General features: G+C 41.3%; 2 protein-coding genes across 7 annotated transcripts; both read left to right on the forward strand.

Moving 5' to 3' along the window:
- The first annotated feature begins 14,956 nt into the window (after positions 1-14,956).
- LOC139367659 (lamina-associated polypeptide 2, isoforms beta/delta/epsilon/gamma-like) lies at positions 14,957-43,411 on the forward strand. 6 transcript variants are annotated; one of them, XM_071105927.1, is made up of 6 exons: positions 14,957-15,019; positions 16,714-16,747; positions 37,313-37,421; positions 37,865-37,974; positions 42,003-42,064; positions 42,275-43,411. In XM_071105927.1, exons 4-6 carry the CDS (start codon positions 37,939-37,941, stop codon positions 42,552-42,554), a joined length of 378 nt encoding a protein of 125 aa, XP_070962028.1. In that variant the 5' UTR covers positions 14,957-15,019; positions 16,714-16,747; positions 37,313-37,421; positions 37,865-37,938; the 3' UTR covers positions 42,555-43,411. The 6 variants fall into 6 exon arrangements, with proteins under 6 accessions (XP_070962028.1, XP_070962032.1, XP_070962033.1 ...); XM_071105931.1 differs by lacking the exon at positions 37,865-37,974; XM_071105928.1 differs by lacking the exons at positions 14,957-15,019; positions 16,714-16,747 and adding an exon at positions 32,848-34,847.
- A 194-nt stretch (positions 43,412-43,605) lies between these two features.
- Positions 43,606-57,397, forward strand: LOC139368592 (N-fatty-acyl-amino acid synthase/hydrolase PM20D1.2-like). The gene is made up of 13 exons (XM_071107644.1): positions 43,606-43,891; positions 44,009-44,095; positions 52,654-52,889; positions 53,498-53,584; positions 53,668-53,801; positions 53,984-54,103; positions 54,563-54,638; positions 54,794-54,855; positions 54,979-55,057; positions 55,333-55,404; positions 55,625-55,790; positions 55,955-56,054; positions 56,430-57,397. Exons 1-13 carry the CDS (start codon positions 43,672-43,674, stop codon positions 56,557-56,559), a joined length of 1,569 nt encoding a protein of 522 aa, XP_070963745.1. The 5' UTR covers positions 43,606-43,671; the 3' UTR covers positions 56,560-57,397.
- The last annotated feature ends 3,551 nt before the right edge of the window (positions 57,398-60,948 follow it).

Here is a 60,948-nt window from a genome sequence, read left to right on the forward strand (position 1 = left end):
TCAGGAGGTCTAGGATCCAGTTGCAGAGGGAGGTGTTTAGTCCCAGGGTGCTTAGCTTAGTGATGAGCTTTGAGGGCACTATGGTGTTGGATGCTGAGCTGTAGTCAATGAATAGCATTCTCACATAGTTGTTCCTTTTGTCCAGGTGGGAAAGGGCAATAGAGATTGCATCATCTATGGATCTGTTGGTGCGGTATGCAAATTGGAGGGGGTCTAGGGTTTTTGGGATAATGGTGTTGATGTGAGCCATGTATTTCATGGCTACAGACGTGAGTGCTACGGGTCGGTAGTCATTTAGGCAGGTTACCTTAGTGCTCTTGTACACAGGGATTATGGTGGTCTGCTTGCAACATGTAGGTATTAAAGACTCAGACAGGGAGAGGTTGAAAATGTCAGTGAAGACACTTGCCAGTTGGTCAGCGCATGCTCGGAGTACACGTCCTGGTAATCCGTCTGGCCCAGCGGTCTACAGCTTATCTTGAGGTACTCTACCTCAGGCAAGCAATACCTCAAGACTTCTTTAATATTAGACATCGCGCACTAGCTGTTATTTTCAAATAGACACACCCCTGCCCCTCGTCTTACCGGATGTAGCTGTTCTGTTCTGCCGAACCACGGAAAACCCAGCCAGCTCTATATTATTCATGTCGTCGTTCAGCCATGACTCTGTGAAACGTTAGATATTACAGTTTTTAATGTCCTGTTGGTAGGATAATCTCGAACGGAGATCATCTAGTTTGTTTTCCAATAATTGCACATTGGCCAATAAAACGGATGGTAGAGGTGGGCTACCCACTCGCCAATGAATTCTCAAGGCATTTCGCCCATCCCAACACTTGTTACCAGAACTGAGGTTGCACATCCTGCCAAGAAATAAAGAGAAGCTGAATAACACACTCAGACAGATGATATGTTATCTCATCATACTCTATCATACCACTCTATTACTGAGTTTTTACTGTGTTGTTTTTATGCTGGTGATTGATGCATGTACCTTGGTAGTCCAGAATGTCCTTAGTGTAGGTCAGCATACAGGGGAAGATGCTGCTGAGGAACAGGCCCAGTAGAGTTGTCCCAACAAACAGGAATATACTCCTAGTGTTTATAGGATGAGCATTTTGGCCTTCCTGTGACATCAGGTGCTGTAGGTGTCCTGGAGGGCAGGTAGTTTGCCCCCGGTGATGAGTTGGGCAGACCACACCCCCCTCTGGAGAGCTCTGCGGTTGCGGGCAGTGCAGTTGCTGTACCAGGCAGTGATACAGCCCGACAGGATGCTCTTAATTGTGCATCTGTAAAAGTTTGCAAGGTTTTTAGGGGCCAAGCCAAATTTCTTCAGCCTCCTGAATTGTCATTGTGATAGTGTGACCATGGAGCTTAACCAAATATCTGAGAGGTTACGAGTAAATAATAATTCTTTGTTTAATATAGACACACATTCTTATAATTCTGTTTGTGACAACTTTAACAGAACCAGTTCTACCAACCATGGAAAACCACTATCTTCACCCTCCTTCAAATGACAATACAGTTGAAATTAACAACTGCCTTACAAATCTCTGCAAGGATGTTAGTTCGTTGCAGTTGTTAGTTGACAATTACCTAAAAAGTGACTTGTGTGTTGGTGTAACTATGAAATAGGAAGTGTTGAGGCTGATGGTCGTTAATCAATGCCTCTTATCAAAACGTACACAGTATTTCTCAGGGGTCATTACTCGACCAGCATCTCCGCTTCAATAGACTTGGCAAATCAGTTACACAATATGAATCCAGCAACTCGTTTGATTTTGACACAGTTTGTTCAGTTGTACACAAATGGAACTATTGAGCCTTTAACAAGTAAATTAAGTATACAGTATGTAGCAGAGGCTGGTGGGAGGAGCTATAGGTGGACGGGCTCATTGTAATGGCTGGAATTGAAGGAACACAACAGAGTCAAACAAGGTTTCCATGTGTTTGTGTTTGACTCCGTTCCATTATTCCATTCCAGCCATTACAATGAGCCCATCCTCCTATAACTCCTCCCACCAGCCTCCTCTGATATGTATCATATTGCAGCATGAATGTGTAGCGAATGTGTAGCATAAATTACATGAACGAGTCGTTATGTTAAACATCTATGTGGAGGATACTGGGTGCAGTATGGTACAGTTGAAGTCGGAAGTTTACATACACCTGAGCCAAATATGTTTAAACTCAGTTTTTCACAATTCCTGACATTTATTCCTAGTAAAAACTCCCTGTCTTAGGTCAGTTAGGATCACCACTTTATTTTATGAATGTGAAATGTCAGAATAATAGTAGAGAGAATGATTTATTTCAGCTTTTATTTCTTTCATCACATTCCCAGTGGGTCAGAAGTTTACATACACTCAATTAGTATTTGGTAGCATTGCCTTTAAATTGTTTAACTTGGGTCAAACGTTTGGGTAGCCTTCCACAAGCTTCCCACAATAAGTTGGGTGAATTTTGCCCATTCCTCCTGACAGAGCTGGTGTAACTGAGTCAGGTTTGTAGGCCTCCTTGCTCGCACACACTTTTTCAGTTCTACTCACAAATGTTCTATAAGTTTGAGGTCAGGGCTTTGTGATGGCCACTCCAATACCTTGACTTTGTTGTCCTTAAGCCATTTTGCCACAACTTTGGAAGTATGCTTGGGGTCATTGTCTATTTGGAAGACCCATTTGCGACCAAGCTTTAACTTCCTGACTGATGTCTTGAGATGTTGCTTCAATACATCTACATATTTTCCCTTCTTCATGATGCCATTTATTTTGTGAAGTGCACCAGTCCCTCCTGCAGCAAAGGAACACCATTCCCACAGTTAGAATGGTGTTCTCCGGTTTGCAATCCTCCCTATTTTTCCTCCAAACATAACGATGGTCATTATGGCCAAACAGTTCTATTTTTGTTTCATCAGACCAGAGGATATTTCTCCAAAAAGTATGATCTTTGTCCCCATGTGCAGTTGCAAACCCTAAGTCTGGCTTTTTTTAATGGCGGTTTTGGAGCAGTGGCTTCTTCCATGCTGAGTGGCCTTTCAGGTTATGTTGATAAAGGACTCGTTTTACTGTGGATATAGATACTTTTGTATATGTTTCCTCCAGCATCTTCACAAGGTCCTTTGCTGTTGTTCTGGGATTGATTTGCACTTTTCGCACCAAAGTATGTTCATCTCTAGGAGACAGAACGCATCTCCTTCCTAAGCGGTATAATGGCTGCGTGGTCCCATGGTGTTTATACTTGCATACTATTGTTTGTACAGATGAATGTGGTACCTTCAGGCATTTGGAAATTGCTCCCAAGGATGAACCAGACTTGTGGAGATCTACCATTTCTTTTCTGAGGTCTTGGCTGATTTATTTTGATTTTCCCATGATGTCAAGCAAAGAGGCACTGAGTTTGAAGGTAGGCTTTGAAATACATTGTCACACCCTGACCATAGTTTGCTTTGTATGTTTCTATGTTTTGGTTGGTCAGGGTGTGAGCTGGGTGGGCATTCTATGTTACATGTCTAGTTTGTCTAGTTCTATGTTTATTATGTTTAAACATGGATCGCAATAGCCACGCCGCATTTTGGTCTGACTCTCTTTCCCATACAGAAAACCGTGACATACATTCACAGGCACACCCACAATTGACTCAAATGATGTCAATTAGCCTATCAGAAGCTTCTAAAGCCGTTATATAATTTCTGGAATTTTCAAAGCTGTTTAAAGGCACAGTCAACGTAGTGTATGTAAACTTCTGACCCACTGGAATTGTGATACAGTGATACAATTATAAGTTAAATAATCTGTCTGTAAACAATTGTTGAAAAACTACTTGTGTCATGCAGAAAGTAGAGGTCCTAACCGACTTGACAAAACTATAGTTTGTTAACAAGAAATTTGTGGAGTGGTTCAAAAATGAACTTTAATGACTCCAACCTAAGTGTATGTAAACTTCCGACTTCAACTGTAACTGGTTGGGTGTCGGTGACCTGTGGCTCCCCTCCAGGTCACAACAGGGTTGGATTTCCAGTTCACTGTGTAGGCAAAGAATGTGATTCAAGAAATGCTTGTGATGATTAGAATTACTACCATTTCTTGAATCCTATTCCTTGCCCCTGTAGTGACCCGGAAATCCATAACTTGTCAGTAGCTTCAATTAATAAATTCAGGAATGAGCTATAAGCCAGCAAACCAAGACACTCACCAAGAGAAGCCCTCTAAATATTTTCTGTTCCTGCAATGGGGGACGTTTTACCACAAATGTAACACAATATAAAGCTAGTGGTGTTGTATAATGCACTTCCTCTTACCCTCCATCCCCAGTCAACCTCCTGGACTTTAGACTTGCAAACATGTTCATGTTGCATATGTAACTGAGAGCAGATATGTGACAATTTGTCAATAACTTGAGATAATAATTTCCCTGCCTTGACTCTCACAAGTACTTTTTCCTGGCCAGATCACAAACCCTGGTAGAGGAGGAGAGTCTGCCATTTAAATGACCAAGAGCATGTTGGAATCCTTTGAAGATATGCTCTAAACTAAAACTTTATGCCTTTTATGCTCGCTTCGAGGCAAGCAACACTGAAGCATGCAATTAAGCACCAGCTGTTCTGGATGACTGTGTGATAACACTCTTGGTAGCCGATGTGAGCAAGACCTTAAAACAGGTCAACATTCACAAAGCCACGGAGCCAGACGGGGTACCAGGACGTGTACTCAAAGCATGCACGGACCAACTGGCAAGTGTCTTCACTGACATTTTCAACCTGTCCCTGACCGAGTCTGTAATTACATGTTTCAAGCAAGCCACCATGGTCCCTGTGCCCAAGAAAGCAAAGGTAACCTGCCTACATGACTACCGCCCTGTAGCACTCATGTCGGTAGCCATGAAGTGCTTTGAAAGGCTGGTCATGGTTCACATCAACAGCATCCTCCCGGATACCCAAGACCCACTCAAATTCACATACCGCCCCAAAAGATCCACAGATGACGCAATCTCAATCGCACTCCACACTGCCCTTTCCCACATGGACAAAAGGAACACCTATGTGAGAATGCTGTTCATTGACTACAGCTCAGCGTTTAACACCATAGTGCCCACCAAACAGGAAAAGGAGGAGCGGTTGCATCACCGCCTGGTATGGCAACTGCTCGGCATCTGACCGTTAGGCGCTGCAGAGGGTAGTGCGTACTGCCCAGTACATCACTGGGGCCAAGCTTCCTGCCATCCAGGACCTATATAATAGGCGGTGTCAGAGGGAAGCCCATCAAATTGTCAAAGACTCCAGTCACCCAAGTCATAGACTGTTTTCTCTGCTACCGCATGACAAGTGGTACCGGAGCGCCAGATCTAGGACCAAAAGTCTCCTTAACAGCTTCTACCCCCAAGCCATAAGACTGCTGAACAATTAATCAAATGGCCACCTGACTATTTACATTGACACCCCTCCATTTGTTTTGTACACTGCTGCTACTCGCTGTTTATTATTTATGCATAGTCACTTCACCCCTACCTACATGTACAAATTACTTTACTGACTTTATTATCCCCATGGGTAAATTTTGTTGCAGTGTCATGTACTGGGTCGATAGGAACATTAATCCGAGCTATTTAGGAGGGATATCAAACTAGGTACAAATGATTGTCTGGTTCTGTTTTTCCTGCCGATGGGTGCCCTATACCTGCGCCCAGAGGGGAGTAGTTCAAAGTCCGGGTAAAGGGGGTGGCTTGGGTCTAAAATTATTTTGTGAGCCTTGTGGAGGGCCCTGACCTTAAAGATCTCATCCAGGCCTGTCTGTTTGATTCCAAGTACCTTGCTTGCTGATAATCCTTCTCAGTATATTTCTCTGGGTGACAGTGGCATTGCAAACAACACAACAAGTTAAAATACTCTCATTGAAAGATTTGTAAAACAGAGTCAGTATAGTACAATTAACATGAAAAGATTTTGAGAAAGTACAGTCTCTGTTGACTCTTTTTGTAGATCAGGTCTGTATATTTACTCTACTGAAGTTTATTGTCCAAGAGAACATCCAGATATTTGTATTCCTCTACAATCTCTATGATCTGACATCTGATAGATGTTGCAGAGGTAGGTGTTGAACACTTCCTGAAGTCTATGCACATCTCTTTGGTCTTATTAGTACTGAGGACCAAGTGTGATTCGTCACACTGCTCTACAAAGTAATTTAGGACCGGGCCATGATGTTCCTCGTCATCATGCAACAGGCTGATCAAGGCAGTGTCATCAGCGAACTGAAATTAGGTGTCTGTCAGGATGGGAACTAGTACAACTATAAGATGTACAGGAGTGGGGACAAAACACATCACTGAGGAGAGCCTGTGTTGGTGGTGTGTATGTCCGACACGGGATTACAACAACACATTTACAGGACTTTGAGAATAATATTAATTGAAAGAGAAGATGTGAGAGGCTACACTGACACAGGTTTCACAACCGCAAAATTATAGAGAGCTTCACCAACCTGGAATAGCCAGTGACTATCAGTTAGCATCCAAATGTAGACAGTGCCGGGACAGTATTGACCATGGGCTTGTAGATTAGACTTGCCGTCTTACATTTACTCAATGACTTCCATCACGTTACACACACACAACACCACTTTCATAGGATTTGAATAATGTAACAGGGCAAATTACTTGAATGTTGTTGTTGCCTCAGTGGGATTCCGTCAGAATGGGATGGATGAGTGGTTGGAGGATGGTTGTCCCAGTATCTTTTGTCAGTGGAGCCGAGTACAGCGGGCAGGAGTAGTTCACAGCCGAAGGAGCGATACCCACTTCTTCTCTCTCTCTATCCTTAGTAAGGGAATACTATTATTAGAGTTGCTTCCGTGCAATGAATTCTTCCTTTGGTCTCAGATAGATAGATTGCGAACTCAGTTGGTCTTGAAGGCAATAAAATTTGGAAAAGTTGATCGGTGTTCGGTTGCCAAGCAGATTGGATCACTCAGTTCAACTTGGTGTGGCCGCACCGCAAAGAAACTTGATCTAACATCTGGCTGGACAGGGCATTACGGAACCCTGTTGGTTCTAAGAATTCACCACATTTAGGTTCAGTGAGATAAATCTGAGATTTCACCGTAAGTGTTTACAGAATGTTCCTTCTGTACAAAAACAGTTTAACAGTCCCGACGATGTAATATGAGCCTGTAGGTGCCAAACACAGCAAAATTATTATACCCATTTTAATGACATAGGAAAGGAGAAGGAAAATATCACTGTATGATTCAAGGTTATATCAACATGTCATGAGTCCTTCAGTTTGAAACATTGTCTGGAAAACATGTTTTAGGACGTCACCACTAACAGAACTGTAAGTCTTGGCCTGGAATGTGGACTCACCCACAAACAAAGGTGCATGGTTACTTCGTGGGCTCTCGTTGCAACATGATGCAACTTCATGGTCGCACCAAAGGAAGCTAAGCACCCCGTCATCTTGTGTCATTTCCTGACCTAAACTATGAATGGAGAGACACAAGTGACTGCAAACTATGACAGATAGGACATTTAGCTTTCAAATATAATTTAGACACATTTTGGAACCTACAAGCAAATCATTGACACTTGAAATAGATCCAATGTTCATGAATCTCCCATGAACTACAAAGGACATCCTTTCAGTTATGTCATTCAGGGGGAAACTCTATCTTAAAAGCTTTAATAGAGAGTGAATCCCTTAAGATAGCAAATATTATACTACAAGACCTACAGCAGAGAGACAGAGTAGTTACCATACTGTAGACTGGGCACCAAATAACAAAAGGCTAGTTAGGTCTATTACTGCAAATTTTAAACTTTCATTTCTGAAGCTTGTTAAACAATGTTGTTTTGTTAGACTTCAGTGCGGCTTTTGACATTATTGATCATAGTCTACTGCTGGAAAAACATGTGTTATGGCTTTACACCCCCTGCTATATTGTGGATAAAGAGTTACCTGTCTAACATAACACAGAGGGTGTTCTTTAATGAAAGCCTCTCCATTGGATGTACACAGAGAGCTAGCATTAATAACATTTTGTATGTATTTTTTTATTTCACCTTTATTTAACCAGGTAGGCAAGTTGAGAACAAGTTCTCATTTACAATTGCGACCTGGCCAAGATAAAGCAAAGCAGTTCAACACATACAACAACACAGAGTTACACATGGAGTAAAACAAACATACAGTAGAAAAATAAGTCTATATACAATGTGAGCAAATGAGGTGAGGTAAGGGAGGTAAAGGCAAAAAAAGGCCATGGTGGCGAAGTAAATACAATATAGCAAGTGAAACACTGGTAGATTTGCAGTGGAAGAATGTGCAAAGTAGAAATAATGGGGTGCAAAGGAGCAAAATAAATAAATAAATACAGTAGGGGAAGGGGTAGTTGTTTGGGTTAAATTATAGATGGGCTATGTACAGGTGCAGTAATCTGTGAGCTGCTCTGACAGCTGGTGCTTAAAGCTAGTGAGGCAGATAAGTGTTTCCAGTTTCAGAGATTTTTGTAGTTCGTTCCAGTCATTGGCAGCAGAGAACTGGAAGCATGCATGTCAATCTCTCCTGGCTCAAAATGGAGGAGAAATTGACTTCATCACTACTTGTATTTCTGAGAGGTTTTGACATATTTAATGCACGAGCTGTTTATTTGAACTACTGGCACACAGCTCGGACACCCATGCATACCCCACAAGACATGCCACCAGGGGTCTCTTCACAGCCCCCAAGTCCAGAACAGACTATGGGAGGCACACAGTACTACATAGAGCCATGACTACATGGAAATCTATTCCACATCAAGTAACTGATGCAAGCAATAAAATGTGATTTAAAAAACAGATACAAATAGACCTTATGGACCAGCGAGGACTGTGAAGCAACACAAACATAGGCACAGACACATGCATACATACATACACGTACACATGGATTTTGTGTTGTAGATATGTGGTAGTGGAGTAGGGGCCTGAGGGCAAACACTTACTGTGTTGTGAAATCTGTTGTGAATGTATTGTAATCATTTTGCTGGACCTCAGGAACAGTTGCCTGCTGCCTGGCAGCACCTATTGGGGATCCAAAATACATACAAATACAAAAACAATCATGTTTTTAATGGAGCGGATTCAAACGCTTTTTAAAAGGAACTTACACCACACCTGTACATACTGGAGTGTGTTCTTCAGTTTTGGACTCTGTATAGCCTTCCTGGGACCCACCATATTGTACTTGCAATGTCAAACAGTCTACACTGAGTCAGATCACCTTGGTGTTCTTCTCCCAGCAGTTCTGCCTGATCATCGGCAGCTCTATCGGAGGGGTCTTCAAGAAAACATGAGTGACTATTCAAACAGTTCTCTGATCCCTGTGTGAAGCATTTTATGGAGATCCAGCCCGGTGAATACATCTTAGATTATACAAGAAGAGCCTATTTCTGCTCACACAGTAGTCATCTTGACAAGGACTTGGGCACAACTGTGCTAGTTGAATTCTCTCCCCAAAAAATTCTCACAAAAAATATGGCTGTTATTTGAGATTGAAGCTCAGGGAGTGCATCAGAAAATTTGGGAATGACCTCTGTAGCCTATTGTATTCATAGTGAGGCCCTAGTCAGCATACTTTGCACAATTCAATCATAGTGTTGGCTAACATCGTGTTCAATGTTTGATCCATTCAAACCTATAGTATGTGTGTATGTTATCTCTAGTAAGATAATAGCGCCCCCCCCTCTCAACAAAGGTTGTTTGTTCAGTGCTCTAGCTGCCCTGTTTTTGTCCTTGCTACTTATCTCTGTAATATTTGCCATCATCCCCCTTCTGCCATAATATGCTGCTGTTGGATATCGTCATGGCTGTGTCCGGTCTGGCCATGTGCATCATTGACACCAATGGCAATATCCAGGTTGTCGCCATCTATCAGACGGACTCGGGCTGTCTTTCGCCAGGTGAGAGAAGTAACTATGCCCAGTTCAGTTGAGTATTTTGAGTACATTTTTTTCCCGAACATCACAATTTCTTGTTTTTGCAGGCCCTACACTTCTTCATTGTGTTTGGGGCGCTGGTGAGCCCTCTGATTGAGGATCCCTCCCTGTCCAGGATAGGCTGCAGGATTGGGAACATGACAGAGAATGTGATAGAGATCATGCACCACTTTAGGAACACACTGAATGGTCCTGTTCATGACCGATTGCCTTGTTCTGTTAAAACTATGCAGCCTGGTCCATATTAGTGTATGTATAAAGCAATGGATTAATCTGTGGACTTCCACGTTCTATTCCCAGGGTGCAGATGCAGGCTTTGTGTACACATACGCAGTGTCTCCGGTCCCCCATGTCTCTACCAAATAAGACCGCGGGATACCTGGCTAGGACAAGCATTTCGCTACACCTGCAATAACATCTGCTAAACATGTGTATGTGACCAATAACATTAGATTTGATTTAGTATCTCGGTGGGCAGCCATCACTGCAGGATGTCTGGTGTCCATCCCTCTCACTGTGCGCTTCCAGCCCATTCGACTGCTCATGATCAATCTGGTAATGCAAATGATAGATAGAACACTTTATTGATCACCAAGGGAAATTTACTAACATTAATTGAGGGATGTAATTAGAACTTCATTATATTTTCATTACAATACATTTTAATAATGGAACACGAGTCACTTTAATAATGTTTAAATAATGTTTACATACTGCTTTACTCATCTCATATGTATATACTGTATTCTATTCTACTGTATTTAGTCATGGCCACTTTGACATTGCTCAACCTAATATTTATATATTTCTTAATTCCATTGTTTTACTTTTAGATGTGTCTATTGTTGTGAATTGTTTTTAGATACTACTGCACTGTTGGAGCCATAAACACACGCATTTTGCTACACCCGCAATAACATCTGCTAAATATGTGACCAATACATTTGATTTGACAATTTTTGCTACATACTTTATACTTTACATACTCTATTATTAAGAAAAGTGTATATTTTTTTATTAAAGGGAAACCTCGGGATTTGTCTCTACTTCCCTGTGACATACAAATGAATGGATAACCTTTTCATGTCTCTGCATCCAGTATGAAGGAAGTTAGAGGTAGTTTCGCAAACCAATGCCATTGGCACAATTACTGGAAGTCTATGGTATCTAGTAGCATGCTAGCAGTTACCATAGACTTCCAGTCATAACGCTAGTTAGCTACATCCTTCAAACTGCACGCAGAGACATAAAATGCAATTTACAGGTTAATCGGACTCTGGGGAATAAAGGGCATCATTGCCAAAAACCTGAAGTATCACTTTAAGTGTAAATATTTGTATTTATCATATCCCAGAGTTACCATCCACTACATCATCAAAACAGCAAGTGCCACTTGTCCACTAAAGCTTTGATTATAGTAGAGTTGTGGGGTAGAGATTGCTGACTTTCAACACTTGATGGTACACACATGTGGTGTTTCCTCAACATCAAGACGGGCCCTTCTTAATTCAATTGGTGACCGAATGTAGAAATGAAATAATATTATGACACGACACGATTTATTTAGACATAGTAGATTTTCTGTAAATAGATTTAGCTAAAAGAAAATATGCTGATTGCAAATCAGATGTCTCTGATACTGAACGTTTCACAGATGAACACCTTTACACTCTAAATAGCAGACAAAGTCTCTGTCACGTATCTTGATCCATACATTATTGATCAGATTAAATGAAAAACTGTACTGGCAGACAGTTTTTCATTTCTCTCAGGATTAATGCCCATGAGTCAACCTCTAATTTATTTTCTCCCCGCCAACCTCTCTTTTGTCTCAGTCTGTCGCATTGGCACACACCCCCCTCCTTGAAGCCTTCTGACATTTGGTATGCTGGCCACATCAACGTCAAAGTTACTGTAGACGGCATAAACTACAGATAAGTGTCTCAGGCCTCCTCTCCCTCCCCTCTCCTGAATAATTACATTTAATGATGAGTGAGAATGTTACAGACGCACAAATATCATACCCCCAAGATATGCTAACCTCTCATCATTTCAATAACTGAGGAGGTTAGCATTTTTGGGGGAGTATGATATTTGTGCATCTGTAACTTTTTCACTCATCATTCATCACGATTCATTCAGGACTAATCGGTAATCGTGGTAGCATCCACATTAATGTAGAAGTGTTTAGAAATATATTATTCTTATTTACAATTAAAAGTGACTCCAAAATGACAAAACACATGATTTAACATTCATTTCTATTGGGCACAAAATAATCTGAAACGCAATCAAAACAAACAGCAAAAGTCACAAGCTTAATGTAATCATTGCATGCTAGGACTATGGGACCAAATACTACACTTTTGACTACTTTAAAATGCATAAGTACATTTGTCCCAATACTTTTGGTCCCCTACAATGGGGGGACTATTTACAAAAAGTGCTGTAATTTCTAAAAGGTTAACCCGATATGGATGAAAATACCCTCAAATTAAAGATGACAGTCTGCACATTAACCTCATAGTCATTGTGTCATTTCAAATCCAAAGTGCTGGAGTACAAAGCCAAAAAAAAAAAAAAAATGTGTCACTGTCCCAAAACTTTTGGAGCTCACTGCATCATCATATCAAGATCCTCTTTAAGACATACTGTTTGTTCAATTTTTTTGAAGAGCCATAATATTACAATTGTTCTTGACAAAGCGCACTTTTATGTCAAAGGTATTTTTCCCGGTATCTTTTAAGAGTTCATATCTAGTGAACTCTAGTTTTAGTGGGATTCCATTTTGAAAGGGCTACAAAATCTATAGCTCTCCTCCTTACACTGATAAAACAAAATGTTGGAAGAGGAAAAAGTAAGGGTGACACATAACAGAGGATTAGTTTATGTGGAAGGGGAGATTTCCCAAAATGGATGTAACACTAGACTAGATTGATGTGTCAAGTATTTATGCATATCATGCACAAAAGGCCTAAGCGTTTTAACAATGTCCATGCATGAACATATACATCTGTAATGTGCAGTAGCAGTGGAGATTCAATCCAAACAGCAGAAAACTCCATTAGCTGGCTGCATTTGTTGCCAGACACAGAGATAATAGGGGTGGTGCTGATTAGGATAAAACTAGCATTGTTGTTTACCTGGAAACTGTATATGTGGTCACACAACAGAAAAACAAACCACCAGATGAGGCATCACACACTACAGTCTAGGAAGTGTTTTTTACAGACATCTGGACAGAGATAAGTATATTGTGATTTATTCTTCTCTATTACAACATTTCTTTCCCTCTCTACCTCCACCCTTCCCTCTCCTCCCCTGCACTCAGCCATAGTGAGTAGAGCATTGAAGCGCATCTCAGGGAGACCTGGTGAACACTAATGAACTGAGCCTGTGCATCTGTTTGAGGGAAAGTGAGGAGAGAGGAGAGAGAGAGTAGAGTGGGGGCCGGGGGGGTGGCGGCGGGGAGACTGAGTGCGGGCTTTTCTAGAAGCACTGATGCAGTACAAGCTGTGCAGGATGCAGGCAGACAGGGAGTAGAGTGGGGATGCAGGCAGACAGGGAGTAGAGTGGGGATGCAGGCAGACAGGGAGTAGAGTGGGGATGCAGGCAGACAGGGAGTAGAGTGGGGATGCAGGCAGACAGGGAGTAGAGTGGGGATGCAGGCAGACAGGGAGTAGAGTGGGGATGCAGGCAGACAGGGAGTAGAGTGGGGATGCAGGCAGACAGGGAGTAGAGTGGGGATGCAGGCAGACAGGGAGTAGAGTGGGGATGCTGGCAGACAGGGAGTAGAGTGGGGATGCAGAGCGAGGGAAGCAGTTTCATTACTCCCCTCTAACCATTCTCCAACCTACTCTATTTTACTTATTTTTTTCTCATCAGAATATCTACAGCGATGAACAAGTTGTCATGACATCATGTCCTAAACCTTTTCACTCATTAAATCTTTAACAATTCCCTTTTATTCTCCCTCTGGTTTCTTCCACTTTATTTCTCTCCTCTTGTTCTTACTTATAGAGTAGCTAATTTTCTACCCCCCTTCCCTTCACCCAGTTTTTTAAAGGCAGAGGGGAATGTGTTAACAGGGGAAGCGGATGGAGAGAGGAGGAGAAAGGTGAGGTAGAGAGAGAATGTGGCTAAGAGCGGGTCACAGCGCCTGCTGTCTTCATCCCTGCACCGCAAGCGGCATTCTCCCTCTGCCAGTGATGAGGACTCTTAAAGAGGACAAAGAAGGAAGAAAGACGGCCTGAACAAAGAATAGTGAAAAAGCTCTCTGAGCAATGAGGATACCAGGATTTTTCTGCATTGATTTGAGTCCCACTGCTTCTCTCAGACATGTTCCATTTGCCTGCTCTTTTCTTCCATGTCAATCCACTACTTTTCTGTGCTGGAAGAAGATATCAAAGTTCATGTCAATGTTGGCAGTTACAATGTAACAGATGAAACAAAATGTACAAAAAAAACCTTCCAACCCAGAGGTTGATAAACAATGAATCTTTGGGAAGATTCAGCAGCTATCCGCCACCTGCAAAGATCAACTGGAGTTCTAGGGTTGAAAGGAAGGGGACTCACACAATAGATGCCCCCCTACAACCCTCTCTTTTATCCTCACCATCCAACACACATGGGCACACTGCCAACTCGGAATCTTAAGAACTCTCATTCAAAGAACCCCATTTAAGAAGGGGATTTGTTTAAAGCCAGGACCCTTTCTCTCTCCCAGTCCTTGTATTTTCCCCCTTTCATATCCCCATGAGAAGAGCGATTTTTGCTTGATTATTCTCCGACACCGCAACTGGGATTTCTAAAATTGCCACTCCAGCAGCGTTTTGTCAGATTTATGAATTTGTAAGTATTTGCTGCAATTGATCCTGCAAAGCTCTCCCTCTTTCCGTTTTCATTCTGCTTTACTCCCTCTACCACTTTCTCCTCCAGCTCACACATGAACTCCTCCCCCCATTACCCATTGTCTCTCTATACAGTGTCAGTGAAGGGATGCCATTCTCGCTCTAGCGTGGACACAGCCAGAGGAGGAGGAAATGGAGGTAAGTGAGAAATTTATTACAAAGAATAAATCTGTCTATCAGTAAACTATGGGCTATGCCATTATTTAGTATTTTAACTGTACGTATAAACTAATTCTACATTCATTGGTAATTGTTTTCTGAATGAAATGCAGTTTCAAACAAGAGGATCTTATAGTTGTTCTGCTGCTTACAGAATGCACTGTTTGCCTGTGATAGTGACTGTGTAGGCTGACAGTAGTAGGTACATGTGTATTGAATGAATAGTGGGTTGTAATGTGACTGGCTGGACATTTGGGTGCTGTCCTTTATTCCTGTGTAATGGGGGAAACAAGTAAAAACCTCTGTGAGATGGTTTCGGTTTAAATCACAGAGTTTAAAACGCAACTGCAAATGATGGAATGTATCTTATCCTGCATTGTAATAGTGAAGGGCCCCATTAAATGCAACCCAGAACCTCTGCACTTAGATGTCTCTTTTTCTATGTTCTATGTTGTTTAGTCCATTACTCTATAGACAGATACACACCTGGTATGTGATTACAAACACACAGACATACACATCTGGTGTGTGAGACAGTGTGACAATTACTCCAATTGGCTCCCAGTAGAGATTAAACGCTGTAGGATGTTTGGGATTAGCGCTAATCCTCCTCCCTGAGATTCACCTTATCTTCTGGCCAGTGTCTGACACACACAGCAAAACAGAGCAGAGGCCTTGCTAATTTATGCCAAGACATGCATCAGTAGGCTCCCTGGAGTTAAGGGATCTGGAGGACGGAGGGGGCCAGAGGGGCCTGTCAACTCAGGGTTTGAATTGGGTGTCTGGGGAAAGCAGACGCTAGGGTTGTGAGAGCTCACTGATTTCCAATAAAGTGAGCAGGGAATATTCTCACCAATAATAGCCATCTAATGTCTGCGGGCCAAATGAAATGTTCACCCAGGCTGGCAGGGAGACTATTAGAACAGAATAATAATGAGATGGGACAGTGAGACAATGGCAGACAAGATGGTAAGTTACCTGGCCAGAAGAACATTATTATAGAATGTTAGGTACTGTAGGGCCTTCATATCTAAATCATTAAATCCAGGAACGTATGACAAGGAAAGCTCTGAATGTACTGTAGCCTTAGCTCTGTTGCATATTGGCCTGTACTCTGTACACTTCCTGTCTTAAGAGGGCCTGGCTGTAACTATAATACAGCCATATACAACCCCCATATGGTCAAAGAACAAAGCTGCTTGGCAGTCTATAAACGTCATACCCTTTTTGTGTTTTGCCTGAATAACTTGAGACTGGCTAACACATAAGCCCTGCTCTGCAGTGGACAGTCACAGCCCTACAGGAAGCTTTGAGTTCAGAGAAGAAGAAAAAAAACTGTTTGCCTCAATGGGTCTTTTGTTGTTTGAGTTGGAGACACAGCAAGCACCAGAAACCCTGAACACTGACTGACAAATACCTGGCCCCCCTGTGCCTCAAATGCCACTCGATACAATGTCAACAAATACTGCCTCTGTCCTCCTCAGTTGCCCATTGTCTTCTGTGAGCTAGACTAGATCATCCAGGATTTTTATGTTTTGTACTTTTTCCTCAGCAGAGATGGGCAGCTTGATTAACCCCTAAAAAAGTGTACATGGGAAGTTTCTGACTGGTACAGACCAATAGAAACATGGGGAGAAGGGGAGAGTTAACAGTGATTTGCGTATGCGTTTCAGCCAGAAGAGCTGCACAGAAGACATCGCACTAATGGTAAGTATAGTTGGCCCCTTTGTTAAATAATGTGTTCAGATGTTTATCTCTATGTATTTTGGGTATGCGGTATAGGGAATTGGTTTGTAAATGAAGAAAAATCCTTTCTATTGCACTGTTTTTTTAATTATTTTGTGTGCAAATATTTTCTCGCTGAGTGGGGATATTGTTGTATTGGACCTATCCTGGAAGACCCAGTTAGGCTACCATCTTTGATTGAACAAGGCCAAGAGTCTCTGAAAATAGCATACAGTGCCTTACATACAGTGCACATTTTGTTTTAAGGTGGGATTAAAAAGGATTTAATTGTACTTTTTTATCAATAATATACACAAAATACTCTGTAATGTCAAAGTGGAAGACAAAATATAACATTTGCAAAACAAATATGAACAAATCGTAATATATCTTGATTATATAAGTATTCAACCCCCTGAGTCAATACAAACTATAATCACCTCTGGCAGTGATTACAGCTGTGCGTCTTTCTGGGTAAGTATCAAAGAGCTTTGCACACCCGGAGTGTACAATATTTGCACATTCTTTGTTAAATTCTTCAAGCTCTGTCAAGTTGGTTGTCGATCATTGCTAAACAGCCATTTCCAATTCTTGCCATCTAAGTAGGTGACTCTGGAACATTCAATGTCATCTTGGTAAGCAACTCCTGTGTATATTTGGTATTGTATTTTAGGTTATTGTCCTGCTGAAAGGTGAATTAGCTCTATTCCGTTTATTTTTATCCCAAAAATCTCCCTAGACTTTGCTGATGACAAGCATACCCATAACATGATGCAGCCACCACCATGCTTGAAAATATGAAGAGTGGTACTCAGTGATATGTTGTATTGAATTTGCCACAAACATAATGCTTTATATTCAGAACAAAGTTAATTTATTTGCTGCATTTTTTGCAGTTTGTCTTTAGTGTCTTATTGTAAACAGGATGCATGTTTTGGAATATTTTTATTCTGTTCAAGCTTCCTTCATTTAGGTTAGTTTTGTGGAGTACCTACAATGTTGTTGATCCATCCTCAGTTTTCTTCTATCACAGCCAACTCCGCAACTGTTTTAAAGTCCCCATTGGCCTCATGGTGAATCCCTGAGCAGTTTCCTTCCTCTATAGCAATTGAGGTAGGAAGGACACCTGTATCTTTGTAGTGACTGGGTGTGTCAATACACAATCCAAGAGTACTTAATAACCACCATGCTCAAAGGGATATTGAATGTCTGCTTTTTTACTTAATTTACCCATCTACCAATAGGTGTTCTTAATTGCGAGGCATTGGAAAACCTCCCCTGGTCTTTGTGGTTGCATCTGGGTTTGAAATTCACTGCTCGACTGAGGGACCTTACAGATAATGTGTGGAGTACATGAGGTAGTAATTAAAAATCATGTTAAACACTATTATTGCACACAGAGGGAGTCCATGCAACTTGTTGTTTGACTGATTAAGCCCATTTTTACTCATTAATTTATTTAGGCTTGCCATAACAAAGGGGTTGAATACTTATTGACTCGAGACATTTCAGCTTTTCATTTTTTATTAATTTGTAAAATTGTCTAAAAAAATAATTCCACATTGACATTATGGGATATTGTGTGCAGGCCAATGACACAAAATCTCAATTCAGGCTTTAACAACAAAATGCGGGAAAAGTCAAAGGGGTGTGAATACTTTCTGAAGACACTGTAACTTAAAATGGGCAGAATTATGTCCATGCAACTAAAGCTTATCGTCCTGTTCCTAATCCCAAATACGGCCTCTATCTGTTTGCACAAAGATTTAGTTAATTGCCCAAATCTGCTTAGTTCTCTGTGTCTCAGTCATGAATGAATCAATGCTGAGGTCATTTTCTAATCCTTTGTCAGTGGTTCCAAAAGTCGGGAAGAGGCCTGCCACTGAACAGAAAGGACTGTTTACGTAAACCTTCTTGTATTCACTGCTTCCCTTTAAACCACAAACCCCCTTTTGATTAACGTTCTACCTTTTCCCTTCAGACATTGACTGAAAGCAGTGTTTTTTTTTCATCAAAGATTATTGTCTGTAATTACCCTAGGGAATTAAATGTTTGAGATAGGAGGATATTTTAGACTAAAGCATTGAATAGGGATAGCTCTGTCAAAAACACAATTCTCATTTGTTCACTGAGGGATCAGTTGAAAAAAGAAAAACATAATAAGATACTATCATTTAATTCCTCCGAGGCCCCAGTTGAATACTACCAGTTCAGTTCCTTTGGTTAATTATTCATGGAGATGTGAGTTTTAAATCCTGAGCACTGCCTCCCTGCAACCTGCCCTGATTATTCCTATTTTTTAGCTTCTGATATCAAAATCATAAGTGTGCCACACGGCATTGAACATATTGCTGCATATCATTTGGGAAGCTAATAAACAAAAGAAGCACATTGGGATTATTTAGTAGTTTGATGTTTTCTCTGATCCTTTGGCCATGCCTGTGTTCTATGGCTTTCTATTCCTATGTGATTTCTCTCTGGTATGTCATATAGGGTTTAAAGCCATTGGGTACAGAGTGGAAATGCAACAAGGGTACTGACTGTATCCTAAACATAGACCATGATGAAGGAATATCACTTTTCCCCTATCACTTGCAGAAATGCATAGCCCCGTTTATTATTGTACTTTATTTATATCACAAAATAATGTCTCAAAATCAACAACAGGCTCATCATCAATTAACTGAAAAGTCCAAATGTCCTGTCTGAAAATGAAACTAATCAGCTGTCCATCATTTAGGAACAAGTGCCGTGAAAAAGTATTTGCCCTCTTCCTGATTTCTTATTTTTTTGCACATTTGTCACACTTAAATGTTTGAGATCAAACCATTTTAAACATTACACAAAGATAACCCAAGTAAACACAAAATGCAGTTTTTAAGTGATGATTTCATTTATTAAGGGAAAAAAGCTATCCGAACCTTCATGGCCCTATGTGAAAAAGTAATTGCCCCCTAAACCTAATAACTGGTTGTGCCACCCTCAGCAGCAACAACTGCAATCAAGCGTTTTCAATAACTAGCAATGAGTCTTTCACATCGCTGTGGAGGAATTTTGGCCCACTCTTCTTTGCAGAATTGTCTTAATTCAGCCACATTGGAGGGTTTTTGAGCATGAACCGCCTTTTTAAGGTCACGCCACAGCATCTCAATTGGATTCAAGTCCGGACTTTGACTAGGCCACTCCAAAACCTTCATTTTGTTTAAGCCATTCAGAGGTGGACTTGCTGTTGTGTTTTGGATCATTGTCCTGCTGCAGAACCCAAGTGCGCTTTAGCTTGAGGTCACAAACTAATGGCCGGACATTCTCCTTCAGGATTTTTTGGTAGAGAGCAGAATTCATGGTTCCATCAATCACAGCAAGTCGTCCAGGTCTTGAAGCAGCCCCAGACCATCACACTACCACCACCATATTTGACTGTTGGTATGATGTTCTTTTTCTGAAATGCTGTGTTACTTTTACGCCAGATGTAACGGGACGCACACCTTCCAAAAAGTTCAACTTTTGTCTCATCAGTCCACAGAATATTTTCCCAAAAGTCTTGGGGATCATCAAGATGTGTCACGATCGTTGGAAGCATACTCGGACCAACGTGCAGCGTGATCTGGATTCCACATCTTTTTATTTAAAGTAAGTGAACCACACAACAAAATAATCAACGAAACGTGACGACAATGGAGTGCTAAAATGCAACTACACAAACAATATCCCACAAAACACAGGTGGAAAAAATGCTACTTAAATATGATCCCCAATTAGAGACAACGATTACCAGCTGCCTCTAATTGGGAATCATACAAAATAACCAACATAGAAAAACAAAACTAGAACCCCACATAGAAATAATAAACTAGACTAAACCCCCAGTCACGCCCTGACCTACTCCACCATAGACAATAAGGGCTCTCTATGGTCAGGACGTGACAAGATGTTTTTTGCCAAAAGTGAGACGAGCCTTTACGTTCTTTTTGACAAGCCTTTACGTTATTTTTTCAGCAGTGGTTTTCGCTTTGGAACTCTGCCATGGATGCCATTTTTGCCTAGTCTCTTTCTTATGGTTGAGTCATGAACACTGACCTCAACTGAGGCAAGTGAGGCCTGCAGTTCTTTAGATGTTGTTGTGGGTTCTTTTGTGACCTCTTGGATGAGTCGTCGCTGCGCTCTTGGGGTAATTTTGGTAGGCCGGCCACTTCTGGGAAGTTTCACCAATGTTCCAAATGTTCTCCATTTGTGGATAAAAGCTCTCACCGTGGTTCGCTGGAGTCCCAAAGCTTTAGAAATGGCTTTGTAACCCTTTCCAGACTGATAGATGTCAATTACTTTGTTTATCATCTGTTCCTGAATTTCTTTGGATCGCAGCATGTCTTTTTTTTCAGATCTTTTGGCCTACTTCATTTTGTCATACAGGTTCTATTTAAGTGATTTCTTGATTCAACAGGTCTGGCAGTAATCAGGCCTGGGTGTGGCTAGTGAAATTGAACTCAACTTTCCAAAAAATGTGATTAACCACAGTAAATTCATGATTTAACAAGGGGGGGCAATCACTTTGTCACATAGGGCCATGAAGGTTCGGATAGCTTTTTTCCCTTAATAAACAAAATTATCACTTAAAAACTGCATTTTGTGTTTTCTCTTTGCGTAATATTAAAATGTGTTTGATGATCTGAAACATTTAAGTGTGATAAATGTGCAACAAAAAAAGAAATCAGGAAGGGGGCACATACTGTTTCACAGCACTGTATTGTGTTTCTTCTTTAGGCTATCCTTTGTGTTGTAGTTTTTGCAGTTTTAAAGACAATTTCCTGAAATTCTACACATTTTGCCAAGACTTATGCCATGTTAATGATATCTAAGTGAGAGTGACAAACAAAATTAATGGGCCCCCCCCTGGAGGTCAGGGCCCCTGGGCACAAGTTTAGATAGCTGGCTAGACTAACTTACATGACACTGCAACAAAATTTCCCCATGGGGAGAATAAAGTCAGTAAAGTAATTTGTACATGTAGGTAGGGGTGAAGTGACTATGCATAAATAATAAACAGCGAGTAGCAGCAGTGTACATGTAGGTAGGGGTGAAGTGACTATGCATAGATAATAAACAGCGAGTAGCAGCAGTGTACAAAACAAATGGAGGGGGGGGGGGGGGGGAGTGTCAATATAAATAGTCCGGTGGCCGTTTGATTAATTGTTCAGCAGTCTTATGGCTTGGGGGTAGAAGCTGTTAAGGATACTTTTGGTCCTAGATTTGGCGCTCAAGTTGACTGTGCCTTTAAACAGCTTGGAAAATTCCAGAAAATTATGTCACAGCTTTAGAAACTTCTGATAGGCTAATTGACATCATTTGAGTCAATTGTGGGTGTACCTGTGGATGTATTTCAAGGCCTACCTTCAAACTCAGTGCCTCTTTGCTTGACATCATGGGAAAATCAAAAGAAATCAGCCAAGACCTCAGAAAAAAATTGTAGACCTCCACAAGTCTGGTTCATCCTTGGGAGCAATTTCCAAATGCCTGAAGGTACCACGTTCATCTGTACAAACAATAGTACGCAAGTATAAACACCATGGGACCACGCAGCCGTTATACCGCTTAGGAAGGAGACCCATTCTGTCTCCTAGAGATGAATGAAGTTTGGTGCGAAAAGTGCAAATCAATCCCAGAACAACAGCAAAGGACCCTGTGAAGATGCTGGAGGAAACAGGTGTACCTATATCCACAGTAAAACGAGTCCTATATCGACATAACCTGAAAGGCCGCTCAGCAAGGAAGAAGCCACTGCTCCAAAACCGCCATATAAAAGCCAGACTATGGTTTGCAAAAGCACATGGGAACAAAGACTGTACTTTTTGGAGAAATGTCCTCTCGTCTGATGAAACAAAAATAGAACTGTTTGGCCATAATGACCATCACTATGTTTGGAGGAAAAAGGGGGAGGCTTGCAAGCCGAAGAACACCCTCCCAACCGTGAAGCACGGGGTGGCAGCATCATGTTGTGGGGGTGCTTTGCTGCAGGAGGGATTGGTGCACTTCACAAAATAGATGGCATCATGAGGATGGAAAATTACGTGGATATATTGAAGCAACATCTCAAGACATCAGTCAGGAAGTTAAAGCTTGGTCGCAAATGTGTCTTCCAAATAGACAATGACCCCAAGTATACTTCCAAAGTTGTGGCAAAATGGCTTAGAGACAACAAAGTCAAGGTGTTGGAGTGGCCATCACAAAGCCCTGACCTCAATCCTATAGAAAATGTGTGGGCGTAACTGAAAAAGCATGTGCGAGCAAGGAGGCCTTACAAACCTGACTCAGTTACACCAGCTTTGTCAGGAGGAATGGGCCAAAATTCACCCAACTTATTGTAGGAAGCTTGTGGAAGGCTACCTGAAACATTTGACCCAAGTTAAACTATTTGAAAGGCAATGCTACCAAATGCTAATTGAGCTGGCATATCAAGTGACTAGTGTGTTGTTGGTTTACCAGCAGGTTGACGATGTAGCTAGCAACTATTGCTGGATCATTGACATTGGACGTCTTCTACTTGAGTAGCTTGTAAACAAGTTGGCATATTGCTTGGTGTTTATTTTGGTCAGTTGCTCAACACGTGACATGCCGATGTTCGTAGAAGACCCCGCTCAGTTCTCCAAGCCAAGACTAAGTCGGAGTTGATAGCCCACAATGTTACGCTTCCTGCGGCAGAGCGCAAGTCCATATGAAACTATAATTGAAACACATCAGTCAAAAAAATGCTCCAGATATCTCTAGAGACGAGGAAGATGACCAGCAAGACATTGTGAAAGTCCAAGACAGTGCGTAGAAAAAAATACTAAATGTATTTGAACGAGCATTTCACAATCTGACATAATGGTATTCCACCTCTTGGGATTTACATGAAGGATTTGCTATTTTTTTTCATGGTTCTAGGTCGATTTAAGTATTTTGAACACTTTTACTTGAACGGACCAAAATGAGTCGGCTCACTGAAAAGACTCGGAATGCCCACAGTGAGTAGAACTGTCATGTCAATAGGACAGATAACTATTTGTATTAAGTAGCTCGAGTGAATGGCTTTACTAATCCTCAAGGCTTGAGAATCAAGCCAAAACTATTTTATATACATTGTTGAAGATGTGTGTTCTTCTGATCTAGATCAATTGATCTTTCTAAACTCAGCAAAAAAAGAAACTTCTCTCACTGTCAACTGCATTTATTTTCAGCAAACTTAACATGTGTAAATATTTGTATGAACATAACAAGATTCAACAACTGAGACATAAACTGAACAAGTTCCACAGACGTGATGAACAGAAATGGAATAATGTGTCCCTGAACAAAGGGGGGGGTCAACAGTAATAGTCAGAATCTGGTGTGGCCACCAGCTGCATTAAGTACTGCAGTGCATCTTCTCCTCATGGACTGCACCAGATTTGCCAGTTCTTGCTGTGAGATGTTACCCCACTCTTCCACCAAGGCACCTGCAAGTTCCCAGACATTTCTGGGGGGGAATGGCCCTAGCCATCACCCACCGATCCAACACGTCCCAGACGTGCTCAGTGGGATTGAGATCCAGAACACTGACATTCCTGTCTTGCAGGAAATCTCGGACAGAACGAGCAGTATGGCTGGTGGCATTGTCATGCTGGAGGGTCATGTCAGGATGAGCCTGCAGGAAGGGTACCACATGAGGGAGGGGGATGTCTTCCCTGTAACGCACAGCGTTGAGTTTGCCTGCAATGACAACAAGCTCAGTCCGATGATGCTGGGACACCCCCCCAGACCATGACGGACCCTCCACCTCCTAATCGATCAAGCTCCAGAGTACAGGCCTCGGTGTAACGCTCATTCTTTCGACGATAAATGCGAATCCGACCATCACCCCTTGTGAGACAAAATCGCGACTCGTCAGTGAAGAGCACTTTTTGCCAGTCCTGTCTGGTCCAGCGACGATGGGTTTGTGCCCATAGGCGACGTTGTTGCCGGTGATGTCTGGTGAGGACCTGCCTTACAACAGACCTACAAGCCCTTAGTCCAGCCTCTCTCAGCCTATTGCGGACAGTCTGAGCACTGATGGAGGGAGTGTGCGTTCCTGATGTAACTCGGGCAGTTGTTGTTGCCATCCTGTACCTGTCACGCAGGTCTGATCCTGTGCAGGTGTTGTTACATGTGGTCTGCCACTGCGAGGACGATCAGCTGTCTGTCCTGTCTCCCTGTAGGGCTGTCTTAGGCATCTCACAGTACGGACATTGCAATTTATTGCATTGGCCAAATCTGCAGTCCTGATGCATCCTTGCACCTATTGACGATAGTTTTGGTGCTCTAAACATTAACAAGCATTGCCTTTGGTAGTGTTTTGGAAACATAAGGATCATATCACCAAGAAATCATTAAACAAAAACAAAAGGTAAATTACTACATGCCTTTTATAGGTTCAGTGTTCCCACACGGCCATATCTTCATGTTACAGTGCTTGTTTACAGAAAACAATATGTGTTTGAATACCCATACTAATGTACTGTATACTACATACTATTAGTTAATTTTAGTGTACTGTAAATGGAACAGTATCCTTTCAGTTGAGCGTACTAGCTATTTTCCAGTCTACCGGAAGTTGATGCTGTTGCTATGCAACCTCTTGCTAGCTAGTTAGCATAACAAATTACTAGTTAGACATTTTACAACTTAGGGTGTGTTCTTAAATTCAAATCTGGAGTGCCAGAGTGCGCTCGTAAATTCAGAGTGTTTCACTCTCGGAGTGCACACTGGATGCTCGGGCCCGAGGAGTAGCGTTGATTTGAGCGTTCTGACCTTACAAGTTGGATAATCTAGAAGAAACGAGTCATTTCGCAGTGTTTGTGATTATACCCTGATGAAGACAGCTTGGCTGTCTCAACGTTGGTAATTACATTTTTGCATCTGAGCTCCTAGAGTGTGCGGCTCTCTTTTATTTTCAAGTTTTCTACTCCGCTAGCCAGCACCTCGCCTAAATAGGTGTACGTTACTTTTTCTTCTATATTGTTCTGTTACCCAGTAAACAGCACTCTACCGACAAAAAAGCTCTTAAACGATGCCAAATTATAATTTTTTCCTGACACTGGTCATAGACCCATACAAGATTACTTTGAATATAGCCAAAGGGAGCGTGATAAGAGCCCCACCAGGCCTTCACAACTGGACTACCGACTTTATCTGCTCGAGGGAGTTATCCAGCTGGCTCCTCCGTCGCGACGTTACCTGAACGCCCATCTGCGGCCCGCTAATCGTTAGCTGTCTTATCGGCTGCTATCTGAATAGATCTATCGGACAGTTATTTTTTTCTTCTTGGGCCTCTAACTATATTTATTTTTTTTGCGAATTGGATTGATCCCCTCTACCACACGGAACCCCACTAATCCTACCGACGGCAACGCACGAGGTGGCTAAAAACAGACCTCCATCCTATGCTAGCTTGCTACCGATGGCCCGGCTAGCTGTCTGAATCGCCGTGACCCCAACCAACCTCACTTTGATCACTCGACTAAGCATGCCTCTCCTTAATGTCAACATGCCTTGTCCATTGCTGTTCTGGTTAGTGTTTATTGGTTTATTTCCCTGTAGAGCCTCTAGTCCTGCTCACTACACCGTATCCAACCTATTAGTTCCACCGCCCACACATGCGATGACATCTCCTGGTTTCAATGATGTTTCTAGAGACAATATCTCTCTCATCATCACTCAATACCTAGGTTTACCTCCACTGTATTCACATCCTATCATACCTACCAACTGATTGCCCCCCATCTATCTTCAGAGCTCGTGCTGCTAAGCGACCAAAACTGGAACATGCTTAACACCCCAGCCATCCTACAATCTAAGCTTGATGCCCTCAATCTCACACAAATTATCAATGAACCTACCAGGTACAACCCTAAATCAGTAAACACGGGCACCCTCATAATGTCATCCTAACTAATTCGCCCTCCAAATACACCTCTGCTGTCTTTATCTCAGCAATCACTACCTCATTACCTGCATCCGTAATGGGTCAGCGGTCAAACAACCTCCACTCATCACTGTCAAACGCTCCCTGAAACACTTCAGCGAGCAGGACTTCTAATCGACCTGGCCGGGGTATCCTGGAAGGATATTGATCTCATCCCGTCAGTAGAGGATGCCATCTTAAATAAGCATGCCCCATTCAAGAAATGTAGAACCAGGAACAGATATAGCCCTTGGTTCTCCCCAGACCTGACTGCCCTTAACCAACACAAAAAAATCCTATGGCGTTCTGCATTAGCATCGAACAGCCCCCGTGATATGCAGCTTTTCAGGGAAGCTCGGAAACCAATATACACATGCAGTTAAAAAAGCCAAGGCTAGAAATTTGCTTCCTGCAACACTAACTCAAAAAAGTTCTGGGACACTGTAAAGTCCATGGAGAATAAGAACACCTCCTCCCAGCTGCCCACGGCACTGAAGATAGGAGACACGGTCACCACTGATAAATCCACTATAATTGAGAATTTCAATAAGCATTTTTCTACGGCTGGCCATGCTTTCCACCTGGCTACCCCTACCCCGGTCAACAGCACTGCACCCCCCACAGCAACTCGCCCAAGCCTTCCCCATTTCTCCTTCTCCCAAATCCAGTCAGCTGATGTTCTGAAAGAGCTGCAAAATCTGGACCCCTACAAATCAGCCGGGCTAGACAATCTGGACCCTTTCTTTCTAAAATGATCTGCCGAAATTGTTGCCACCCCTATTACTAGCCTGTTCAACCTCTCTTTTGTGTCGTCTGAGATTCCCAAAAATTGGAAAGCAGCTGCGGTCATCCCCCTCTTCAAAGGGGGGGACACTCTTGACCCAAACTGCTACAGATCTATCCTACCCTGTCTTTCTAAGGTCTTCGAAAGCCAAGTCAACAAACAAATTACCGACCATTTCGAATCTCACCATACCCTGTCTCCTATGCAATCTGGTTTCAGAGCTGGTCATGGGTGCACCTCAGCCACGCTCAAGGTCCTAAACGATATCTTAACCGCCATCGATAAGAAACATTACTGTGCAGCCGTATTCATTGATCTGGCCAAGGCTTTCAACTCTGTCAATCACCACATTCTTATTGGCAGACTCAACAGCCTTGGTTTCTCAAATGATTGCCTCGCCTGGTTCACCAACTACTTCTCTGATAGAGTGTGTCAAATGGGAGGATCTGTTATCCGGACCTCTGGCAGTCTATGGGGGTGCCACAGGGTTCAATTCTTGGACCGACTCTCTTCTCTGTATACATCAATGATGTCGCTCTTGCTGCTGGTGAGTCTCTGATCCACCACTACGCAGACGACACCATTCTGTATACTGGCCCTTCTTTGGACATTGTGTTAACAACACTCCAGGCAAGCTTCAATGCCATACAACTCTCCTTCCGTGGTCTCCAATTGCTCTTAAATACAAGTAAAACTAAATGCATGCTCTTCAACCGATCGCTGTCTGCACCTGCCCACCTGTCCAACATCACTACTCTGGACGGCTCTGACTTAGAATACGTGGACAACTACAAATACCTAGGTGTCTGGTTAGACTGTAAACTCTCCTTCCAGACCCACATCAAACATCTCCAATCCAAAGTTAAATCTAGAATTGGCTTCCTATTTCGCAACAAAGCATCCTTCACTCATGCTGCCAAACATACCTTTGTAAAACTGACCATCCTACCAATCCTCGACTTCGGCGATGTCATTTACAAAATAGCCTCCAATACCCTACTCAACAAATTGGATGCAGTCTATCACAGTCTACCACCACTGCGACCTGTACGCTCTCGTTGGCTGGCCCTTGCTTCATACTCGTCGCCAAACCCACTGGCTCCAGGTCATCTACAAGACCCTGCTAGGTAAAGTCCCCCCTTATCTCAGCTCGCTGGTCACCATAGCATCACCCACCTGTAGCACGCTCTCCAGCAGGTATATCTCTCCGGTCACCCCCAAAACCAATTCTTTCTTTGGTCGCCTCTCCTTCCAGTTCTCTGCTGCCAATGACTGGAACGAACTACAAAAATCTCTGAAAGTGTTTCCAGTTATCTCCCTCACTAGCTTTAAGCACCAGCTGTCAGAGCAGCTCACAGATTACTGCACCTGTACATAGCCCATCTATAATTTAGCCCAAACAACTACCTCTTTCCATACTGTATTTATTTTATTTATTTTGCTCCTTTGCACCCCATTATTTTTTTTATTTTTACTTTGCACATTTTTCCACTGCAAATCTACCATTCCAGTGTTTTACTTGCTATATTGTATTTACTTTGCCACCATGGCCTTTTTTTGCCTTTACCTCCCTTATCTCAACTCATTTGCTCACATCGTATATAGACTTGTTTCTACTGTATTATTGACTGTATGTTTGTTTTACTCCACTCTGTGTTGTTGTATGTGTCGAACTGCTTTGCTTTATCTTGACCAGGTCGCAATTGTAAATGAGAACTTGTTCTCAACTTGACTACCTGGTTAAATAAAGGTGAAATAAATAAAATCAAAATAAGATAATTGTGTCGGAGTCCCTTTGTGACATGCCGGGAGGTAAATCTGACCTCTCGAAAGAACTGTTACATTTATCTAAACGCCAGACGAGAATGCATCTACATTTCGTCACTCTTAGTGATTATGTCCGTCAAGGCATTATTCAAAAATAACCATCATTGGGACAGCGCACAGATGATTTCTGTGAGCGCTGGTGTGACATCCTGAACAAATGCTCTATTGATTTAATGAAATTAATTGTTGACCAGTTGAAAAAGGATTTTATTGAAATGGATAACACGATTAAAGACAAACGCACAGCTCTACAAATAGCTGTTAATGATGATGGCATATTCAATGAACGGATGAAAACTAACCAAGCGCTCCAGAACAAGTTGACTACAGAAATAAAGGAACTTAAAATCAAGAAATTGAACCAAGACAAAAAAGATAAGGCCGAGGATAAAAACTACTTCTGGACAAACCCTGACAAGGGAGGTCCTGCTCCCCCTCTCATGACAGACGCAGGAGTGACGACGCTTACTTCGATCCACCCCCGTTTGATCAACGCTCCACAACCAGCGCCTCATCGGCTTCCAGTGGTCGTTTTTTATTCAACGAGAGACTGGACGGACCGAAGGGCGGAGGTGGCCGCAGGCACGCGCATCGACGAGATGCCGCACCCTACGGGGTAAGAAGAAACGACTATCAGAGGCAGAGGAGACTGTTCACACGGTCCCAGAACCCACGGGACTGAGTGTCTTTAATTTATCAAGCAAGATATTGAGCCCTGCCCATTTCTCTTTGCTTAATAAAGGGTTATCTTTTGTTCCTACAACCCAGTGCAACGATGTTGATGTTAAGGTAGACATGTTTAAGTTTTTTAGAAACATCCGTTTAATGGAATACTTTAGCTCCCCTAATTCTTACACTTCTATTGAACCAGTAGGTTGCTCTCCTGCACATACTCCGACTCCTTTTAGAAGCAAGAGTTATTATATACCTCCAGCCAATCGCAATCACTCTATCGAGACATATTGCAGACTTGTGGAAAAAGATGTTGGACTTCTCCTTAAGAACAAACAGGAGTCCAAATCTTTCCATAATTTACCTAAGGATGAAAAACTAGCTTTGCTTGATTGATTGCTTGATACGTCAGTCCTTATTCGTCCTGCTGATAAGGGTGGGTCGGTTGTAGTCATGGATAGGGCAGCTTATGTAAATGAGTGTCATAGACAGCTGCTTGACAACACCTTTTAAAAGAAACTCAGAAGTGACCCTACTTCCCAATTTCAGAATACTATCTTTACTGTCCTAGATGGGTATTTAAGTTCTGGTCAGATAACCAAAAAAGAACATGACTTTTTGGCTATTCAACACCCTAAAATTGCCACTTTCTATACTTTGCCGAAATTACACAAGAATATTACAAAATCTCCAGGGCACCCTATTGTAGCGGGCATTGATGCAGTAACGGCCCTCTATCTATTTTTGTTGACTTTTTTATTAGACCACTCGCAGAACAGCTCCCCTCCTTTGTAAAGGACACCAGCAGTATGATCTCTATCATTGAATCTTTTGATCCTCTCCCTGAGATTACCTTGTTAGTTACTTTTGATGTTGAGTCGTTATACACAAATATTACCCTTGAGGGAGGTATTGAAGCTATGGAACATTTTCTTCTGCAACGTGACCCTATTGAACTACCTTCCAGTGCATGCATTATAACATTGGCTGAAATAGTAGTCACACATAACTATTTCATGTTTCTAAATGATTTCTTTATTCAGACGAAGGGTACTGCTATGGGATCTCCCATGGCTCCTAACTGTGCTAATTTGTATGTGGGTTACATGGCGAAAAAGTATATTTTCAATCCTCTCAAAAATGTTTTCTTGCCTCACATCATTATTTGGAAACGGTATATTGATGATATTTTTGTTCTATGGATCATCTGAGATTTACTATGCAATCTGATACACGTCAAATCAGTTTTCTTGATCTTCTGATATTTTGTGAAGATAATGTTCTGATCTTTACAGGAGGCTTACTGATCGTAACAGTTTGTTGAGGGCTGATAGTTGTCACCCACTTCACTTGAAAAATAGTTTGCCCTACAGCCAATTCTGTCAAATCAAAAGAATTTGCAAAAAACAATCAGATTTCGACAGAAATATGGCTGAGACGCAAAGAAAGTTCAAGGAGAGGGGCTACAAAAATGATCAGATTAATATTGCCATTGAGAAAATTCAAAACAAAACGAGACATGACCTTTTTCAAGGTCAGTCTCGCAAAAAGACTCATTCTTGTGTTCTAACTACCCGCTATTCAAAGTGCTCTGAACAAATTAAGGGAATTGTTCACAAACATTGGCACATCCTAAAATCCGATGATAGTCTCGGTAATGTGTTTTCGGACCTTCCCTTGGTCGTATTCTCGCGGGGCAGAAATCTCAGAGACCAGTTGGTACACTGATTTACCACCCCAAGATATTCCCGAACAACGTCTATTTGCGCCCCTACTGGATGGAAATTTCAAGTGTAATGGCTGTGCTCAATACAATGGCACTTATAAATGTAGATCCTTCAAACACCCACAAACAGGGAAATCGATCCCAATCAAAGGTGTTATTACGTGCTCCACTAAGGCAGTTATTTATCTTATAACTTGTCCTTGTGGTAAAAATTATGTGGGTAAAACAAAGCGCAAATTAAAAGTACGTATCTCAGAGCATCGTAGCACCATTAGGTGTAAAAACTTTACTTATCCAGTTGCGGCCCACTTCTTGGAGGCAGGCCACTCGATTTCGTCTCTGCGTTATATTGGCATCGAACATGTCACCCTCCCTAGGAGAGGGGGTGACCTTGATAATTTATTGTTAAAACGAGAGGCTGCCTGGATGTTTAATATAAAAACCCTTGCTCCCTTCGGTCTCAACGTAGACTTTGATCTGAAGCCATTCTTGTGATTATTGTGACTTTGCAATTGTAATTATTTGTAAGCTTGTGTAGTCTAAAATGAATCTATGATCATATGATATCCATTTGTTGTTTGTATGCTGTTCTTTGTATGCCATTTTAATATTTGATTATTAACCAATGATATTAGGCCTCTCTTGGCCATGATTACAGACACGTGTCTTTTGACACTATATAAACGAGTCATTCCGCAGTGTTTGTGATTATACCCTGATGAAGACAGCTTGGCTGTCGAAACGTTGGTAATTACATTTTTGCATCTGAGTTCCTAGAGTGTGCGGCTCTCTTTTATTTTCAAACTTACAAGTTGGATAGCCTTTAGTTAATATACTGGCAAGTTTGATGTATAAGTAGCTAGCTAACATACCTGCTGTAATGATATGCTAAGGACAGCGTAACTAACAAATTGTTAGCCAACATAACGTGTAAGGTAACTTATTTGAAAAGTAATTACTTTAATACATTGCATACATTTTTTTAAACATTTGTTATAATTAGTTAAAGCAATGAATTTGTATCTGCTATCGTTGGACTTCGACTGCATATTTTCTTCAAATCTGAAAGCGATGTGAAGCCACGTCCGTTTCCTGAAGAATTGCATTATGGTCCCTGAAGTACAGAAACAGTATCCTCTGCATGTATACTTCATATTTTGGCGAATTTAGTACAACATCCGGGAACTTTTGGCGTACTAACTATATCCATACTATGATCAATAAGAATAAATATGATATAAATACTAAATTCACGTCACAAATAGTACGGTTAGTCTGGGTAGTATGAGTGTTCGAACACAGCTATAGATAGCTAACTAGCACAGGTGGCAATCTAGCGTGCAGTGTTGGGTAGGTTACTTTCTAAATGTAATCCTTTACTAGTTAGCTGTCAAATTTTCAGCAGTAACGTTTGGATTATTTAAATTCAGTAACACAATCTGATTACTTTCAGTTACTTTTTGATTACTTTCCTGTTAAGTGGTTGCCATGAATTTCATATTAACTTACAAGCAGCTCGATGGCAAGTAAAATTCTGTATTTCATATTACAGTATAGTTCCTGTAATATAAATATGGTGTCAAAGCAAGTACTGTGTAATGACAAACAGTAGACCTACAATACTGTATTATACTGTAAAATGTAAATTCTACCGTAATCAGCATGAATTAATTACATTTATTGAGGAGAGGGTTTTGTATTTTACTGTAATTACAAGGGATTGGTCGAAGCAGGTTGGCTGCTTGGTAAAGTGTTTATAAATTACAGCATATTAATAACTATTTGGTGTTTTTATATCACTTGCACTTATAGAGGCCTCAACAAAGGCTTCCAAACTGACAGCGACTACAGGGCAAAACAGACCAAAAGGACAGGTCAAAATAATCAAACATTTAAGGTTTAAGACTTTCTGCCACTCCAATCTTTCCCCTAAACATTTGTAATTGATGGGGCACTAAAACCACATAGGAGTTAAATTGGTACAGCATTCTCACTCACAGGTGTAACAAATGTAGCCTCTTACAATGCACACCTCAATATGTTAATGAGACAGAGACAACAATACCATGCACCCACTAGTGGGTACGGTACTGTATTCTGTGGGGTGGAATTACAGCACCATTTGAAATGCATCATTTTTCCCACAAGGCACAATTTACAATATGCTACAGTTAAACTTTTCCGATTTTCATTTTTTTTTTTTTACTGTTGATAATACCTACAATTTTTCCGTTAGTGAGGCATTAGAAGAACACAAGAAGGATCCAAGAAACACTTGTGCCTTTTTTCAATGCTGAATTGAATGTCATTGTTGTTGCAAACATCCTTTCTTAATTTAAATGTAATCTAATAATTTCCTTTTTAAAATTTGTATTCTGTAATCTGATTACAATATTTTTGCTAGCAACGTACATTTTTTTTGTAATCAGATTACATGTAATTGATACATTTAGTCAGTTACTCCCCAGCCCTGCTAGCGTGCCAAAGAACACCTGCGTGTAACTGGGCAGGAAGTGTAGTTCATCAACTAGAGGCACACAGTGTATGGATCTGTGCCAAACTGCTACACTATCTTTAATTATTTTAAAGATGATTTCTCGCAGACATGAATGATAAAGGGCATATCAGCACATGTTTCGAAAACCGTTTTAGAAAGCGATTATTATTGACGTTTCTAAACGTTAAAACCCAGGGTCAGAATTGTAGTTTACACTGAGCCATATGTGGGTGACTGTAATGGCTGAAAACCCAAGTGTTTGACAGCTACAGAGTCATTTGCTCACCAAAGTATGCTATTACTATACTTTACTGTACTATACTAAAATGTTGGATGTAGTGTTTAAATAATGATTTCATTGTGTATGGGGCAGATCTTCTGGTAAATTAAGTTCACTTCTTGGTGACTGGGGGGCAGAATTGAGTAGCTTGGATGAATAAGGTGCCCAGAGTAAACTACCTGCTACTCGGCCATAAAAGCTAGAAAATGCATATAATTAGTATATTTGGATAGAAAACACTCTGAAGTTTCTAAAACTCATTGAATGATGTCTGTGAGTATAACAGAACTCATATGGCAGGTGAAAACCTGAGAAAAACCCAACCAGGAAGTGGGCAATCTGAGGTTTGTAGTTTTTCTACTCATTGCCATTCCAATATACAGTGTCTGTGGGGTCATTTTGCACTTCCTAAGGCTTCCACTAGATGTCAACAGTCTTCAGAACCTTGTTTGATGCTTCTACTGTGAAGTGGGGGCGAATGAGAGGGGATTGAGCCAGGTGTCTGGCAGATTGCCATGAGATCGTTACGCTCGGTCATGTGAAAGTTAGCTTGCGTTCCATTGCTTTTCTACAGGAGGAATTCTCCAGTTGGAACATTATTGAAGATTTATGATAAAAAACATCATAAAGATTGATTCTATACTTCGTTTGACATGTTTCTACGACCTGTAATATAACTTTTTTGACTTTTCGTCCGACCTTTCGGCTGGACTTGCACGCGCGTTTGGATTTGTTTACCAAACGCCCTAACAAAAGGAGGTATTTGGACAGAAATTGTGGACTTTATCGCACAAATCAAACATTTATTGTGGAACTGGGATTCCTGGGAGTGCATTCTGATGAAGATCATCAAAGGTAAGTGAATATTTATAATGCTATTTTTGACTAATTTTGACTCCACAACATGGCGGATATCTTTTTGGCTGTTTTGGTCTCTGAGCGCCGTACCTAGATTGTTGCATGGTGTGCTTTTTCCGTAAAGTTGATTTGAAATCTGACACAGCGGTTGCATTAAGGAGAAGTTTATCTTAAGTTCCATGTATAATAGTTGTATCTTGTATCAATGTTTATTATGAGTATTTCTGTAAATTGATGTGGCTCTCTGCAAAATCACCACATGTTTTGGAACTACTGAACATAACATGCCAATGTAAAATGAGATTTTTGGATATAAATATGCACCTTATTGAACAAAACATACATGTTTTGTGTAACATGATGTCCTATGAGTGTCATCTGATGAAGATCATCAAAGGTTAGTGATTCATTTTATCTATATTTCTGCTTTTTGTGACACTCTTTGGCTGGAAAAATGGCTGTGTTTTTCTGTGACTTGGTGGTGACCTAACATAATCATTTGTGGTGCTTTCGCTGTAAAGCCTTTTTAAAATCAGACAGTGTGGCTGGCTTAACGAGAATTGTATCTTTAAAATGGTGTAAAATACTTGTATGCTTGAGGAATTCTAATTTAGATTTTTGTTGTTTTTAATTTGGTTCCCTGCACTTTCACTAGCTGTTGGCGGGGTGGGACTCTACCGTCCCGAATATCCCAGAGAAGTTCAACATTATTGATACTGTCCCGGGGTGACTGCCTAAAGTGAAGGGAGCACACAGGGTGGCATGCAGCTGTTGTAGCCCCATATCAACTGATACTCTGTTAGGTCAGCTACTGTATATAGTTGGCCTAGCTGACCGGACTGCAGGGAGGGGCCCATGGAGGGGGTGAGGGTCTGTCTTCCAGAACTGGGTTGCCAATGCCATGCCATCATTCAGTGTGGTTTCAGACTTTGCTGGAGTTTAATGCTTTACTGCACTACCCACTGACTAGATAGTTGTATTTCTATATTTACATTTGAGAATATATTGCAGAGAAGGATTGCCCACAGGCACATTAGAGTCATGCTGATCTCTTCTTCTCACACCTGCTTATATACACTCACTGATCAGTTTTAGGTATCCCATTTTCCTTCGACCTCTCTCATCAACGAGCTGTTTTCGCTCACAGGACTGCCGCTGACTGGATGTTTTTTGTTTGTGGCACCATTCTCGGTAAGCCCTAGACACTGTCATACGTCAAAAGCCCTGGAGTGCGGCTATTTTTGAAATACTGGATCTGGTGCGCCTGGCACCGACGATCATACCACACTCAGTCGCTTAGGTCACTCGTTTTGTTTAATTGAACATTAACGGAATTCCTCGACGCCTGTCTGCCTACGTTTATATAGCAAGCCACGGCCACGTGACTCACTGTAGGAGCGATTCATTTTTGTCAACGGGGTGGTGTACCTAATATACTGTGGGTGTATATGGGCTCTGTTCTGCTCAAACACATGCTTGATGCTTTCAAAGGCTGGAATTGATTTGTCTTTTTTAGCAACTAACAATACGTCAGCTAGCCTGTCAATGAATGTATATGAACACTGAATTATTTCCTGAATAAGGGCTGGCACCAAGCCTTATACATAAGTTGGATTGTAGACAATCGGGGTGTCTTCTATAAGAGGTTGAATTTGAAATGCTGTAACACCAGCACTTTGTGCAACTTGCTCTTATATTGATTATTAATGTTTTGCTGTAGCAGCTAGCTTATTATTTTGATGTTTTGATCAGCATTCAATTGTCCTTGTTTTCATTACATTAGTCATGATTGTGTCTAGCATTATAATCAACATGACTGTTTACGTTGTTCAGTTAGCCCTGCTCAGTGGTCTGAAATACATTTTTAAAAGACACTTCTCAGTTATGGTAAAAGTTGTGTCAAGGGATTTCCGTGAGTATCGTCATACTTGGTCATTTCCTGTCCCCACAGGAAGAAGAAAATAAGGAAGATCCAGAGATGACTGACCCCTGTTGACTTACGGAAGATGAACTCAAGGCCACACTGCTCAAATATGGAGTCAAAGCTGGAGCCATTGTAGGTGAGACTACTAAATACTACACATTAAAGTGGCAATCAGCAGTTGAAACAAAAAATCTAAAAAGCTGCGTGATGGGGCTGGAGAAATGGTTCCACTCTAATTCATAGACCGAGTTATGGATGAAAGGACTGACCATCCATAGTTTTAACCATGTTTTGAGGCTATGCAGTGTTTGTTTACATTTGCTTTGTTTACAAACATTGGAGTAAAACAAGCTTATTTTGGGTTCTGATGGGGTACGACAGAACCCAAATATAAGTTACATTCTTCAAGAATCAATGGGTATACATAATTAATTTATAAGTTCAAAAATGGATGTAGCTACTGATAATTGCCCCTTTTAATCTCTGTATTTGATCTGTCTATACTTGCTAATACAACTTATCCATATGGTACTTTGTACAATGTCTTTAGTTTGAAATGGATCTCTGTGTGTGTGACAGATAGACCTGGTGGTGACTATGAGGAAGCTACAAAGGCTACTAGAACCTGCCCAGACAGAACGGTGGCACAGGAGATGCAGACCAGTACTCTGATAGTGAAGAATAGTGGGGTATAATCATTAAGATTTGTTACAGACAGATGTGGATTCTGTATGCTAAAATGGATGACAAAACGGTGTCCTCAAACAAGGATGTGTTTACCTCTGATTATGATGGTCTTCCTTGTTCTGAACCTGAGACTTTCATTAGAGAAAGAATATCAGCATGGTAATGAACAGGTGAGTGGTTCCTACTAGGGGATCTTATTTTGAGACCCTGATCAAAGAATAGTGAACGTTCTATGCAGCAATGTCATTCTCCTCCAGTAAGGAACATTTGTTTGCCTGCAGTGCCACCTTGTGACAGTAGTTAGGTATTTCTGTGCCTGGGTTCTAATGCAAACTGTCTCAATGTCTCAGTGGTGTCTCAGTGGTGTCTCAGTGGTTCACAGCTCGGTTACTCCTTACTTTTAACAGATGGAACGGCAATCTCGGAATAACAAGAAAGCTGAATATCATTATCATCAGTGTTTTATGCCATCGTCGAGAATGGTAAATCTGACAACTACTTAGACCACCAGTACCCTTATTTACGAATTATTCACAAATTCAACATTTTAAAATGGGTGATGGAATTATTTCTGGAGTGTAATGCTTTTGTGTAATGGGATAACAATGATGCTACCCTGGTAGGGGGTTTGGAGAGCTCTGGGGCGCTATGAATTCAATCCCAAGAGGAATGCAGGGAATCATGGGAATGTGGCTGTCTTCCACAACAGCAGAGGGGGGCATGGAGTTGGGCGGAGCAGAACATCCTCTCTGCTAGGACATACCACAGGATCAGTAACCCTTTTAGAAAAACTCGCTCATTAACTCTTCAAAGGGAATGGGATCTCTGCTCTTCTTGCATTTTTTTTCATCTTGAATCTGCACAGTATGCACTCTTCTCACACTCCAAAGCTGGTGCATATTTTGGGTTTTAAGGGACAACTTAAGGGATCAAGCAAGCCGTTGGAACATATTTTTGGATGTCCTGTTATTGGGCTGTGGCTCTAAACAACTTAACCCATGCAGGTGCAGCCTCCATCTGTATCTCTTGGTGGCGGTCGTAATGATTCCTTCTATTCCTTTTCTCAGAGCTTCAGCATTACTGAGATGGTAGAGGAGGGAAGTTTGTTTTGATCTGGTTTTTCTCTAATCTTGACAATCACATCAACCTACAGTGCCTTGCGAAAGTATTCGGCCCCCTTGAACTTTGTGACCTTTTGTCATATTTCAGGCTTCAAACATAAAGATATAAAACTGTATTTTTTTGTGAAGAATCAACAACAAGTGGGACACAATCATGAAGTGGAATGACATTTATTGGATATTTCAAACTTTTTTAACAAATCAAAAACTGAAAAATTGGGCGTGCAAAATTATTCAGCCCCCTTAAGTTAATACTTTAGCGCCACCTTTTGCTGCGATTACAACTAAGTCGCTTGGGGTATGTCTCTATCAGTTTTGCACATCGAGAGACTGACATTTTTTCCCATTCCTCCTTGCAAAACAGCTCGAGCTCAGTGAGGTTGGATGGAGAGCATTTGTGAACAGCAGTTTTCAGTTCTTTCCACAGATTCTCGATTGGATTCAGGTCTGGACTTTGACTTGGCCATTCTAACACCTGGATATGTTTATTTTTGAACCATTCCATTGTAGATTTTGCTTTATGTTTTGGATCATTGTCTTGTTGGAAGACAAATCTCCGTCCCAGTCTCAGGTCTTTTGCAGACTCCATCAGGTTTTCTTCCAGAATGGTCCTGTATTTGGCTCCATCCATCTTCCCATCAATTTTAACCATCTTCCCTGTCCCTGCTGAAGAAAAGCAGGCCCAAACCATGATGCTGCCACCACCATGTTTGACAGTGGGGATGGTGTGTTCAAGGTGATGAGCTGTGTTGCTTTTACGCCAAACATAACGTTTTGCATTGTTGCCAAAAAGTTCAATTTTGGTTTCATCTGACCAGAGCACCTTCTTCCACATGTTTGGTGTGTCTCCCAGGTGGCTTGTAGCAAACTTTCAAGAAATGGCTTTCTTCTTGCCACTCTTCCATAAAGGCCAGATTTGTGCCATATACGACTGATTGTTGTCCTATTGACAGAGTCTCCCACCTCAGCTGTAGATCTCTGCAGTTCATCCAGAGTGATCATGGGCCTCTTGGCTGCATCTCTGATCAGTCTTCTCCTTGTATGAGCTGAAAGTTTAGAGGGACGGCCAGGTCATGGTAGATTTGCAGTGGTCTGATACTCCTTCCATTTCAATATTATCGCTTGCACAGTGCTCCTTGGGATGTTTAAAGCTTGGGAAATCTTTTTGTATCCAAATCCGGCTTTAAACTTCTTCACAACAGTATCTCGAACCTGCCTGGTGTGTTCCTTGTTCTTCATGATGCTCTCTGCGCTTTTGACGGACCTCTGAGACATCACAGTGCAGGTGCATTTATACGGAGACTTGATTACACACAGGTGGATTGTATTTATCATCATTAGTCATTTAGGTCAACATTGGATCATTCAGAGATCCTCACTGAACTTCTGGAGAGAGTTTGCTGCACTGAAAGTAAAGGGGCTGAATAATTTTGCACGCCCAATGTTTCAGTTTTTGATTTGTTAAAAAAGTTTGAAATATCCAATAAATGTCGTTCCACTTCATGATTGTGTCCCACTTGTTGTTGATTCTTCACAAAAAAATACAGTTTTATATCTTTATGTTTGAAGCCTGAAATGTGTCAAAAGGTCGCAAAGTTCAAGGGGGCCGAATACTTTCGCAAGGCACTGTAAATATCTAATCCCCACTAAAGTGATGACCAATGAGTGATATTCTGTATTTACGTTTTCCTCTGGAATCACAGATTGAGAGTCAAAGCCCTCTCTCCAGTAGTAGAACACAGAAGCACACTGGGAGTAATATTCTGGGACCTTGGCCAAGGCCCCACCGGGTCAGTAGTAATCACAAACATTTCAGTAATCTTATCTGTAACAAGCTGTTGTTGGTGGTTACTGGGTGGATGTTGTTAGGTTCTAAATAAACAAGAGTAAAAACTCACAGACAACTATGAAAAGCTCAAACCAAGTTTTCACCCAATGGTGACAAAGACATATTCACACAAGCACGGGTATTTAAACATTCCCCCTATACTCAGTCTCCTCCTTATACATATGGACAGCCAATACATCTCTGTTGCTAGACAGGACTTTAGTGATTCCTGTTCTTTCTCACTTCATCTGATCTGACCTTGGCCCAAATTCCTCACTCCCAACTCATGGCTGTCCTGTTGACTTGTACCAGACTGTGGCCTTTCTCATTTCCACAGGATACCTGATGTCTAACAGTAACATGTTCTGACAATGTAAACGTTCTGCATTCCCCTCTCTCCCTCAGTAACATAAAATATCCTTGCTTATATTTCAACTTTAGAATTCAGAACCCATCAGGGTGATTCACTGGGCTGCGGTTAACAGAGTGAGTAGAGGGGATGTGGAATATACTTTTAGTGATTATTTTTCTCACTTCTTGTAGCAGGACATGGCGATGGTGGACTAGTATACCACGGCTAACCGATCACCTTGCGTCACCCCAAAGACCTCCTTTTTCTAACAGCATATCAAGGCACTTACATTAGCATGTTTACATTAACATTAGTTGTCTTTCAGATTCATTCCCATCTTTTCACTCTTTCAACAGTTCATACACTAGAGCTACGGTGTATATGCAGGCCTACACGGTATACTTTATTATCCTGTTAATGGTTTTACCATCACTGTGACTTTGATTGGGTTGTTCATGTATATAACCAAGCTAGTGCATTAATCAAAGTGCTCATTCATACCGAAAATAATGTTTTACTAAGAAAAGGTTCACTGTACTTTTACCTCACGACTTTGAACCTAAGGTCTTGCACAATAACCACAAGTGGCTTTATGACTTTCCCCTAACCTTTTATCTCTTTGCCATTCCACCCAATCTGATTTAAGATGGCGAGGGACACTGGTAGTGTGGATGTTTCTCTTTCCTCATCTGTTTGGGTCAGACAGTCTGATTGGTTTCTCTTCTTCAGGAGCCGGTCACAGATGTCCTGATGAAGTTCCTAGAGACCAAATCTATACACACTGGCATTGTGTAAGTCCAGTTTCCATAAAACAACACTACACATACAGAAGCCATGATAATTGGGGAATAGTCACAATTTGTAAGGTAGCTATCTCTCAGGTTAAATAAGGCTATGTCCCAGAGACTTTATGGTTACTGCTTACTGAGGCTACCTAGATTCCATATTCTAATACTATTTGTTTACCTTTTTTATGTGGTAAATTATACTCTTTCTTCCAGTGCCACCTGTCGGAGGCCTATCAAGGGTGCAGCGGGGCGACCAGTCCAGTTTAAATACCCAGACCTGCCTGCCAGTCCCATGACCCTACAGAGACAGGCATTGGAGCGCTGCCTGGTGCCTCTGTGGGCCCAGATCCTGGTCTTCCTCATCTTGACTTGCCTCTTCGAACTCATCTACTCTGCCATGGAGCACAGCTCGGACCATCCCTTTGTGGCCTTGCTGGACAACCTCAGTATGGGGACAGCGACTGAGGGACTGTCGCTCCAGGATGACCCTTAGGACTCATCTGTACACCCTCTCTAGGGAGGAGTAACTCCCCTGCTCTAGGTCTGTGTACTGATTCTCCACCCTTCTCCTAAAGGGAGAAATCATTTTATGCATGAATTTAATAATGGATAAAACTTAATACAGCCAATGCTTATACCAATCCTAAACTTTAAAAACCATGATGAGAAGTAGTGCACACTTGGGGGTTAAGGATGCTCCACAAATTGGTTTACAGTTGTTGTGAGGAACTTCATTTGGTCACTGTAATTCACCTTTACACTTTGGATGATGTCACTCTTAACCAAGCAAGGTCGCCCTTATAACCTTGTTGGTTGGAAAATGTTCAGATGAAACTACTGTTCAAATATATACAGTGATGGTGAAAGTGCAGAAAATAAAGTGATTAGGCTTAATTTAGAGAAATAATACCATTTTGAGATTTGTAACTGAATGGAAGATGTTGTATTTAATTAAAAGTATGCATCAAGGAGAACTGAATGGCGTTACGGCTACAATTTACACATTGGTTCAGTTGGGGTTATCAAAGTCCAGTCTGTGTTAGAGTTCATCAAAGATGTGATCAGGGACAGTATTCTCTTGTTTTAAAGGTTTTGTAAATGTATTTTTATTCAGTATAGTTTTTGGGCACTGAAATGTCAAACTAATAAGCAATATTAAAAAATATATTTTGTGAATACTCATTACCTTTTCAAACCCATCTGTATTTTTTCCGTTTCTATTTTGGGTGTGAAATAGCTACTTTAAACAAAATGTTAGGGAATTCAGTGTTTTTTTTTCAAGAGTTGCTTTTGTGTTTGAGTTATTTTGAATAAAGAGATTTGTTTCATTTGGACATGGTCCCAATTGAATAACACTGTATGACATTTTAATTCAAACTGCATGCATGTGCATATTTAGTTGAACAGTTAGTCAGTATGCTGGTTATCTGGTGACATGTCAGTGCTATCGTGGATCCTTGTGATGACCATACTCGAACTTTAACTCTTTCCATTTCAAATGTTAACTTAAAGGGTGGGTACCCTATTTCAAGCCCAGCACATGACGCTCATATATAAAAACGTCACGAGCAGCTGCATTAATACGCTGTGTGTACTGTCAAATAGTAAAAATGACTGACCGCAGTGGAAAATGTAATATTATGAAGTTAGTCAAAATTGTGTCTCTCAGCTTATTATTCGTTGTTATAGTATGTTTCGTTGCAGCCACTTTAAGGACTCTGACGTTTGACGTGAATTCAGGACTTCAACTTGCACACTGGGAAAAGACGAAGAACATTGCGTCTGACATAAACCAGCACCAGCGAAAGGAGCTTCTTGCTAATTTCAGAGGTGAGATCCGGCCTAACTTCATCAAACTGAGCAAATTTGTCAGCCTATATGGTGTGAATAATCGCTATAACATGCACACTAAATTTGGTCAACGCCACCGGCTTGTTTTGTATGCAGAGGCAATCCAGATTCCCACGGTGTCAACAGCGAAGACGCAGCTCAACATCACCGCACTGGGCGAGTTCGACAGCCTCCTGAGGAGAGGTAACTTTGTTTAGGTCCCGGGAGTATACGATGATCCATTCCATAGGCAGACGGTTAATGTAGGAAACATGTTTTCACTGAGCACGCAGTTACCAATTAGCATTTCGACACTGCTTTATGATACTCAAGCAGAAATGCATCCGTTTACTCCACTAGAAATGATATCACGTTAAAAAAATGGATGTTTGGCGCTGATGCTATAAATTACTTTGATAAACTTAAATATTTTGACATTTTCCTTTGTCGATGTTGTCTGTTTTTAAACGTTCATAAAAGCCTTTCAACGTGTGAGCTTACCCTGACTCAGTGGAGCAGAGCGGTTGACTCTTCTGACCCCTTTTCACGCTCTGGAAAATACTGCCTTCACATTCGTCAATTTCAGGTGTTATCTTGTCCAATCATTAACGGTGTGTGTTTCAACTCCGAGTATACATGCTGACTGTCGCCTGGAAGTAGTTTTGTGGGGGGGGGGAGAGCAGAAACCGCCTCAGAAGTTAAGCAACATTTACGTACCACTACAAAGATACGGTTAATGGGATAATGTTGCTTTCATGCTGACGCGATTGTAGATTTACTGCGAGGAGTTGGCTAACAAGCCGTTTGGCTAGATAGCTACAGCACCTAGCTAGCTAACATTTGTCTTTGCTTACTGTTGGGGAGGGTGGGGCGTTCTGTTTGGCTCGCAATGGTTAGAGGTTTTCTCCCCAATTTACCCCTTTTTCTCCCCAATGTCGTGGTATCCAATTGTTAGTAGCTACTATCTTGTCTCATCGCTACAACTCCCGATACACAACCCAACCAAGCCTTTCTGCTTTTTAAAACCTCTTGAAGCTAGGGGGCACTATTTTTATTTTTGGAAAAATAACGTTCCCAAAGTAAACTGCCTATTTCTCAGGACCAGATGCTAGAATATGCATATAATTGACAACTTAGGATAGAAAACACTATAGTTTCCAAAACTGTAAAAATATTGTCTGTGAGTATAACAGAACTGATAATGCAGGTGAAATCCTGAGAAAAATCCAATCAGGAAGTGACTCTTATTTTGAAACCCCTGTCTTTCTATGCATCCCTATTGCCCATTGAAAGGGATATCAACCAGATTACTTTTTCTGTGGCTTCCCTAAGGTGTCTACAGCCTTTAGACGTAGTTGCAGGCCTTTATTTTGAAGAATGAGTGTAAATGTCCACATTGCGTAAGTGGTTTGTTGTTGGCTCTCAGTGTGATTTTTGCGCAACACAGAAAGGTAGCCATTTTTTCTCCCGGTCCTAGTGAAAAGCCAACTGTCCCGGTTGATATATTATCAAATAGATATTTGAAAAACACCTTAAGGATTGATTATAAAAAAAACGTTTAGGCCTCCCGGGTGGCGCAGTGGTTAAGGGTGCTGTACTGCAGCGCCAGCTGTGCCATCAGAGTCCTGGGTTCGCGCCCAGGCTCTGTCGTAACCGGCCGCGACCGGGAGGTCCGTGGGGCGACGCACAATTGGCCTAGCGTCGCCCGGGTTAGGGAGGGCTTGGTCGGTAGGGATGTCCTTGTCTCATCGCGCACCAGCGACTCCTGTGGCGGGCTGGGCGCAGTGTACGCTAGCCAAGGGTGGCCAGGTGCACGGTGTTTCCTCCGGCGCATTGGTGCGGCTGGCTTCCGGGTTGGATGTGCGCTGTGTTAAAGAAGCAGCGGCTTGGTTGGTTGTGTATCGGAGGACGCATGACTTTCAACCTTCGTCTCTCCCAAGCCCGTATGGGAGTTGTAGCGATGAGACAAGATAGTAGCTACTACAACAATTGGATACTACGAAAAAGGGGTAAAAAAAATAAATAAAAAAAAAAAAAAAGTTTGCCATGTTTCTGTCGATTATTATGGATCTAATTTGGAATTTTTGTCTGCGTTGTCGTGACCGCTATTTCCGGTGGAACAAAAGGAACATTTGCTGTCTAACTGGGAGTCTCGTGAGTGAAAACATCCGAAGCTCATCAAAGGTAAACGATTAATTTGATTGCTTTTCTGATTTTCGTGACCAAGCTTCCTGATGCTAAGTGTACATAATGCTATGCTATTGCTTTTGCTGTAAAGCATAATTAAAAAATCTGAGACGACAGGTGGATTAACAAAAGGCTAAGCTGTGTTTCGCTATATTTCACTTGTGATTTCATGAATATGAATATTTTCTAGTAATATTGTTTGACTGTTGCGCTATGCTATTCAGCGTTGCTGATGACAAATATACCGGATCCGGGATGGGTAGTTCTAAGAGGTTTTAACACAGCGCGCATCCAACCCGGAAGCCAGCCACACCAATGTGTCAGAGGAAACACTGTGCACCCGTCAACCTTGGTTAGCGCGCACTGCGCCCGGCCCGCCACAGGAGTTGCTGGTGCGTGATGAGACAAGGATGTCCCTACCGGCCAAGCCCTCCTAACCAGGACGACGCTATGCCAATTGTGCGTCGCCCCACGGACCTCCCAGTTGCGGCCGGTTACGACAGAGCCTGGGCGTGAACCCAAAGTCTCTGGTGGCACAGCTGGCGCTGCAGTACAGCGCCCTTAACCACTGTGTCACCCGGTTAAGGGCCTGAACACTTATTTTAACTTAATATAATACATCAATAAAATCCATTTAGCCTCAAATAAATAATGAAACATGTTCAATTTGGTTTAAATAATGCAAGAACAAAGTGTTGGAGAAGAAAGTAGAAGTGCAATATGTGCCATGTAAAAAAGCTAACGTTTAATTTCCTTGCTCAGAACATGAGAACATATGAAAGCTGGTGGTTCCTTTTAATGAGTCTTCAATATTCCCAGGTGAGAAGTTTTAGGTTGTAGTTATTATAGGACTATCTCTCTCTACCATTTGTATTTCATATACCTTTGACTATTGGATGTTCTTATAGGCACTTTAGTATTGCCAGTGTAACAGTATAGCTTCCGTCCCTCTCCTCACCCCTACCTGGGCTCGAACCAGGAACACATCGACAACAGCCACCCTCGAAGCATCGTTACCCTTCGCTCCACAAAAGCTGCGGCCCTTGCAGAGCAAGGGGAACAACTACTCCAAGTCTCAGAGCGAGTGACGTCACCGATTGAAACGCTATTAGTGCTCACCCCGCTAACTAGCTAGCCATTTCACATCGGTTACACCAGCCTAATCCCGGGAGTTGATAGGTTTGAAGTCATAAACAGCCTAATGCTTGAAGCATTGCGAAGAGCTGCTGGCGAAACACACGCAGGTGCGTTTGAATGAATGCGTACGAGCCTGCTGCTGCAGGCTCAGTCAGACTGCTCTATCAAATATCAAATCATAGACTTAATTATAACATAACACACAGAAATATGAGCCCTTTGGTCATTAATATGGCCGAATCCGAAAACTGTCATTTAAAAAACAAAGCGTTTATTCTTTCAGTGAAATACGGAACCGTTCCGTATTTTATCTAACGGGTGGCATCCCTAAGTCAAAACATTGCTGTTACATTGTACAACCTTCAATGTTATGTCATAATTATGTACAATTCTGGCAAATTAATTATGGTCTTTGTTAGGAATAAATGGACTTCACACAGTTCGCAACGAGCCAGGCGGCCCAAACTGCTGCATATACCCTGACTGCATGTATGGAACTCAAGAGAAGTGACACAATTTTTCTAATTATAAGAAATTCATGTTAGCAGGCAATATTAACTAAATATGCAGGTTTAAAAATATATACTTGTGTATTGATTTAAAAAAAAGGCATTGATATTTATGGTTAGGTTTGGTGCAACGACAGTGCTAAATCATCACCCGTTTGGCCCAGTTGGCTGTGATTTGATGAGAAATCAACAGGCACCGCATCGATTATATGCAACACAGGACACGCTAGATAAACTAGTAATATCATCAACCATGTGTAGTTAACTAGTGATTATGTGAAGATTGATTGTTTTTTTATAAGTTTAATGCTAGCTAGCCACTTACGTGAGGGCAGCAAGAAGCCAAGGTAACAGGTAGTCAGCCTGCCACGCAGGCTCCTCATGGAGTGCAATGTAAGGCAGGTGGTTAGAGCATTGGACTAGTAACCGGAAGGTTGCAAAAATGAATCCCCAAGCTGACAAGGTAAAGTTCTGCTCCTGAACAAGGCAGTTAACCCACTGTTCCTATGCCGTCATTGAAAATAAGAATGTGTTCTTAACTGACTTGCCTAGTTAAATAAAGGTGTAAAATGCATAATAATAAAATAAAAAATCGACCAAATCGTTTCCCAAAAATACCGATTTCCGATTGTTATGATTATCAGCCATTCCGATTAATCGGTCGACCTCTAATTCTTAGTAACAATTTGATATGCAGCAAGTGAGACCACGGAGGTGACAATTTCTGTTTTTAGCAAGTCTGGTATTAGTTAGAGGAACGTTGCTTGTCACCTGTCGAGGGAGAGAGGCAAGGACTGCCAGTCAACTACATATTTGTATGAAATTAAAGATGCTCATTCTGTTTTGGTTTATTTGATATTAATAGGCCTGTATTCGTCCCATGTTTAACAGATATTTCTCGTCAGGATGGCCTCTTCTGACCGATTAGTTTGAATAATGTAAGTACACAGTCTGTGAGGGTGGGACAGATGCAAGGTTTCCAATAACCGGATTTTGGCCGTAAATAAATTAATAGAGAGAAATACAATTTGGAAAAGGTGAAAAATTCCCATTGAGAAATAATGATTTTTAGCCTATTCATTGATGGAACTAACAGTTGATCTAAATACATTTGACTAGTCATGCTTAATGCTTATTGGTCTATGGGATAATTTAGTGGAATTTAATTGGCGCTGCCGGACAGATGGTTGTATGAATTTGGGATCAATTCAGCAGCATACCAGCAGCATACCACTGCTGGCTTGCTTCTGAAGCTAAGCAGGGTTGGTCCTGGTCAGTTCCTGGATGGGAGACCAGATGCTGCTGAAGGTGGTGTTGGAGGGCCAGTAGGAGGCACTCTTTCCTCTGGTCTAAAAAAAATAATATCCCAATGCCCCAGGGCAGTGTTTGGGGACACTTCCCTTGTGTAGGGTGCCGTCTTTCGGATGGGACGTTAAACGGGTGTCCTGACTCTCTGAGGTCATTAAAGATCCCATGGCACTTATCGTAAGAGTAGGGGTGTTAACCCCCTGGCTAAATTCCCAATCTGGCCCTCATACCATCACGGTCACCTAATAATCCCCAGTTTTCAATTGGCACATTCATCACCCTCTCCTCTGTAACTATTCCCCAGGTCGTTGTTGCAAATGAGAACGTGCTCTCAGTCAACTTACCTGGTAAAATAATGGATAAATAAATGAATTTGGGATCTATTGTCCTATACATGTCCTAGAGTCTTTTTTTGGCTATTTCTTTCTCGACAAGCTGACCAATAGAATAGGTCAACTTTTCTACTTTGGTGGATAGTAGATTGACATATGCTCGTAGGTGGTGCGTCCATAAGACTAAGTAAATCTAAATGAATTGCTAAAATTATATAGCCTAATTAGCCTACTCCAGTTTATACAGAAATAAATAAAATAATTCAAAATAGGTTACTAAAGCATGATTTGGCCACAGAGGAACATTTAGATTCCCCAAGCCTTAAAAGAAAAAACAAGTTGTGGATTGTTTTAAATGGCATAGCCTACAGTTGGAAGCAAAGGCAGTGCGTGCAATTTGGGCAGCGTGCGCAGCAAATTCCGTAGATGATTATTGAGTTGCTACTGTCTGTGGAAAGTAGAGGGGGCCCAGCCAGGCATATCACAATATTTCGAAATATAATTGCGTGAAAACGTAGTTTGGAAAGCAAATGGTATTGCTGTAAAGAGAAGACAAAGACTCAAATCAGTCTTTTTGTTGTATAAATCCAAAACTTAATTGAGCAAACAAACAATGGCTATAGGCCTATCTTATTGGCACCAGCGGAGAGCATCGGCCGTATCCCCGGTGCTATTCACTTTATCATTGTTGGGTCAGTGCAACTTAAGTTTGTTTTTGGACAATTTCCTCCTCAAGTTTAGACGACAACGTCGATACGCATCAATGCATCCTTGGCTTGCATTTTCTGCTAAGACTAATTACCATAATCTAAATGTGATTTATTTCATTCACAGCACTGTGGATGAACTCTAATCAGGTTACGCACCAAATGCATATTGGTCTGCAAAATGTCTCAAATGTCTGTCAAGGTCAAATGTCCGGAGCCACATTTTCATAAAGGAAACCCTGGACAGATGTCAAGGTAATGTGTGAGCCCATGATCATTATGCTCAGAGCTTAAACTCTCATGACAGTCTACATTTTAACCATCAAATGTAATATTTTTTTATTTTGTTTATTTCTTTTATTTCTTTATTTTTTGTTCTGTTTGTCTTTCTTCCGTGCACACAGTTTATTGGTTGACTTTTTTTTTTTTTTGCATGTTCACTATGAACTAAGGAACTTAAGATATGCACCTAGTGTAATGACATCTGCCTGTATGGAATATTTTCTTTGCTGCTAATAAATTGGCCAATAATCTGTTTGGAAAATGGTTTGTTGTGCACACATTTATGAACACTTACAATCTCACCTTAACTAGAGTAGCTCAGGAAGGTTAGCTGCCACCAAACACAAATATTTTCTCAGGTAATCTAGTCTGAAGCAGTTTGTTAGATCAGTTTCTCTAGCTCAGGTTTTAGAGCGGAGTGTGCAGGGAAAAAAATGAGTGTAGTCGAATTACATACAGTGGGGAGAACAAGTATTTGAAACACTGCCGATTTGGCAGGTTTTCCTACTTACAAAGCATGTAGAGGTCTAATTTTTATCATAGGTACACTTCAACTGTGAGAGATGGAATCTAAAACAAAAATCCAGAAAATCACATTGTATGATTTTTAAGTAATTAATTAGAATTGTACCTAATGATTAAAAAAAAATACAGACCTCTACATGCTGTGTAAGTAGGCAAACCTGCAAAATCGGCAGTGTATCAAATACTTGTTCTCCCCACTGCAAGTGTTGCTGTTTTTATAAGCACACTAAAACCCTAAAAGTATTACTTCTGGTTAGTTCAGTAGCATGTGTGATTAAATGCATTAGTCAGTTAAACTAGCATTTTCCCAACAGTTAATTATTTTATCAGATTTATTGTGAACAACAATTTATGCACATATTTCAACAGCTAATTTGTAACATTTTGGTGCAATTTTTGGCAAAGCCTTTGACCTGTGCATTATCTCCTGTGACCTTTTTGACCCACAATTTAGGCACAAATTGGACTATCTCAGTAATGGTAAGGCTTACAGACATTAAAACCAAGTGCGCTGTGCTTCTGGGATTATGTTGTATCATTTCAGCTCTAAAAGCAATGTTCATTTTACCCCCCTAACACTCAACACTAGGGATTGTGAAAAGTAATTATATATATACAGTACCAGTCAAAAGTTTGGGCACCTACTCATTCAAGGGTTTTTATTGTACTATTTTCTATATTGTGAAGACATCAAAACTATGAAATAACACATGGAATCATGTAGTAACCAAAAAATTGTTAAACAAATGTTATATTTGAGATTCTTCAAAGTAGCCACCCTTTGCCTTGATGACAGCTTTGCAGACGCTTGGCATTCTCTCAACCAGCTTCACATGGAATGCTTTTCCAACAGTCTTGAAGGAGTGCTGAAACCTTGTTGGATGCTTTTCCTTCACTCTGCAGTCCAAACCATCTCAATTGGGTTGTCAGGTGATTGTGGAGGCCAGGTCATCTGATGCGGCACTCCATCACTCTCCTTGGTCAAATAGCCCTTGCACAGCCTGGAGGTGTGTTGGGTCATTGTCCTGTTGAAAAACAAAGCGCAAACCAGCTGGGATGGCGTATCGCTGCAGAATGCTGTGGGAGTCATGCTTGTTAAGTGTGCCTTGCATTCTAAATAAAGCACCATCACACCACCACCTCCATGCTTCACGGTGTCAACCACACATGCAGAGATAATCCGTTCACCTACTCTGCGTCTCACAAAGACATGGCGGTTGGAACCAAAAATCTCAAATTTGGACAGCACACCTGTTAATTGAAATGCATTCCAGTTGAAGCTGGTTGAGAGAATGCCAAGAATGTGCAAAGCTGTCGTCAAGGAAAGGGTGGCTACTTTGAAGAATCTAAAATATCAAAACTATGAAATGACACATGGAATCATATAGTAACCAAAAAAAGTGTTAAACTAAAAAAATATATATATATTTTAAAAGCGAATCAGGCACAGCTTCTTTCTTGAGCTCCGACCTGAAGATCATTGATGTCATGATTTGACCTCGTTGTCTTGAAAGCAACATTAAACTCATGGTGCTCATCGCCAGCTCATAACTGTGAAGTTGGATTCAGTGCTCTCGTCTGCATTAAAACCCAAATTTTGATCCAGGTTGAACTTCATAGCCCCACATTAAAAGTAAGCAATTGTGAGTTGAGAAGACTAAAAAAGTTACCATTGGCTGTTAATTACAGAATGTTTATTTTCACATGGTTGTCGTCGTGGGCCAAAAGAGTTTGGGAACCACTGCCCTACACTAAACATGTTTTCCCTCTTCCAGTTTTCCCTACAGTTTTCTCTTCCCACCTGGTCCAGCATGAGGTTGTGGCCAACTACAGCCACCTGTTCTGGGTGCCTGGCTCTGACCTGGCCCTGGTCCCCTACATGCTGCTGGCCCACATAGATGTGGTGCCTGCTGATGAGAATGATGGATGGGAGGTCCCACCATTCTCTGCAAAGGAGATAGATGGATTCATCTATGGTAGAGGGGCCATCGATAACAAGCAGTCCGTCATGGTGAGTGTTGACCGTAGGTAGAGGTTTATGGGACTTCCCAAGGCACTCTGGTCAATTTTGGGAACTCAGTTGGGGTCTCAATTGACTGTTGCGAGTTAGAGGTAGTAGAATACACAAGGTGCAATTTTTTAAATTTTGTTGTGCATCATCAGTTTCTCTTTTTATGTGAGTCACTGATGGTCAGTCAATTAGCCCATGTCAGCTACATTATTTTAGATAGCTGGCTGCAAAACTAATTTAGCAAAACTAATTTAGCAATCTAAACTTGTTGTCATGGTCAAATTACCTGCTGGGGGGATGACCTGCTGGGGGGGGCCCTCCTATTGATTTTGGGTAGAATTGCATGAAATTAGTAATAAAATGGCAAAATCTGTAATTGGAGCAAACTTGCTTAAAACGGCAACGTTTTCTCTACACCCTGTGGCAAAATGTGAAGAATTCACTGAAATGAACTCTAAAAAGTAAAAATTCTCTGTGCTGACGAGCGGGGACACCCATCCCTGATTTAAGCCAAGGGCCTGATTTAACAATGTGTTTACTGTTTTTCCTCATCCAATGATACGATTTCATATTGTCAGAATTTAAACAGCCTATGTTTTTCACTGTAGGGAATCCTCCAGGCGCTGGAGTACCTGTTGATAAGAGGTTATTCTCCGCAAAGGGGATTCTTCATTGGTCTGGGTCATGATGAAGAGGTTTGTGAAGTTAGTAGAGGTATTTTATTTCAGAAACCGAAAGGGACAGAATTCAGAAGCATGATCTTCTCTTTGTACTGTAGGTGGGTGGCTTGCAGGGGGCCATGAACATAGTGAGGGTGCTGAAGAAGAAAGGGGTACAGCTGGCGTTCATACTGGATGAGGGTCTGGCTGTGCTGGATGGAGTCATCAGTGGTCTGCAGGGGCCTGCTGCTCTGTAAGCATTCATTCATTAACTCTTGTCTCATATGTTAGGCTCTATAGCACTTTGTGACACTCTCCTGATGTAAAAAGGCCTTTATAAATGAATTTTATTAAGTGCTACTTATAAGGTTTACGTCATAGGTTGCACTCACTGTTTATTAAAAGTGTGTGGGCCTGCCTGTGTATGTGTGTCAGGATTGGGATCAGTGAGAAGGGACAAGCCACGGTGAAACTGAGTGTCTTCAAGGCCCCGGGTCACTCCTCCATGCCTCCCAGAGAGAGCAGCATCGGCATCCTGGCTGGAGCTGTCAAAAGGTGAAAGGGGATTTGGGAATCACACTCATCACGGACTAGATGGGTCTTCTATGTATAGCCAATGCTTAACACCTACAGATACAGTTCAATGAAGGGGAATTCCACTTTTCTTACTTGGTCAGCCATGAACATTATAGAGCCTGAGACAAATATTTTATAAGGCCCAAGGTTCAGGTTTTATTGTCACGCACATAAGTGTAGTGAAATGCCTTGCTTGCAAGCGCTATCCCAACAATGTAATAATCAATATCCATAGTACTATAATGTAAAGTAGTACAAAAACGCACAAGAAATAGAAATAAGAAGAACACGAGAAAGTAAGTAAGTTGTATACTCCTCTCAGTTGAGTATGAGTGAACTCATACATTGTTTTAGGTCTGCATTATAGAGTATATTGTGTCATGTCATGTTGTGAACCTAAGCCCACATTCTCTAAGCACACGTGATCTGTTTTGTCAGGTTGGAGGACAACCCTATGCCCATATTGTTTGGTGAAGGCCCTGAGCGCAGGACCTTTGAACACTTAGCTCACAGGGTAATGCTGTGTTTCTAACCTCTGTCCTATATTGGCTTCAATTATCCTATGGGATGTTCTGCGATATAGAGTGTAGTGTTTAGTACTAGTCTTAACATCATTTTAAAATAAGTACACAGCTTTTTAAATCGCTTTGAAATGTCTTTGTCTTACAGTTTGGACTCCCAATTAAGTTTGTCATGTCAAATATGTGGCTGTTCTCTCCACTTATTGGCAGGTAATTCCCTCACTGAATTTCTCTGGTTTGGTCCACATTGATTTTTTTCAATTAAATTTGAAATAATTGCAGATTATACTTGATTGAGTTATAAAACCTAAATAACATGTATTTATGTTACAGAGTAATGGAAAGAAGTCCTGACACAAATGCTTTTTTGAGAACCACAACTGCAGTCACCATGTTCAACTCAGGTGTTAAGGTACAGTGTCTTGTTATGATAAATGAGTTATAGTGCATGAAGGTGGTTTGTTCAAGTGATGCTCCTGAGGTTTTCTATAGTTTCAGCAGCTGTTTGTCTCGAAAGCACTTTCAATACGGGGTCTTTGAAATTGTTGTAATATGTCATACATTTCATGTGATATGTTCTTTAAAAGAATGTTGTATATGTTCAGCATTCCAATTGTTTTATGTTATATAGTCTTGGGCTGCATCTATTAACCAAATACAATACTTGGATGTGTCTATTCTTCATAGGTGAATGTTCTTCCCTCCCTTGCTGAGGCCTATGTGAATCTGCGGATACATCCAGCACAGACTGTAGAAGAGGTATAAAGTGCTAATCCCCACATCTACATATATGGTTCAACAGCATGCTATATTAAAAAGTCATGTTCTATTATACTGTAAAGCTAAAATCATAGGTCCATCTCACAAAATCGACACACTGAATTTATAAACTATTTAGTCATGCTGGCAACTTTGAAGTACAGTTCAAGGAAACTCTCCCCAGTTTTCAAAATGTATAGTGTTTGTGTCTTCCTGTCAGGTTCTAGAGTTCATCCAATCCACAGTGGGAGATGAGAGAGTGAAGATGGAGCTGGTGAATGGTTTTGACCCACTGCCTGTCAGTTCGTATGATGAAACATCCTTTGGGTTCCAGACCATCAAGAAGACCCTGCTGGACCAGTTCCCACAAGTTACTGTTGCGCCTGGTAAGAAACGGAATAGAAGAGGGAGTGGTATTTGTTTGATTTGCCCACTGTGATGTTGGGGAAAGGGGGGGGATCCTGTTTTTGGTATGATTTTTTTAGGTAACATGTTCACATTTTTATGACATAGTATTCAGCATACAAATCTATCATATTCCAACGTGCAGGTGTCTGCATCGGGAACACAGACAGCCGCCACTACACTGACCTGGCCAAGGACATCTATCGCTTTGCACCTACCTGGATCAGACCAGGGGACACCCAGAGGTACGACTCATTGTAGCTGGAGCACTGGATATTCTGTAGAGAAGAGCTCTCTTTATCAGGTGTTGAATGTAGTCATAGTAACTGGATACGTACTGTACAACATACTGTATCTTTCAATGGCCTGTTGGGGTTGAGGAGATTGTTCTAGCACTGCCCTTTTGTTGAACGGGAGACTAAAACTCCAGTCTTATGATCTAGCCATGTGACACGGTTGAACCATATAATGTATGTCAGCCCTACATGCACAGCGTCTTGACAAGGAAGGTTTAACAATGCCCTCTGTTTGCATTGAACAAACAAGATAAAGTCTCACCTTACTAACACTGTAGTTTGCTTGCTATCGTTCCACTATTTATGCATTCTCTACATTTCCAGGTTCCATGGTATTAACGAGAGGATTTCTAAGAAGAACTATGAAGAACTGGTGGTCTTTTATTTCAATCTGATCCAGAACTGTGACATCAAGGAGCTCCCTTCTCCCCACAGTGCTGGCCATGAGCTCTAAAGCAGAAGGGTATTTGGGGGTCACTATTACATTCATAATCTAGATAAAAATGAGTTTGTTGTTAGATTCTATTTACCCCTTCAGGTTGGGTCCCTCCTTTATTTTGGATGAAGTACAGATCTCTCTTGGTGATGCTAATATATAATTATAAACAACAAACTACCAATGCTATAGTTTGAATGAAGACAGTCTGATTGTATTATCAGTGAGTACATCAATTCAATGTTACTCAGACATCAAAAGGGGGAAGGCTCTCACGAGGAACATACATGTAACATGGAGATTTTGATCTCTGTTGTAAAAAAACAAAACACTGGTGACGGTATTGCATAAGAGAGATGGAGTTTGATTTTTATTATGGCCATAAAGTTAATGGGTATAGAAAATCTATGTAATATGTTACTATTTTGTTATTGGTCATTGACGTGAAACTTGAATTGGAAATCATTGTGATGGGTGAAGTGTATTCAGCGTGCATGTGAGAGCTACTGGACAAATTTCCTCCCTGTGGAATGGTTTCTAAACAAATATAAAGATATTATATAAATCATTTATTTTCAATGCACATTAATGGTATGAAACTTGAAATTGCTATATTTTGACTAAGCGTGATATCTTACTTGCTGATTTCTATGAGTTACTTTAGGTTTTTTGTGTGAATATTTAATACAGGTTAATTGAGGTGCAATACTTGATTTATCTGTTTGAGAACTGAAATTCAAAAAAATGTCTTGAAATACTGCTGCCCGGTGTGCGAGGTACTGGGCCAATAAAGCTGAAGATATCATTGATGTGGGCGAGTGGTGAACATAATGGTTAATAAACATGATGCACTGTGGTGATGGCCATCTTTGTTTCCAGTTGATGTGTCCAAATTGTTACAATGTACAGTCAGACATTATTTTAGAAGTGTTCAGACAGTAGGTCTAATGTCATTCCAAACCATTAACAAGGAGCTTTACAATAGTTTTTTTCAGCTATACCAAGGTTGTCAAAGTGTTTGTTCCTTGGGTTTTGGGGTTTTCCTTTCAATTAAGACCTAGACAACCAGTTGAGGGCAGTGTTGCCAAATTAGTGACTTTATTGCTATATTTAGTGAGTATTCAGACCCCTCTAGCGACACATTTTCAAAAAAGACTATTTCTGGTGTTTATTGGAGACTTTTGAAGACTGATGTGAAAGCACGTATCGTTCTTACTCTTCTTAACGAGCAGCGGATGTTGCCGTGGGCCCCACCACCGTCCAAAAGCACTCACAGGCTATCCAGTCCTCGCACAGCAGTCCCTCCCAGCTGCAGTCAGAGCAGGAGATGTTCACCCCTCCGCGTCCAGACTGCAAATGAATCGCGCATGTGGGAAGCCGCCGCTGGCTGATCCCGCCCTGGCTTACATTCAGGGCAGGATGTAAATGTAAAATGTTCTTTATCTAAAATAAATCACTGCATTTGACTCACACAGCCTCAGTCACTTACTCACCTTGTCCACTGTGTGTGTGCCTCTGTGACATAAGCTAAACATCTAGTTGGTTAGCTCATCATGTCTAACCTGTACACTCAAAAATACAGAAAGGAGTGGGAATCAAACCCTGAATTCAAAGGTTGGTTGAAGTCGTTTATTGGAGATGATACACGGGCATTGTAAGGCTGATTTCTACACCAAACTTAGTGATGTAAAAAAAAAAAAAAAAAAAAAACGTGACAACTCAAAAACATACTCAAAAGGCAAAGCCTTGTAACAGTTCCACCCAAAACAAGCTGCCATTTATGGTTAACAAATTTTACTCTAGGTGTGGAGGGGGGTCTGGAAAAAACTAACAATTAACCTGAATTGGGCCAGACTAGTTACCATAATTTTCTCGCATTGCCATTGACAGTTTTTTGTCTCTTTTTGGTCCATTTAGATTGTTAATGTAGATATTTATGCAAAAACAATTATGGTTAAAAATGTTCATGTTTTACTGTGACTTGTTGTAGGCTCCTAAGTGGACCATAAGGTTAAAAACCAAACCAAATTAAGAAGAAAAAAAAAAATTACATTAAAAATTAAATTAAAAATAAGTAACTCCGCCAGTGTCTCTTTTGGGTCACTTTTGCCGGTCCCAGGCCCGGATAAAGGAGGAGGTTTGGAATTCTGACATAAAAAAAAACAAGAATCGACAGAAGAAAGTTCATTTGTAGTTCTAAACATATTTAGGGTGTTTTGTTACTCACTTTTTGTCTCTCCCACAACTGTATTCCTCTCTCCTACAGCGTCCATCACAATTACATGCACATGGCCAATTATGCAAATTAGGCAATGACGTCATTTAGTGACTTCTAGCGACTTTTAGGACAGCCAATAGCTACTTTCCTTACTGAGTAGTTGGCAACACTGGGTGAGGGGAGTTCTTTACTAATTAGTGACCTTTTTCGCATAATTTCCTGTCACAACTTGTAGACTTGTTTACGTGCTGCTGTGCGGTTTGTTGCTAACCTTACTTTGCTACCTGCCAACTTTACTTTACGGTTTTTACTTTTTAATTACCGTTTTATATTTTTATTTTTTCCCTTGCTCAACTTTTTTCATTCAACTTTTTCAACCAGGACACTTTATCTGGACGTGATTTGTCAGGACCTTGTTAGTGTTTAAATACTGGAGAGTTGAGACCCAATCACGGACGCTGGACAGAGTGGATTTCAGTTGTAACAAAAGACAGTTTTAATGAGTCAAAGATATCTTGTTCCGCAGTTTTACGTGCACGGACCTAGTTCACATAACTCGGCAAGGAGTCAGGTGAAAAAGAGGCCTTATACAACGGTTACATTCATTTTTATACATAGAATAAAGTAGGTGGAGTCTTGTCGTTTCGGTCTTCTTGACTGGTCGGAGGGTTGGAAGCGGGCCTTGCTCTAGCCAGAGCAGAAGCCCCATTGGTGCACAGCAGAGCCTTATCCTGAGCATCCGACCAATAGAGGGGGTCAGTCTTGTGGCTGGGTGTATGTGTTCTTACGACGGAATGTCTTTGTTTATATGAGCTATGTGTATGAATACTTATATAACAACCTCCACCAGCCGACGCAAAGTAGTAACATTAACATGCCTTCTAATTGCAGTCGTTGTACTCATAATATACAGGAGAACAATCGCCTTATGGCGAGGATAGCCCTGCTGCAAGCCCAGCTTCAGACAAAATCGTTAGGCAAGGGTAATTTAGGTGTAGGAAAGGATGAAACAGCGTCTGTGCCACCAATATGTAGTTAGTATAAATCCCTCCGCACAGTCCCCACTGCCGGACAATTTTCTCATGGTGTCTGGAAAGAAATGCTGTAGGAATGCTCAACTGGTATCGCTCATTCAACCGACAGAAACTTTCAACCTGTTCTCTCCATTAAGCAGCGAGTTAGAGTCCATGTCTCTCTGGTCTCTCCTCCCGTTACTGGGTCTGAGACGCTGAAGCCTCCCACCATTAGTTCTGACGAATTGAAAACCCTAGTCATTGGCAACTCCATTATCCACAGTATTAGACTTTAAATGAATCATCCAGCGATCATACACTGTTTTCCAGGGGGAGGGCTACCAACGTTAAAGCTAATCTGAAGATGGTGCAGGCTAAGGCTGAAACTGGCGAGTGTAAAGTATAGGGATATTGTTATCCACGTCGGCACCAAAAATGTTAGGATGAATTAGTCACCAAGAGCAACATAGCTTCAGCGTGTAAATCAGCTAGAAAGATGTTGGCATCGAGTAATTGTCTTTGGCCCCTTCCAGATAGGGGGAGTGATGAGCTCTACAGCAGAGTCTCACAACTCAATCGTTGGTTGAAAACTGTTTTCTGCACCTCGCAAAATATAGAATTTGTAGATTAACAGGACCAAGCCTGGCCTGCTGAGGAGTGACGGACTCCATCCTAGCTGGAGGGATGCTCTCATCTTGCGTAATACCCTAGATGCAGTCGCACCCCTAAAAACCAAAAACATTTGTCATAAGAAACTAGCTCCCTGGTATACAGAAAATACCTGAGCCCTGAAGCAAGCTTCCAGAAAATTGGAACGAAAATGGCGCTACACCAAGCAGGAACTCTTCCGACTTGCTTGGAAAGACAGTACCATGCAGTATCGAAGAGCCCTCACTGCTGCTCGATCATCCTATTTTTCCAACGTAATTGAGGAAGAAGGAGGAAGAAGAAGAATCCAACATTGATTACTGACACTCGCAAAGCTAACTAAAAAGAAGCATTCCCCAAGAGAGGATGGCTTTCACTTCAGCAGTGATACATTCATGAACTTCTTTGAAGAAAAGATCATGATCATTAGATCATACAGGCTCCTCTTTAAATCTGTGTATTTCTCCAAAGCTCAATTGTCCTGAGTCTGTACAACACTGCCAGGACCTAGGGTCAAGAGACACTCAA

The sequence above is a fragment of the Oncorhynchus clarkii genome, chromosome 16 (genome assembly GCF_045791955.1).
Source record: "Oncorhynchus clarkii lewisi isolate Uvic-CL-2024 chromosome 16, UVic_Ocla_1.0, whole genome shotgun sequence".
Lineage (NCBI taxonomy): Eukaryota > Metazoa > Chordata > Actinopteri > Salmoniformes > Salmonidae > Oncorhynchus > Oncorhynchus clarkii.

What these genes read in the sequence shown, in the direction of transcription:
- LOC139367659 (XM_071105927.1), top strand. Translation starts at nt 37,939, where the DNA reads ATGCAGACCAGTACTCTGATAGTGAAGAATAGTGGG. An exon ending in TGATAGTGAAGAATAGTGGG is followed by an intron (nt 37,975 to 42,002) that starts GTATAATCATTA and finishes TCTCTTCTTCAG; the next exon opens with GAGCCGGTCACAGATGTCCT. An exon ending in TCTATACACACTGGCATTGT is followed by an intron (nt 42,065 to 42,274) that starts GTAAGTCCAGTT and finishes TCTTTCTTCCAG; the next exon opens with TGCCACCTGTCGGAGGCCTA.
- LOC139368592 (XM_071107644.1), top strand. Translation starts at nt 43,672, where the DNA reads ATGACTGACCGCAGTGGAAAATGTAATATTATGAAGTTAGTCAAAATT. An exon ending in GCTTCTTGCTAATTTCAGAG is followed by an intron (nt 43,892 to 44,008) that starts GTGAGATCCGGC and finishes TTTTGTATGCAG; the next exon opens with AGGCAATCCAGATTCCCACG. An exon ending in CTGGCTGGAGCTGTCAAAAG is followed by an intron (nt 54,104 to 54,562) that starts GTGAAAGGGGAT and finishes CTGTTTTGTCAG; the next exon opens with GTTGGAGGACAACCCTATGC.